This window comes from Protopterus annectens, chromosome 1.part1, assembly GCF_019279795.1.
Source record: "Protopterus annectens isolate FY-2018-M chromosome 1.part1, PAN1.0, whole genome shotgun sequence".
Taxonomy (NCBI): Eukaryota; Metazoa; Chordata; order Ceratodontiformes; family Protopteridae; genus Protopterus; species Protopterus annectens.
This window is the reverse complement of record NC_056726.1, coordinates 438,418,628-438,490,716: the sequence shown is the minus strand read 5'-3', so window position 1 is coordinate 438,490,716 and position 72,089 is coordinate 438,418,628.

Sequence of the window (72,089 nt, the reverse complement as noted above, 5' to 3'; positions counted from 1 at the left end):
GAAATATTAGAAATAACACAGATGGATAGATTCACACAGATATAGAAAAACAGTACTTAACTAATCTCACTATATTTTACTGACTGATCTAAAGAATTACTACTCCCTGGTTACTTACTAAAGCAAGGCAAGGTGAAGTGGATGAGTGGTCCTTCTTTGTCGGGTTTCAGAAATAGACTGCCCTGAGACTTCTGTCTCATCTAGTATTAAAACATCAGTTTAGTGCTGGATTACAGAATGACATCACATACATCTGGTCATCTGACTTCTGGTTCGCATACTACCCCCTTTACTAGAAAGTGAACAAGAATCTAGCACATGTGTCATATTACACACACACAAAGCTTTGGTAAGATATGTTATAACATCTGGAAGCTATAAAAACATTTCATAAACTTCAACCCTTCCAGAGTAGTAATTAGTTCACCCCTAAGGACAATATAGTAGGATTCCTAGTCCTGTTTTTTTGCAGACATTTTGTCTCTGGCTGCAATCTGAACTGCAAGATACAATATTTATGGCCTAAACCAGGTCATTTAATTTCAGACAACTTTTCAGTTAGCTGGACTGTGATTAATTTCTTCCAGTATTCTCTGTTACAATATATTCATTTCAGCAGTTACAGTACACTCTGACATACAGGTGTATTTCTTTTCTGTCCAGCAGGACCCACTGTTGGTGCATTTTTAACACAAGCAGCTTTACAAATCAATTTAATATGCAAATGACATATAATTCTTTACAAGCCTATGCTGCCATATGTTATACCTCCACTGCTGTACTTCTCCTGTCATAGCTGGAAATACCTCACATCATCACCTGTGGATATAATTGTTTTTTATTGCTTTAGATTGCAGTGGCCTTAAAATGATTAGTATGGTTGATGAAAATGTAGGTGCAACTATTTATTAACATCAGTGAGATAAATCAGCTAATTGAATTAAATGCAAATGAAGCATTAATGTTTTGCATATGGCCTAAATAAAGCAATGCTTCTGTGGGGAGGCAGTGCGGCTATATGTTATGTATTTCAGGTGTGAGTGTTAAGGGTTGTAATATAAGTCATTAAATTAAAATAACTTTCTGCAATTATTCAGCTGTTTAGAGAAGTTAGAAAATATTCCAGAAGTTATAACTAGTTAGTGGAATAAACTTAAAGTGGAGTTTAAAAATAGGGTAGAAATAAAAGAAAAAGAGATATTGTTAGGAAGTAACCTTTGGCAGACCCTCTAAACAACTGTTAAAATGTTGCAGAATAAGGGGAATCTCACAGAAGAAGAAGAGGCGGAACTGCAGAGTTCTAAAGAGGAAACTAGGGAGTACCTGGATAATATGCATGAGTTTAGAAAGACTGCTATTTAGCAACTTTTTTTGGATAACCCCAGAGCACAAAAACTCTTAGCAGAATGACTTAAGCAACAGAAAGTAGAAAAGGTTGTTGCCAAACTTAGGGAGCACATGACAAGAAAAATAACCAGAGATCCTGTCGAAGTATTGGAGATATTTTAGAAATTTTATGAAAATGTTAATAAAACAGAGAAATGGGGAAATCAAGAAAAATCACAAACAAATGGAAATATTTATGGAATACTTAAATATGGATTAGAGGTAGATGAGGCTCAACAATTAGTTGAGAGAGGAGATGCGATAAAAATGGTTATGTATAACCAATCTGCATGAAAGTCTCAAGGAATAGACGGTATTCTGGTGGAGGTTTGGAAGTTAGAAGGGAAGAAAGTAATAAAGATCTGAAAAGTTTTGTTTAACAATATTTTAAAAGGAGGGGAAGCACCAATTTCCTAACAAAAAAAAAACAAAACTGTGGTGACTCATACCTAAAGACAGATCCTGGTTCATATAGGCCCATTTCGATGTTAAACCAGGATTATAAAGTGTTTGTCTGTAATGGCTAAATGAATGGCAAAGGTGTTGACAACATTTATATGTATTATTGTGGTTTTGTGGAGGGGAGCAAACATTTAGCAACATTAATAGAACAGTGATGATCCAGAGGGAAGCAGAATACAAGAAAATACCACTTGGTGGGTCTTGATGCAGAGAGAGCATTCAACAGAGTATGCTGAGATTATACGAGTAGGGCAATGGATTCATTTGCATTCCCTGATAAAATAAGGCTAATTAAGAGGCAAAAATCAAAGTGGGAGGATTTCTTTGTTATAAACTGCCTCTGAACAGAGGAACCAGGCAGGGCTGTCATATTTCCCCTTTGTTTGCATTATCTTTAGAATCATTGGCAAAGTAAATAAGGGACCCAGAAATTCAACAATGTAATTGGTTTGGTAATCAAGAAAAGTTGGCTTTATTTACAGATTATATTGTTTTGTACCTGATAAAACCAGAAAAGGACATCTCAGTGTTGTTCTAAGTTTTTTTCCTGGATGTAAAATTATTGAAGATAAAACAAAGGCTATAACTTTGAACTATGTACTCACCTATACATTGGTTCAGCAATACCAGTATTGAAGGGGACATCATAAAATTATGTATTTATGCATATGGGTTAAAATTATTCGGTTATGGCAGCTAAGGATATGTGGGAAGAGACTAGATAAAAAAATAATACAAAAACTTTGAAACTGGAAGCTTTTGCCTATGAATATAAGTAGCAAAATACAAACAGTAAAAATGTTTTTAGCCCCCTTTAGTTTTAAACACAGATTAGGCATATTTTTGTCAACCAGATGAGAAGTTTGGGGTATTAATAAAGGGTTGAAGGGTTTTATCTAGAAGGGGAGAGTGCAAGAGTCGAGTGGATCATTCCAATAGAACAAGGAGGTTTAGAATTACTTGATTTAAGTGGATATTTTAGATCTCATGTATGTAACATGGACAGAAAGCTACAGTTTATTTCAGTTTGGTGACCGGGGTAGTTCACTGGGCCTAGCAGAGCCTGTTTTCAGTGGACGCCTGGGGAGAAAAGCTCCACAGTCATTGACAATTATACAAAACAATGAAATCATTTTTATCATACAGACAATATTAAAGTTCATAGTGGAAAGGGATGGTGATAAAATGGGGGTAATTCAAGAAATAAGGAAAGAGAGGGATTTTGGAGCAGGTCATTAAGGAGATTAGCAACATTCATGTAAAATTCTATTCATAAAGTAGAAGGTATACTAAGAACAAAAAAAAATTTACACTGAAAAAGGCATGAACCGAAACCGGTTTGTTTTCATAAGAAATCTATTCTCTCAATTTTTATGTTGGCCATTTTTTTTGCTTTTTGTATTTTTTCTGGGCCGTTGCACTTGCCCATTTGCAAAATTATTTGTTTGGTTATTGAATACTAAGAACTAGGCCAACATGGATATGGGGAAAATAGATTCTGTCAATATGGGTGACTGCAATTATGAGTAGAGAGAGAGAATAGGCAATGGGGGGGGGGGTTGAATTTATTGGAGGAAGCTGGCAAAGGAACCAAGGTATTCGGAACAAATAATCAGAGAGGGAAGGGTAATAGAATGGGGAAGAGGCCAAGAAGACATTTGGATGGCAGGCTAGAGAAAGTCTTCCCTGTCAGGGATTGATGTCAGAGTATAGGCAAAGAGAAAAGTATACGGGAATAGTAAATGAAAGAACTGCTCTGGCTGAGTTTATAGTTGAATCTATAACAGAAGCTGCTGCTAAAAAGCAGATAATTAACAGGGCATATAAAATATTACACAGATATTAGAATCAGAGGAAGTCAGAAAAGATTGGGAAGAAAGATTATATAAGCAGTTCTCAAAGAAACAATAGAAGGACAGATGTGTGGCTCCAAAATATCCAACAAAATCAAGAATATTTATGATTTTGCTAGGAAATCTTTATATAGGTACTTTTATACCCCAAGAAGACTCCAAAGAATGTTTCCACAAGTACATGGCAATTGTTAGAGATGTAATGATGAAGAAAGAGGTATCTGGGAACGTATGTTCTCAGAGTGTAATGAGTTGTAGACTTTAGAAATTCATACAGAGTACTCTGTCAGGAATTTTGGGTGAGCAAATGAGTGTAACTAAGGTAGTGATTTTTTAAGCTGAAATACAGGATCTGAATTGTCAGAATAAAGTAAGGCCTTGTTGAGTTTAATTCTGGTGGCTGCCAAAAATCTATTACTAGAAAGTGAAAATCAAAATCTAAACCAACAATACTAGAAGTATTGAATATATTAACAGAAAAAGAACTGGAAGTGGGATCTTTAGAATGGGGTAGGAGGAAAATAACATAGAAAACAATGGAAGTTGTGGGAACAATGCATGCAGAAAATGTTTTTGAGGAGGACTGACATTTAAGAGAAGCAAAAATTGAAAAATGTATGTAATGTTGGTTTGATTGTATTGTAAAGAACAATATATGTCATGATTAATGTTTGTAAATGTGAACTTAATATGGTTTTATTATTTTTATATAAAAGTAAGTTTGCCTGTGTCACAAATGATAATTCAATTAAGGTATTTAAAAATATATATATCATGGAAAACAAGATGATTGATGTCTTGGAATGCAACTGGAGCTTAGGTTTACTGATTGTACCAGATTGATGTTTTAGAAGTAGTTCTGTTTTGACTAACTTTGTGTTTTGAGGATAATGTATTCTTGCCACTGGATGCCAGACTGAGTAACCATATTCTTTTAAGATATGTTCCGAACATTTAATGGAGTAAATTGTAAAAAGCTTTGGAGTAAACTTAGTGTTGGAAATAGAATACAAGTTTATTACAGTGGCTGGTGAATGGTTGTGTGATATGAATGGACTGTTAAATTGTATGTATGGAGTCCAGTTGCACTATGTTTTAGGATTGTTTATGCAGCATTGAGTTAATAGTTCCTGTTAACCTTAACATAGGGAAATATGCAGACAGTATGAGCATGGAAACTTTTGTAACTTCTGCAGTGGGTAATAACTTACATAATGAAGTGGACACTGTCTAGTTGTAGGCAGTATAGACACTGTCTAGGAGTTGGCAGTAGAAAATGACTTGTTTTTTTAAATATCTGTAGGTCATCTCTTGTGGCCATGAAAATATTATATAACCTTCTACTCTATGATAAGCCAATAGCCAAGGTTGCCACCTGAAAAGACAAGGGAATTTATGTGACTATGAAACTGTACCTTAAACAGCATATTGAATCTGAAGAAATGTGCACAGACTGGGATAAATATACCATTGGAAAAGCAAAATCCAAATGTAAAACAAAACGACCAATGGAATAACACACTAGCTGAAGATAAAAACTTGTTTCATTACCAAACAAAATAAAATAGAGCTGATTAGGGTAGTGGGCTTAACAAGAAAGTCCCAGTCAGGTCCTCTGGGTTTGGGTAAGAAAAAGCTTTGGTTTTGATATTGTCAGGAAGCTTGGGTCTGCTGTTAACTCCAGCTCTTTATGAAATGACATTCTGTCTTTAGGGAACACTCTGGAGTGTGACAGTTTCTATGAAATGTACCCTTATCTGCATTTAGGAAAAGTTACTCTGCTTCCACACTATCCTACCCATGGAGCCTGTCTTTGTGGATGTTATCTGGCAAGTCTTGAGGTGCCCTCCCTCTGCTGCAGCACTCCTAAGGAGAGGCAATGCCTTTTATCAGCTATTATCAGATTGGAGTGATATTTTCTTGAAACACCCCAAGGCTGACTTCTTTGTGGTTTTGGTTTACCTTTTGCATTCCAAGAGACTACATCCTGTTGCTCCAGTTGGTGAACAGGATGTTCCATTAGAAGGACATGTCTAACAAGGAGGTGTATTTTTTGTCACATTGGGACTTATGACTCACAGTACTATCTCCTCTGCCCAGATTCCAGTCCCATTTGTTATAATTAGTAATGAGAATGAAAGATCCTTAATATGAATAGTAAGAAAGATTAAATTTTTGGACCAAATGTCTTGCTTCAATCTCCTTAAAAAAATCCCAGGAATCAACAAGAAGATGAGGGACTTGTCTGTAAATTGGTTTAAGCCACCTATCAATACATACTGACATTGGATAGAGTTTGGAGCCATTAGTTGCCACTATAGGCTGAAAAGAAAGTTCTCTAACATTCTTATGCATTTTAGGAATTCCAAAAAGGTAGGGACAACTGCATTTTCTACTTTCAAGGCTGAATAAATGTCCTTAGACATTGTCTGTTCTACAAGATATTCTTCTAAAAAGGAATCTATGCTTTGATAAGCTATATTAATTTCATTTTTAGAGACAGAGCAATACATGTCTATGAGTTGTAAAGTAAATTAAACATAACTCCTGAATAATCAAAGGTACTAATTAAAACCATTCCCCCTCCCTTGTCAGGTTTCATGATTTGGACAGTATTATCCTGTCTTAGCTTGTCCAATAATTCCCTCTCATTTTTGTCAAATTATGATGGTAAATTTTCCATTTATTGTTACTATGTGAATATATATCTTCTGTAACTGCTTTTGCAAAAACTTGTAAGGTAGGATTGAGTTGTGGATTAAATATACTTTTTCTCTTAAAATTGCCTTCCTTTTTGTGTTCTACCAATCCTCCCTTTTCCTTAAAACAAATAGATTAATTTAATTTCCTTAAAAACAATTTAAGTTGTGAGGGCATCTACCACATCAGATTTAACACCTTTTTGAAATAAGCTAAAATATTCCTTTGTAATTTGCTTATCTGTATAGTTGTAGATGTGATAACCTTGATATAAAATGTCTATACCATCTATGGTGACATATCTGTTATCTGGGGTAATATTGGTATGTCCCCCTCCCTATTCTTGAATACTTCCAATACCTGTTATTTTGTTTCCATGGTCTCCATCAAGAGGAAGAAAAAACTGGGAATTGCCCCTATCTCCCTCATAATAGTTTTCCCAAATATTCACCTCCATAGGTCTTCTGTCAGACTTTTAAAATTCACACCGTTTTTGATTACATACAGATCTCGTTTAGCATAGTACTCCAAATCCCTTTCCAATTTCTTTAAAACCAACATTGTTTTCTTTTCAACATTTAAAACTGACTTATTACTTTCCCACTGTTCAGAAATTAAATCATTCCTAATCTTGACATTAAGTTGTTCTACCTTTTGAAAAAGACAGTTAATAACCTCATAATCATAGTCTTAAGTTTGAACCCATGTCTATCAAACATTTTCACAAAATCATTAAAAATAGTATCATCATAATTCAAATCAAATGGGATTTTAAATACCCATAAGCCCTGTGGAACTATTTTCAGCTCTAAACATTTTTTCAAAGCATCATTATCCATTTGTAAATATTAATTTTTTAAGTTTCTTTTCCAAAATTTTTATAAATCCCTTTAAAGAACATTCTTTGGCGGCCTCTACATGCTTTTGAGTATAAAACCAGTTATTATTTGAACAGTATTAAAGTCAAAATCCCTTTTAACAAGCTGTTCAAATGGAATAAAATAAACTTTATCCAATCTATTCCTTTATTCATACCACTAGTCATACTACCGACAGCACCGGGTATATAGATGTCATGGCATACGTTTTCTTGGGTACAGTAACTTTTCTAGTTGGAAAAGATGTATCCAAAGCTGAAACATGAATGGTAAAATCCTTCAAAACTTCAGGGTGATTCTTTCTCCATACTAAAACCAGGTCCTTTCATTTTGTTGTAATTCCGCCCTTCACCCAAAACCAATTGAAAGGGGGCAGGACTTCCTCCTTCCCTTAAAGACATTTCTGTGGGTCGTCCTCCATTCAGAGCTGATGCTATGCTGTTGGATCCTCCTCCTCCACTAACAGATTGCAGAGTGGCTCGTCAGGGCTGACAAAAAATAATTATTTTGTGTATTGGTAATAGGACTAGTTTTAGATTGAGAAAGTAACTCTCTTAGTCGGGTGAGGTCCTCCTTCATAAATGCTACCTCAGAACATAAAATATTCAGTGTGATGTTGTCCTGTCTCTCCTTCATTCTTATTAGGTTAGGTTCAGATCCAATCCTTGGATCTGACTCTGCTTTATACACAAGCTCAAGGTCTTCCACTAGCTCCGTGGCTAAACCCTGTCTCATCATGTACTAGGTGAGCTCCCCTAGATCTCATTTGCCAGTAAACAAGATCAGGTGCTGCTCTTACTGGCTCTGGCTAATTATTATAGCTGAGAGAAATTGTTTTTCTTCTTGATTTTTTTTTTCTGCCTAATAACTTCTTAAGCAAATTGTTTGCATTTCTGCTATTTCTGTGGTTAAACTGCTGCTGTTTACCATCATTTTTTTCCATTAGGCCTTTTTTTCCCATATCCTGGCTTTAAATTTAAATAGCCCATTTTAGTTAGAGGGCTTTCTTTTCCTCCTTTATTGGCTTTTTCAGGTTAGTTCGTTTGAGTTAGAGAACTGCCTTAGCCCGTTTAAGATGTTCTTCGTGTTTCACTGTTGCAGTCATTACATTTGGGTAATCTGCTGGCAGGTTGCCCTCAGTTGGCCTGAATTCCAAAGTCTTGGGTCCTGCGTCGGTTGCTGTCTCCTCTTCCATGACGTCAGGGGTATAAAACATGCAGCTGACGCCATTTTCTTAAGTCTTTCTTGCCACGCGGTGCCCGAAGCAGAAGCATTTCGCAAGTGCTGGTTGACCAACTACTGAAATATTCGAGTTTGAGTTTCAGAACCGAAGTCTTCACTAAAGCTAAGTACCCCATTGGGAAAACTTTTTTCTTGCTCCATACCGATGTCAGAAAAAGTTAATTGTATTACTTGTGGGAAGCAAATACCTCATAAGGATTTACATTTGTACTGTATTCCTTGCCTAGGCCCTGATCACAGCGTGCCTGGCTGTCGGTTTTGTACTAGATTTAACTAATTAAGCGTTGGTATATATTTGCCTCAAAGTATTTTGGAAACAGATTTAACTACCCAGAAATGTCGTTGGATAGCATTCCGACTACCGGAGTACATAAAAAATGCAAGGAAGAGGACAGAGAAAGACCGTCGAAATCCAAAACCAACGACAAAGCTTCACCTAAGCCAGTCGCCGGTACTCAGTGAGGCGCTTTCGCAGCCCCTGATACCTGCTACTTTCGAGTCGCAGGCCTTTACCGACACCCATGTGGAGTCCGGCATGCCGTGAGATACTCAAGGTATTGGACCGATGGATGTATCTCCCTCGGATGGGTCCTGAGCCGCTGAGCAGGCACCGGCTTCTGAGGGTATATTCAGACCTCAACATTTGTATATCAAACCGACAGCTGCAAAACCAAAAAAAAAAGCAACTTCTAAAACTAAAAAATCTGATGCATGAGCCATGTGCACACAGGCCTCTATGCCTAAAAAACAGATCAAAATGCTGAAGACCTTATTACCTTGATCAGGGGTACCCATCCCCCTCCAGATAAGCGGCCTAGGCAAGGCACTGATTATGAATCTTCAGATAAGGTTTCTATTTCTTCTGATTCCTCTTCTGATCAGGAATTATCTATACATCCCTGTGAGGATTCAGATACTGAGGAGTCTATATCATCTGCATCACCTCCAGTGGATTATTCATTTGGAGAAACCTTGCATACTTTGAGGGAGTATTTTCACTGGAAGAGTCAAGATTTCTCAGAATCAAAAAAGAGACTCAGGGATTTCCTCCTTCTCCCTCAACACAGGCCTTTAGCCTACCCCCTATTTTAGACATTGTGGATGATGTGCTTTCGGAGTCGAGCTTGACCCCTGACTTCTTACCTCCAGCTCCCAGCAAGCCTGACAGATATTACAGGGTCCCTGACTCACATAATTTTTTATTTAGAAACCCTGCTGCTGATCCTGAAACTATTTCACAGGGTCCAAAGGGAGTTAAGGCCTCAGCAGCAAAAAACCCTACCCCCTCTGACAGAGATTCAAGAGCACTGGATAGATGGGGGAAAAAAGGTTTATACATCTGCTACCTTAAACTGTCAATTTCATATGCTCAAGTATCAACAACATGTTATGGGATTGCTAAAACAGAAAATTATGTTGATTTCTGAATGTGCAGAAAATAAAGAAATGCATGAATTATTGCATGCAGCTGAACAGGTTAGAAAGCATACTTTGCAATGTGGTTTTGATTCCTTAGAGGCCTCCTGCAGGGCCGCAGTTACTGGATCTGTGATTAGGAGGCATGCCTGGCTAAAGGAACAAAATTTGCCTGATCATGTTAAAGCTAAATTGTTAGATGCACCTTTACAGCATGATACTCTGTTTGAAATTAAGGCAGAAGAGGTTTTAAAGAAAATGGAAGACAAAGCTAAGTCTATGCAAACTGTAAAAGACTTCTTACAAGTGCAGCCACCAAGATTCAGTAGACACTGGCCTACAAAAAAATTGGTCCTTTCCTGAGTCAGACAGAGCTCCACCAGATACCAGGCACAAGATTCATACAGGTTAAAGCAATGAGGCGCTTCTACCTCCATATCTGGAGGAGATAAAGTGCAAACCTACAGAAAACAGTCCCGATAACTTCCCTCTACCTGCACCAAGCACTTATCTTTTGGCAGCACCCTTGGGGGGGGGGGGGGATTTGCACTTTTTGCTCAAAATTGGCAGTTGTTAACCCAGGACAAGTGGGTGCTAAACATAGTATCACACGGATACAGATTCCATTTCCATACCCTGCCAATGGCAAACGGTTGACCAGATCTGCCAAAAAATCAATGGGCAGAGGCACCGAAACAGGTTACGTCCCTCATGGATATGGAGGCCATTCAGCCAGTTCCAAAACAGGAAAAAGAACAAGGTTTTTGCTCTACTGTTCTTGGTACCTAGAAAGGACAAGGCCTGGCGGCCAATACTGGATTTATCAATTTTGAACACATACCTGGACATTCCAAAATTCAAAATGCTGACTTTGCAGTAGCTTCTGCCATGCTGGGCAAGAATGCTTGGTACCCTCTCAAAAGATAAAATTCCTGGGTGCAAACATGAGTACAACTACCTAGATGGCTTACCTCATGCCAGACAAGCAAAGGCAACTGACTACTTACTTCAAACTGATGGCAACAAAAACCCAGTTATCTGCAAGACAAGTTCTGCAGGCTTTGGGCTTCATGGTATCCTGCATCCTACTGATTCCATATGCACGACTGCATATGAGGAAACTGCAATGGTACCTAAAAAGTTTATGGAGTCAACATTGTCACAGTCTAGAAACAATGATTCCTCTCATTCCCTGCCTACAACAGGAGTTTCTATGGTGGGCAAAGGCATGTCACCAAAGCATGGGAATGACCTTCACTTTACCCCCTGCCAGCTCAACCTTAACAACAGATGCATCAGATTATGCCTGGGGGGCCCACATGGTGGGAAGATGCATTCAGGGCATATGGACCCCAAAACAAATGCATCTGTATATCAACCAGAAAGAGATGCTAGCTGTTCAAAATTTTCTAACAGCCTTCAAGGACTTATTTCATCCAGGACAATTACTGATAAAGACGGACAACACCACGGTCATGTGGTATATAAACAAGCAAGGGGACACACACTCATACCCCCTTTGCAGATTAGCCATGACACTGTGGGGCACAGCATTGACTTACCAAATACATCTTCAAGCTCAATTCCTGCCAGGAAAACAAAGTACTCTGGCAGACAATTTAAGCAGAAACCTTATGGATCCTTATGAGTGGAAACTAGATTCACAAGTCTTCAGCATGATAACAAAGAAATGGGGGAGCCCAGACATAGATCTATTTGCCTCTCCTCAGATTCTGCACAAGGACTTATCACAGACAAGCATGGAAGGTGGATGCCCTATCCTTCAGTTGGAAAAACCTATCAGTTTATGCCTTTCCTCCTCTGCCTCTTGTTCCCAAGGTCCTCCTAAAAGTCAGACAAGAGAAACCAAAGATGATAGTAATTGCCCTGGACTGGCCCTGCCAGTACTGGTACCCAGTCCTAAGGAACTTCTCTCAATACCCAGCTTGGACTTTATCTCAAGGACTTCAACTACTGTCCCAGCAAAACAATCAGATCCTGCACAGTCAGCTCCAGACACTGAACCTGGCAGCATGGCTGATCATGTAGTTATATAAGCAACACCTCTTAGTAAAGCTGTGATGGATGTCATTTTGGAAGCCAGAAGGCCTAGTACTAGAAAATCTTATGCTGATAAATGGAAGAGATTCTGTGCTTGGAATCAAGCACAAGGAACTGATACAGCAGAACCAAACATTCCTCAGATATTACAATATTTAACTGAGATGCTTGACAAGGGCCTATCATTTTCATCAATTAAAATTCATTCCTCTGCCATTTCAGCTCATTACAATACAGAGCCACCAATCTTTTCTCATCCTTTACTAAAGCAGTATCTTAGAGGAGCCAAAAATTTAAGGCCTCCTAGAAGATCGCCAGTACCTGCATAGGACCTCAATTATGTGTTGGAAAAGCTCACCCTGCCTCCATTTGAACCAGCTGCTATCACTGATATAAAGTTGTTCTTATGGAAAACAGCTCTGCTACTAGCAATTACTTCAGCAAGAAGAGTTTCAGAGCTACAGGCCGTCATGGCTGTAGAGACTTTTATCATATATTACCCAGACAGGGTTTCTCTGAGGACAAATCCTACATTTATGCCTAAGGTGGCTTCCAGTGTGGCTCTTAACCAGACTATTCATCTGCCAACCTTTTATCCAAATCCACAGAACAAGGGGGAAAGAATTCTGCATTCCTTGGATGCGCACAGACAGCTAAGATTCTACTTAAGCAGGACTAAAGCTCTAAGAAGAACTGAGAAATTACTAGTGGCATATGCTGCAGGATCAGAAGGAAAGGCTATTTCAAAGCAGACTATATCCAAGTGGATAAGCCACTGCATTCGTTTCTGCTACTTACACCATGGTAAACCTGTGCCCAAGGGCATTAGGTCTCATTCCACCAGAGCTGCAGCTACTTCAGCAGCCTTTCTCAGAGGAGTACCAACCAAAGACATTCTAGAGGCTGCTACTTGGAGTTCTGTTCACACCTTTACAAAGCATTATAATTTGTCTCTCTACTCTAAATCCAGGGCAGGCTTTGCCACTGCAGTTCTGCAGGGCCTTATAGCCACACCTAATGCTGTTTAGCTCCAGCCACCCAACCATAGCTTTGGGAATCTACCCAAATGTAATGACTGCAACAGTGAAACATGAACATAGTACAGCTGTGTACACTTACCATAAATGTAGATGTTTGAGTGTATTCACTGTTGCAGTTCAGGTTATCCTCCTGCCATCCCCCTTTCATTCTGGACTTTATCTTTCCTTCTCTATCTTCTACAATGTATGTGGTGTATTTGCTTGTAGATGAAGGTAAAGTTTATATTGATGCATGTATTTATATATACATAATTTTGCTACCTTTTTGGGGGCACCTGACATCTGGGGCAAGAAAAACTAAAGAAAATGACGTCAGCTGCATGTTTTATACCCCTGGCGACCTTACGTCATGGAAGAGGAGACGGCAACTGACGCAGGACCCAAGACTTTGGAATTCAGGCCGACTGAGGGCAACCTGCCAGCAGATTACCCAAATGTAATGACTGCAACAGTGAATACACTCTAACATCTACATTTATGGTAAGTGTACACAACTGTATTTTTCCCCTCCCTTTTTCTCACTCCTCCGGGCATGCCCATTTAAGTTAGAGGGCTTTGCCATTCTTTCCCTTTCTATCAAAATTTTTGTAAGTTAGGAATTGTTATCATTATTATTGTTAAAAAAAATATATATATGTATCTACATAGTTCTATATATTTCTGCTTGTTAGCGGTTTCCTTTCTTGTTGTAGATTGGTGGTTACAATGTCTTCCAATGTTTCTAAACTCTCTGGGTTTAATAAATGTGGACAAAAAATGTCCCTTACTGATAGCCATACCATTTGTGTGTACTCTTTAGTAGCCATCCATCTCCAAGATTCCTGTTCTATTTGTCATTCTTTTAGTCACGGGGATCTATTGGAGAGAGAGAACAAACTTATTTTAAGAGGCCTTTTGAAAACCCCGAAGCAATACAAGAAGGTCCAAGTTCATCTAACATCCTGGCAGATAGGTTCAGTGTTCAAGGGCCCATATCTATACAGGAAAAATGCAGAGTCCCTGTAATTACATCTATGCAGGTAAAAGCTGCACTCTCTAAAACCAAAAACACAGCATCCATGGGACCGGACAACATCCCAGGCTGCGTTTTACATGAACTTCAGAATGAACTGGCTCCCCACCTAAGAAACAAGTTCAATCATAGTCTCACGTCAGACTTTGTGCTCACTGAATGGTGCACAGCAACAGTTATCCCACTCCAAAAAGGGGGAGCCACCACTGATCGTGGGAACTATCTCCCTATTCGCCTGACGAGCCTGGTCTGCAAGGCCATGGAACGTATCATCATGGAACTCCTAAACAAAGACATTGGTAACATCCAAACTCTAGACCCCACCCAGTTTGGGTTTGTGAAAGGCAGATCATGTCTTCTGAACCAGATCAACTTCTTTGAGGCAGTCACCAAAGCCGTAGATGAGGGTAAGATGGTTCACACAGCCTATCTTGACCTTGCCAAGGATTTCAACACCATCCCCCATTGTGGAATTATAGCTAAACTCACTAAACTAGGTATAAATCCCTACATCACAAGATAGGTTGCCAACTGGCTCACTGACAGAATCCACACTGTAAAAGTTGCAGTCTCCAAGTCTGACTTCAAACCAGTGACAAGTGGAGTACCACAGGGTTCAGTCCTTGGACCTCTCCTGTTTGGTATCTACTTCTCTGAAGTACAGGCTAACACAGAAGGCCTCTGGCTAATGAAGTTCACAGATGACTGGAAACTAGGAGCCATAGTAGAGTCCCCAAATGATGTGGACATCCTACAGAAGGGCCTCGCTGAGACACATGCCTGGTGTCAGAGGCATGGCCTCAAGCTCGATGCCAAAAAGTGCATTGTCATCCCCTGTGGTAAAAACTCTGTACCCATGAACTACCACATAAACAGCAGTCTACTTAACGCCGAATGTGTGATGAGAGCTTGGGACCCAGGTTGACAGTAGTCTCTCCTTTGATAATCACTGTGACGACCGTGCTGTGGCCCAGCAATCAAGCATCCTCAATCCTCACCACTAACACCATTGAGGTAGTCTCCTAGAAGAGGAAATGATACTTAATGCACATAGTAAAGTGCAATTTCACTTAAGTGCATAGAGAGATCAGTCAGTCTGGGGCTGATTGCTCCTTTGCTCACCAGGTCCCCAGTAAGACTCCCCACTGGCACAGCTATAGGGTCCAGGTCTCAGCCTAACTGGGCAAACTAAAACCTCCAGTACCCTCTCTGTCCAACCAGTGCTTCGTGTCCCTGCCAAGTAACTGACACAACACACACACACTTTGAGATAAGTATTTATACAACTTCACAGACACCCCTGGGAAAGGCTGACACAGATTCTCCAACTGTGCCCCTTTACCCAGACTATACAGTAGTAATTATTGCCATCACCCAGTTAATATCAGCTACTAAAAGGCCCTTAAAAGGGTGTCCAATTATTACTGTGCAATATTATTATACAATGGTAGTATGACTAACAGTCAAGGCTTACTTTAGAGTGGCCTATTACAATAACCTCTATAAATATGTAATGCACTCTTGAGCTTATCTCTACACAAAGCAGCCACAGGTAGAAGGTTTTTAAAATATTTAATAATAATAAATTAAAACACAAGACAAAACTACTACACCACAGAGATATCTAAGAGTTCAGAGATCACACAGAAACTTAAAATAATACAGTAGGACAGGTCTGATTTCAAAGAAAAATACCTAATTAATCTTTACTAGCTTTAACTATTCCTACAAGAAATCACAGTGCTAAAATTTACATGTGAGCACAAAGCAGAGTGCTGATAAGTTGGATACCAAGATCAAAATGTTTCTAGTCTCTTCTGAGAAATAGTATTTAAATATTACTAACAAACATGTTTGCTGGATCCCTCCCCAAATTACATAATTTGTGACACTTAGGTTTTCCCAGTATTCATATTGCATCATCTTAACACCTGGTCTGAGTTCTCAGGCCACAAACTGCATTATTTAGCAATCTAACACCTCCTCAAAAACTTACAATACAAGACATTTCACATGTATATGCTAGCAGAAACCACAGCAATAAGGCACCTTCCATATCTAAATTCTAGTCATAAACTTTAGCCTTAAAACAATGGGCATGAAATCTTCATCCAGCCACCCTGGAGCTGAATTCTATCATGAAAGAGTACAACATGCTTCACTGGGCCAGTAGAGTGCAATGTTGTCACATATTTTGCAGTTGCACATTTCACAGTATTCTTTACATTCAAGAAAACATGCCTGTATTTTACATTTATTTACAAATGCCAGAATTATGTATCAAATTCTGTTTGACTAGGCTGGCAGCCTTCACCCATCTTCTCCCCAATCGTACAATCACATCACCACAGTAGTCAGGAAATCCTTTTATATGGCACACCTCATCACAAAAGGGTTCTCATCCAGGCAAAATAGGTCATTGTTCCCCTCTATTCTGTACTCATTAGACCCATTATAGGGTACAATGCCCCTTTTGGGATGTACCTCACAAGCTACCTGCAGCAGCTGGAAAGGCCACAGAAGTACCTCACAAAGAGGATTAATGGCCTCAAACCGATGCCCTACACTGACCATCTCAAAAAACTCCAGCTTTACTCTGTAGCATATCTCCTACTCCAAGGAGAGCTCTGCCTAACATATAAAGTTATGTTAAACCCAAAGCTGTTGGACATGCTATGCCTAAGGAAATCCCAATCCCTCTGAGCTACACGCTCTAGGGACCTAAAGTTTGTCACCACAATAAACAGGACATGCTTGAAGGATATATTCCTGTCCCAGAGACTTCCTATACCCTAGAGCAAGCTACCCATCTATGTCAAGCAAAGTTCCTCATTAGCACTCTTCAAGAAAAATCTTGAGTGGATGGGAAATAGGAAGTACACCCCGGGGATCACTTCTGTGTGTCTGCTTGACAGGGTTACAAGAAATTAACTTTCTTGGGAGGCATAAGCCAGGGAACCTTGTTGGCTAGGCTTACTTAGGCCCTTGGGCTGATAGCCTAGTACCTACCTATGAACCTAACTCTGGCCATTCTCCTTCTCCTAAGTCAGATAAGTTGGGAAAGAGGTCTTCATCTTCCACTGCTCTGTCTGAGCCATCTAAAAAGGTGCCCAGAGTTTCCTCTCCAGATCCTAAGGCTGTTTGATCCCAGAGTCCTACTACTACGGCTCCATAATTTTCGGTGATGGTAAAGTTTAAGTTGTGGAGCCAGCCCCCTGAATTGGAACTGGTATTCCCCACTCTCGAGTAACCATTGCTCCAGCCCTGCAAATCTCCTGCCCACTCGACTCTATCTTCCAGGAAGCATTTTCTACGATGACGTGGATTGTGTGGTGCAGAGGCTGTTAAGGACACCGGAGCTTGCCAAGCTTGCGCATCCGACCGCATCCTCCTGCTTCGAATCCTCCTCTGATCCAACCTCTGAGCCGGAGTGTTCGGAGCTGATCTTGTTGGAACCATCTGAGCTGAGACCTATCACAGGATCCTCTGATCTGAACATTGCTCTGATGTCCTTTGTTCCATCCAAACTCTGAGTCTAGGAGCCAGCGCTCCCCTATCGGTTCCGGGCAGGGAAGTCAGATTGGACAGTTGTCAGATCTGAACTTGCCTCTCAGGGCATCGGCTCGGGTGAGCTCAGCTCCTACCTCAGCCTCGGAGCCATTGCCCTTGGTTCTGGGAATTCCATCTGGATATTTGGAGCTGGGAGTTTCCATGGATAAGGGGTGGGGGGCTTTTGAGGTGATGAGAGTACTGTCTCCACAGGCAGCTCCACTCTTATCTCTGGACATTCTTCCCCCAAAGGCACCTGTGTCTACCTCTATACCCTTGCATCCACATGGACATGGAGATCCTAAACCTCAGGATGCCCCACTGGGTGCCCCCCACTCTTCTGAAACTTCTCCCGAGTACCCCTTTGAAGAAGTCCCTTGGAAGAGGTTATGCATGAGGAAACATTTAGACTCCCCAGAGGAGTCTGTCACTTTGGACATGGACCTTGATGAAGTTGAAGGGTCCCCATGGTCACCTCCTGATGATGTCTCATTTGGAGACTTCTTGGAAATACTTAAACAGAGAGGTGGCTGGAAGTCCACCAACCCCTCAGAGGAGGAGTTTGTATACCTGAAGGCTTTTGATCTCACCCTTTCTCCGCTTGGGTGTCTCCGCCTTTCGAACTTATGGATTTAATTTCTCAAAAGGCACAGGAGTCTCTAGATTCTGTGGAAACCTGTTCCTTACTGGCCAAATAAATTCATTACTCTCCTTCGGACAAAAATTTTTAACTAAGGGAGTCCCAGTAGATGCTATGGTGGTGGCGGCGGCATCCACTATGAAGGAACTCTGAGACGTCATCTTCTGTCCGTCCACTGAACAAGAAGTCTGGCACGATGGACAGATTTGGAAAGCACATATTTTCTTCAGTGACATTTGCTCTTATTGCTGAATTACCTGACTCATTTTATCAGATTACAGAGAGATCTCCTGAAAGACCTAGGAGATACCCTCCAAGGTTCATTACCTGAAGGGGTGTCGGAGAAAGTTTCCTCTCAGCTCTCTACCTTAAATTCAGTGGTCAACTCCTCCATGAGACTGATTTCTTATGCAGTGGATGGAGTGAGCAGAGCATCGGGTTTAGGCATTTCCCTAAGGAGACATTCCTGGATGCACTTGTGTGACTTTGCAGAGCCCTTTAAATGTTCCTTTGTGAATGCCCCATTTGATGGCTCGTTCCTGTTTGGGCCTAAAGTCAAGGACACACTAACCAGGTGTAAACAAGAAGGAAAGACTCTCTCTTCTGTAGGAGTCAGTTTTTCCCTACCTACCTACCAGACCTTACCCTAAAGGTCAGAAGGGTAGTGGAAAAATGTGGTTTCAAAAATCCCAGAGGGCTTTCCAGGATGCATGTGGTGATTCTTCCCCCAGGGGCAGAGGGGAAATGGTAAAGGAAGAAGCCAACCACGAGGCAGAAAGGGTCCGCAGAATCAGGCCAATGGGGAATCCTTTTTTGATAAGCCCTCTCAGTGCTCCCAAAGGGAGGCCCACCTGTCCATCTCTGGAGACAGTCGGGGGCCCCTTATCTTTGTACCCAGCAGCCTGGCTGACAGTAACAAAAGACAAGTGGGTATAAAGCGTCATATCCAGAGGTTATTCCATACCCCTTTCCTTTCCCCTCCAAGCATAAAAAATATCCCGGACATTCCACCCAGTCAAAGGTAACAAGCAACTCTCAAAATTCAAAAGTTGCCAGGCAAAAGAGTCATCATTCCTCAGACCAAATTGGATTTGGAACTTACTCAAAGTTCTTTTTAGTTCCAAAGAAAACAGGGGACTGGAGACCAGTTCTGGATCTCAACAACCTAAACAAATCTGCAAGTAAATCAAAGTTCCAGATGGTGACACTGCAGTCAATACTCCCGTTTCTGCAACAAGACAATTGGATGTGCTCGATAGACCTCCAGCCTGTGTACTGCCAAATAAAAATGGACAGGCAATCCAGGAGTTTGCAGGAGGCACCTGCACTTTCTGCTGGGAGCCGGCCACTACCAGTCTTAGGCGCTACCTTTTGGCCTCACTACAGTCCCCAGTGTGTTCAAATGTATGGCAGTATTCAAGGCTCACTTGAGATGCCTAGTATTAGTGTTTCCATACCTAGATGACTGGCTCCTAACTGCCACCACCGAGCATCTACTAACAAAAGTGAGTGATACTGCCTTGCAACTCTGCTCTCACCTAGAGATCACAATAAGCTATGAAAAGTATGCCTTGCTGCCATCTCAGTGCATCATTTTTATAGGAGAACTAGATACAACATAAATGATGGCCAGACTTCCTCCAGAAAGGGTACGAGTTCTTCAACGTCAGGTCTTGAATCTCCTTCCCAAGAAAAAAGTACAAGCAAAGACAGTTGTAAGAGTCTTAGGGTCCATGGCAGCAGCAATAATCTTGATCCCGTTAGCACATCTCCACATGAGAATTCTCCAGTGGATACTTTCCACTCAGTCGTTGATGCAAGAACTGCCCATGTCCCCAAGATATTGCCAATGGAATCTTGCAAAAAAGATCTTTGTTGGTGGCTATACTCCACTCATGTGACATTAGGTAGACTCTTTGTACTCCCCCAACCATTAGCCACAGTGACCATAGACACTTCCCAGATATGGTGGGGGGCCATTATCTGAGAAAGACAGTCCAAGGCACTTGGCAGGATCATGAGGCCCATTTGCACATCAGTGTCCTAGAGATGAGAGCAGTGCTTTTAGCATTGCAAGCATTCCAGGACTCTCTTCCGCTGGGGACTATTGCGATACATGCAGACAACATGTCAGTTGTATGGTACATAAAAAAACAAGGAGGAACCAGATCTTACCCCCTTTGTTGAGAGGCCCTGAGATTATGGCACTGGGAAATCTCCTCCCAATGCTTTCTGATAGCAGCACACATCCCGGGGAAATCCTTCCTTGGGATGCATGGCTAGGCTTAAAAAGGCCCTTGTGGTCATTAGCCTAGTAAACGCCTATGAACCCATGAATGTACGATTGCAGACAGGCACAGCAGAGAAAGTCTGATTGCCTCAGAGTGGTCCCTAAAACAGGAAGTGGTGGAAAAGATTTTCTGCAAATGGAGCCAGCCTTGCTGTGACCTTTTTGTCACATCCATGAGCACCAAATGCAGCAGCTACTTTGCCCTGATCCCCTTCCAGGGGAGTCACCAAGAGATGCACTTGTCCATGATTGGTCCTCGGGTCTCCTCTATGCTTTTTCTCACTTTCTGTTGATAACCAAAGGTCTTCAGAAAGCCAATTACTTGGGAAGGAACTTGATACTCATCGCCCCATACTGGCCTCAGCAAATCTGGTTCCACTTCATGCGGCCTCATCTCCAGGAGGAGCCTTGGATTCTGGACCCAGTTCTGGGCCTCCTGACTCATGCATCAAGGATGCCTCATCCCTCCCTTCAAACCCTCAAGTTGACAGCTTGGCTACTCTGATTCCAACTATAGCCAGGCTCCCTAACCTTTCTCCTTCAGTAAAACATATCCTGATTTCGACTCATAAAGCTTCAACAAGAAAGATGTGTAGAAGCAAATGGAAATGATTTTCTTTATGGGCTTCAAATACTCACGTTGATCTCTTTTTTGCCCCAGTAGCTTCCATTCTAGAATTCTTAGCAAAACTATTAAATGAAGGTGCAGCCGCAGCTACTATTTGAGTTCAGTTAGCAGCGATATCTAATTTCCATTAAGGTGAATCAGGCCTCTATGTGATGTCCCACAGACTATGCAAAGCCTTTCTTAAAGTTAATTTTTTATTAAGACCACCTATTAAAGACCCTCCAGCACCATGGGACTTGAATTTTGTCTTATCCCATTTGATTTTTCCCCCATTTGAGCCAGCATCATCCTGCAATCTGAAATATTTGATTTGGAAAAATTCTTTTGATAGCTATTACTTCTGCTTAGAAGGGTGTCAGAGCTGCAAGCATTGTCAATAAAGCCCCCTACATACTTTTCCACAGAGACAAAGTATCCTTATGAACAAACTCTTGCTTTTTACCCAAAGTATGTTCAGAATCTAATTTGAACCAATCCATAGAACTACCAGTTTTTTCCTTATGAGAATAAGGCAGAAGTAACTTTTTTGGGTGGTGTAAGCCAGGGAACCTTGTTGGCTAGGCTTACATAGGCCCTTGGGCTGATAGCCTAGTACCTACCTATGAACCTATATATTTTGCACCAACTGGATGTACATAGATAGTTATGCTTCTACTTACATAGGGCAAAGGACTTCAGAAAAGTTGACCAACTATTTGTATCCTTTTCAGATTCAAAGAAAGGTGCGCCAGGTTCTAAAGTGACACTTTCAAAATGGCTCTCAGATTGTATAACCTTCATGTACAAATCTCAAAACAAAGATTTTTCCCATAAAGTAAAAGGTCATTCTGCAAGAGCCATAGCAACCTCTTCCGCCTTTTGGGCTAGACTGCCTACTGATACCATCTGTGCTGCAGCAACATGGGCAAGGCCACATACATTTATTTTATTTATTGACATTTGTTAACCGGGTTAGTCCAACTGGGAGAAAGTCCCATTTTCAGTGGAGAAAAGCTCCAGAAGGTACAAAATTTAATTACAGTAAGCAAACAAGAACTACAAACAATAATAGCAAACAATAGAAAGGAATAAACAACTACATGTGAAGATTATAACTGAAAGAAAAAATAAATTGAAATATATATATATATATATATATATATATATATATTTTTTTTTTTTCAGGACAAATTCTTAGTTACTGTACAAGTGAGGGGGGAGAGTCAAGAGTTGTGAGTAGGATCAACTGAGAGTGATGTGAGTGTGGGTGGAGGGGAGAGCTATGTAGGGTCATAGCAGGGACAGGTTCTGGAGTTGAGTAAATGTGCCTTAAGTTCTTTTAAATAGTGGAGTGTGAGAGATGGAGCGTATTTCTAGGGGAAGTTTATTCAAAGCTTGGGCCACAGAGTGTTTATAGAGTTGCTTTCCTACTGACTTACTAAGGTGGTAGATATCGAGCAATTGCTGATTGGAGTTGCGGACAGGTCGAGAAGGGGTATAGATAGAGACTAGGAGAGAGAAAGATGGACAGTAGGAAGGTTTAAAGAGCATAGAGTGCAGCATGTGAAATTGGTAGAGATGTAGTAGATGTTCGTGTTTCACTGTTGCAGTCATTACTCTTGGGTTATCCTACTGGCAGGCTACCCGCAGTCGGCCAGAATTCCAAAGTCGAGGTCTGGCGTCGGTTGCTGTCGCCTCTTCCCTGACGTCAGTGTGCCAGGGGTATAAAAGATGCAGCCGACGCCATTTTCTTCAGTCTTTCTTGCCGCGCGGTGCCCGAAGCAAAAGCAGTTCGCAAGTGCCGGTCGGCCGACTCCTGAGATTTTCAAATCTGAATTTCAGAACCGAAGTCTTCATTAAAGCTAAGTACCCCATTGGGGAAACTTTTTTCTTGCTCCAGAAAGATGTCAGAAAAAGTTAACAATTGTATTTCTTGTGGGAAGCAAATAGCTCATAAGGATTTTCACTCTTACTGTATTCCTTGCCTAGGCCCTGATCACAATGTTACTAGCTGTCAGTTTTGTCCTAGATTCAACCAACGAACTATCAAGCGTCGGTTCAATTTTGCATTTCATTACTTTGGCCGAAGATTTAATGATATAATGCCGGCGGAACACCCGACAACTGGAGTTTACAAAAAACGCAAGGACAAGGATAGGCATCCGAGGTCCAAAACCGACGAAGCCTCTTCTAGGCCAGTCGCCAGTTCTCAGTGAGGTGCTTTTGCAGCCCCTGGCGCCCGCTACCTCAGAGCCACAGGCCGCTACAGACTCCCACGTGGAGCCGACTGGGCCTCTGGAAACTCATGGTATTGGACACACTGAAATCATTCCCTCAGATGGGTCCGGAGCCGCTGAGCAGGCATCGGCTTCTGAGGGTGTCTTTAGACCTACACAACTATATGTTAAGCCATCTTCAGCTTCAAAGACTAAAGCTGCTCTAAAGACAAAGAAACAAGTACAGCATTTTCCTATTCAGACTTCCATGCCTAAAAAACAGATGCTCAAAATGACCGAAAACCTAATTACTTTGCTCAGGGGCTCCCATCCCCCTACTGATAAGAGGCCTAGGCAAGAGACAGAGTATGATTCTTCTGATCAGGTATCTATTTCCTCCGATTCCTCTTCTGAACAGGATTACTCCATGCTTCCCTATGAGGATTCTGATGCTGAAGAGTCCATTCCTTCAGCCTCTCCTCCTGAGGACTATTCTTTTGGGGAAACACTGCATACTATGAGGGAGCATTTACACTGGGAGAGCCAAGATTATTCTGAGTCTAAGAAAAGGCTCAGAGACTTCCTGCTTCTTCCTCAGCACAGACCCCTTGCTATCCCACCTGTCCTAGACATTGTAGATGTATTTTCAGAGTCCAGACTGTCCCCCGACTCTTTAACTCCTGCACCTGCTAAGCCAGACAGATACTACACGGTCCCGGATTCTCATAAATTCCTATATAAAAACCTCACTGCTGACCCAGAAACTATTTCTCAGGTTCCCAAGGGGGTTAAAGCTTCCACTGTAAAAAAAAAAAAAAAAAAAAAAAAACTGTCCCCTCTGATAGCGATTCTAGGGCTCTAGACAGATGGGGGAAAAAAGTTTACACTTCTGCCGCCCTGGCTGTAAGGGCTTTAAATTGTCAATTTCATATGCTTAAATATCAGCAATATTTAATGTCACTACTTAAACAGAAATGTTGACAAATAGTTCAGAGAACAAGGAATTGCAGGATTTATTGCATGCAACTGAACAAGTGGGAAAGCATACTTTGCAATGTGGTTATGATTCACTGGAGGCCTCTTGCAGGGCCGCTGTTACAGGTTCTATTATTAGAAGGCATGCTTGGTTAAAGGAACAAAATCTGCCTGATCATGTTAAAGCAAAATTATTAGATGCACCATTACAGCATGATACTTTGTTTGGTACTAAAGCAGAAGAGGTGTTGAAAAAATGGAGGATAAAGCAAAATCTATGCAGAGAGTCAAGGATTTCTTACAGGTACAGCCACCCAGGTTTAGCAGGAACTAGCCTTCTAAAAATTGGTCCTTTCCAGTCTCAGACAAACCACAAAGAGGCAGATACAGGCGTCCCAGAGGGAGATCTCAGCCCCAAGGCTCATACAGGCGTAAACAATGGGGTGCTCCTACCTCCAAAAGCAGAGAAGACAAATCACAGCCTTACAGGAAACAGTCCCAGTAACTTTCCTTTACCAGTTCCAAGCAGTTTTCTTTTGACAGCCCACTTAGGGGGGAAAACTAGCACTTTTTTTTCTTCAAATTGGCAAATGGTTACCCAAGACAAATGGGTTCTGAACAGTGTACCAAGGTTACAGGTTCCACTTTCACACCCTGCCAAGGTCAAAGGGCATGCCAGACCTGCCACACAATCCATGGGCAGAGGCACAAAAACAAATTACAGCCCTCATGGACATGAGGGCCATTCAGCAAATACCACAACAAGAGCAGGTGCAAGGATTTTACTCCAGACTTTTTCTAGTACCCAGGAAGGAGAAAACCTGGAGACCAATTCTGGACCTGTCTATGCTAAATATGTTTCTGGAAGTTCCAAAATTCAAAATGTTGACTCTTCAGCAGCTACTGCCCATGCTGTGCAAGAGGGCTTGGCTCGTAACTTTGGACCTAAAGGAGGCATACCTGCATGTCCCAATCAGACAATCTTACAGAAGATGCATCAGATTCATAGCTGGCTCAATGCATTACCAATTCTCTGCACTGCCCTTTGGCTTATCTACTGCGCCCAGGGTCTTTACAAAATGCCTGGCACCAGTAATTGCATTTTGCAGACAAAAAGGAATTCAAATATATCCCTACTTGGAAGACTGCCTAATTCAAGCAGAGAACAAAGACACTCTTCTAAAGCATCTGGCATTTGTAAAAAGATTACTAATCGGCCTAGGGTACACAGTAAACGAAAAGAAATTAAAACTAGTGCCCTCTTAAGAGATAATATTCCTGGGTGCAAGCTTAAATACAACTGCCCAGATGGCTTATCTCATGCCAGACAAGCAAAAATAACTGACTACTTATTTCAAGAAATTGGCAACAAAACCCCACTTATCTGCAAGGAAAATCCTGCAGGCCTTGGGTTTCATGGCATCCTGCATTCTACTAATTCCATATGCCAGACTGCATATGAGAAAACTACAATGGTATCTGAAAAGTGTTTGGACTCCGCATTGCCACAACCTGGAGACAGTAATTGCACTCATTCCCTGCCTACAACAGGAGTTTCGATGGTGGGCAGAAGCCTGTCACCACAACAAGGGTCTGCCATTCAATTTACCCACAGCCAGACAGACACTGATAATGGATGCATCAGATTATGCCTGGGGGGGGGGGCATATGGCAGGAAAATGTATTCAGGGCACATGGCCTGCAAACCAGATGCATCTTCACATCAATCAAAAAGAGATGCTAGCTGTTCAAAATGCCCTGACAGCTTTCAAGGACCTGCTTCATCCAGGACAATTACTGATAAAGACGGACAACACTACGGTTATGTGGTACATAAACAAGCAGGGAGGTACTCATTCTTAACCCCTCTGCAGACAAGCAATGACCTTATAGGACACAGCATTGGCTTTTCAAGTTCACCTGTAAGCACAATTCCTGCCAGGAAAAACAAACACTCTGGCAGATGAACTAAGCAGAAACCTCATGGATCCCCACGAATGGAAACTGGATCCACAAGTCAGGATGATAATAAGGAAACGGGGATGCCCAGAGATAGATCTATTTGCCTCCCCTCACAACTGTCAATTGCAGAGATTTTGCACAAGGATTTACCACAAGCAAGCATGGAAAGTGGATGCCCTATCATTCAGCTGGAAAAATCTAACAGTATATGCTTTTCCCCACTGCCTCTCCTTCCCAGAGTACTCCTAAAGGTCAGACAAGAGAAGCCAAAAATGATTCTGATTGCACCAGACTGGCCACGCCAGCACTGGTACCCAATCCTAAAGGGCTTGTCTCAAGGTGCAGCATAGATATTGCCTCAAACTTCTCAATTGCTGACCCAACAAAACAATCAGATCCTGCACGGCCAACTCAGGACTTTAAATCTGGCAGCATGGCGGATAATGTAGCCATTCAGAAAACTCCTCTTTCAAAAGCTGTTATGTATGTTATCTTGGAGGCCAGGAGGCCCAGTACCAGAAAATCTTATGCAGAAAAATTGAAGAGATTCTGTGCTTGGATCCAGGAACAAGGCATTGACATGTCGGTACCAAATATTCCTCAGATTTTACAATGCCTAACTGAGATGCTGAACAAAGGTCTTCCTTTCTCATCAATTAAGATTCATGCCTCTGCCATTTCTGCACATTACAATACGGAACTACCTATCTTTTCTCATCCTTTAATAAGGCAGTACCTCAGAGGGGCCAAAAACATTAGGCCTCCAAGGAGAGCACCAATTCCGGTCTGGGACCTCAGCTATGATGTCCTTCAAGGATGCATCTGCAGTCCTAACATATGGGTTGTCCTGCCTCAGGCAGCCCTTCGGTCGGCCGGATTCCAAAGTCTGGGTCTGGCCTCGGCTGATGTCGCACTTCACTCAATGTCATAGCTGCTTGGGTATAAAGGCATCAGCCGACGCCATTTTCCTCAGTCTTTCTTGCCGCGCGGTGCCCGAAGCAGAAGCTGTTCACAAGTGCCGGTCGGTCAGATCCAGAGATTTCTACTACCGAAGACTTCTAAAAAAGCTAAGTACCCCGTTGGGGACTCTTTCTTGCCTCAGCCGATGTCAGACAAAGTAAATAATTGTTTAACTTGTGGGAAACAAATACCTCATAAGGATTTCCACTCTTACTGCCTTCCTTGCTTAGGCCCAGACCACAACGTATCAGCTTGTCTAGCCTGTGCTTCCTTCAACTGATGGACGCTTAGACGTCGGTCGGAGTTTGCCGAAGAGTTTTTTGGTCCCGCTTTTGCATATAAAATGCCATCGGAGACTCCGACTACACAATTAGCTAAAAAACGCAAGGAAAAGGACCGACACTTGCGGCCCGTGGTTTCGGCTGAAACCACGGTTAGGCCAACCGTGAGTGTCTCTGTTTCGGCTGAAACTGAGTCCTCTGTTCTCCCTTCAGCCGAAAGCATGCCACCGATAACCGAGGCCACACAGGCCATGGCTGAATCGGCTACAGAAATTACTGCTGCAGAAGCAGGCTCCCATGATTTGTCAGATACTATTCCTTTAGGCATCTCGACTCCTGCAAGTGGGGCTGCTAGACCCCCTGCTTCTATGTCTATCAAGGCCTTTTCCAGGGCTAAAGCAGCCAAAATTTCTAAGACTTTGCCTTCAAAAACTCCCTCTCACAGGCCTACCTCTAGTTCCCAGATACTCAGCCTGGCTGAGGATCTTATTTCTTTGATCAGGGGATCCCAACCTCACCCAGACAGGGCCTCTCAACCTCCTCCAGATAAGAGGCCTAGGACTGAACCCCCTGAACCTCTCTCTACAGACTACTCCTCGGATGGCTCAGATATTTCTGACCATCAGGAAGGCCCATATTCTCCTTATGAGGATTCTGATGCAGAAGACTCCATTCCTTCTGCTTCCCCTCCTGAAGAATTTTCTTTTGGGGAAACCCTACACTCTATGAGGGAACACTTCCAATGGCAGGGCCAGGATTTTTCAGATTCAAGGAAAAGGCTAAGGACTTTTTTACATTTACCACAGCATAGGCCTTTAGCCATACCTCCTGTACTATCAGTTGTTGATGATGCATATAATGATGCCAGTACTGCCCCTGATTCTCTCCCTCCGGCCCCTGCCAAGCCTGACAGATATTACAGGGTCCCGGACACTCACTACCAGTTGTATAAGGCTCATGTTGCAGACCCAGAAACAATTTCTCAGGGCCCTAAAGGTGTTGCAGCTGCTTCTGCCAAAAACCCTCTTCCCTCTGAAAGGGAATCTAGAGCATTAGAGAGATGGGGTAAAAAGGTTTATACATCTGCTACTCTTTCGGCCAGGGCCTTAAACTGTCAATTTCACATGATTCAGTACCAGGAATTTTTGTTAGACCAGCTAAATAAAAAACTGTCCTCTCCTGAACCTATAGACCGTAAGTCCCTTCAGGATTTGGTACATAACTCTCAGCAGGTCAGTAATCATTTTTTAAAATGTGGCTATGATGCACTGGAGGCTTCCTTTAGATCAGCTATGACTGGAGCAGTGATTCGAAGGCATGCCTGGTTAAAAGAGCAATCCTTACCAGACCATGTTAAGTCAAAACTCCTAGATGCTCCTATGGAGAAACAAAGTTTGTTTGGCTCCCCTGCACAGGAGGTTCTAAAGAAAGTGGAAGAAAAAGCAAAATCTGTCCAAACAGTCAAGGATTTTTTGCAGGTCCAACCACTGAGGTTTAGCAGAAATTGGCCTTCGAAGAATTGGTCCTTTCCAGACACTCCCAGAGCACAGAGAGGCAGAAATAGATGCCCAAGAGGCAGAAGTCAATCTAGGGGTGCCTACAGGGGTCGTCAGTGGCAACCCGCCAACCAGAGAAGTGCTGCCACAGCTACGACTACAACCACTTCCACAGGACAGACACAATGACTTGGCTCTGATTTCGCCTACCAGGGAACAACTGGAAGCACCCTTGGGCGGAAAGCTAGCCTTATTTTCAGACAACTGGCATTGCATTACAGGAGACAAATGGACTTTACAAACAATAGACAAAGGCTACAGGTTTCACTTCCATACTCTACCAAAAAAGAGAGGAATGCCAAACCTTCCACCAAGCCAAAAAACAGAGGCTCTAAAACAAATCAACAACTTACTAAGGATGAGAGCAATAGAAAAGGTACCATCTATGGAACAAGGCCAAGGATTTTACTCCAGACTATTCCTTGTACCAAGAAAAGAAAATCAATGGAGACCTATTCTCGACTTGTCCACACTGAACACATACCTCATTGTTCCAAAATTCAAAATGCTGACCATCCAGCAACTTCTTCCCATGTTGGGCAAGGAGTCTTGGCTGGTGACTCTAGATCTCAAGGAGGCATACCTGCATGTCCCTATACGACCAGATTGCAGAAGGCACCTCAGATTTCTTGCAGGATCAGAGCATTATCAATTCTCAGCATTGCCCTTTGGCTTATCTACTGCGCCCAGAGTATTCACCAAATGCCTGGCATCAGTAATTGCTCATTGCAGGCTTCAGGGAATTCAAATTTACCCGTACCTGGACGACTGCCTAATACAAGCGGACAACAAGTCAAAATTAACAAAGGATTTGGACAATGTCATTCAACTGTTACAAGCCTTGGGATACACAGTCAACATTCAAAAGTCAAGACTAGTACCATCCCAAAGGATAACATTTTGGGGTGCAGAACTGGATACAACAACCCAAATGGCTTTTCTCACAGAGGAAAAACAAAAGCAACTACCAGTCTACTTCATGGCATTAACAACACAAACTCAGCTTACTGCAAGGAAAGTCCTGCAAGCCCTGGGTTACATGGCATCCTGCATAATATTGATCCCACATGCCAGGCTGCATATGAGGAAGTTGCAATGGTACCTAAGGAATGTATGGTCTCAACACAAGCACAGTCTAGAAGCCCAGATTCCAATTATTCCATGCCTGAAAAAAGAATTCCTGTGGTGGGCTCAGGCCTGTCAGATAAACAGAGGATTGCCTTTCCACAAACCACATCCAAGCCAGACCATCACCACGGATGCCTCAGACCTAGGCTGGGGGGCGCACATGGAAGACAAGTGTATACAAGGCCTATGGTCCCAAGACCAGCTGAATCTACACACAAATCTAAAGGAGATGCTGGCAGTGAAACATGCAATCCAGGCATTCAGACCATTCATCCAACAAGGTCACCTGCTGATAAGGACGGACAATACCACAGTGATGTGGTACATCAACAAACGGGGAGGTACACACTCTTACCCTCTATGCCGGATGGCAATGGGCCTGTGGGATTTGGCTCTGAATCTCAACATTCAACTACAGGCCAGATTTGTACCAGGAAAAGAAAATATACTAGCAGACACCTTAAGCAGAACTACCACAGATGCTCACGAATGGATGCTGCATCCAGATATCTTCAAAACCATAACAAAGAAATGGGGAATGCCAGAGATAGACCTGTTCGCCTCCCCACACAACCACCAATTGAAGAAATTCTGCTCAAGAGTATACCACCCACTTGCCTGGAGGGTGGACTCCCTTTCATTCAGCTGGAAAAACCTGACAGCATATGCATTTCCACCTCTTCCTTTGATGAACAAAGTTCTATTGAAGATCAGGGAGGAACAGCCAAAGGTAATCCTGATAGCTCCAGACTGGCCAAGACAACATTGGTACCCGCTACTGAGAAGCATGTCTCGGGCACTCTCATGGCCTCTACCTCTATGTCCATTGCTTCTATCACAGAACAACTACAAGACTCTGCATCCAAACTTGAAAACACTGCAGCTAACTGCTTGGAATATTGCATAAGACAAAATCAACCAGATTTGTCTCTGAGCATTAAGGACATTATCCTGGAGGCTCGCAGACCCTCCACAAGGAAAACATATTCAGCCAAATGGAAAAGATTCCTCATTTGGAGTACAGCAAAGGGAGAAAATGTCTCATTGGCAAACATAGCACACATCCTGGAATACTTAGCAGAACTGTTCCACAATGGCCTGTCCTACTCCTCCATTAAGATTCATGCATCAGCAATTTCAGCAGAGTACATGGATCCTCCGGTCTTCTCTCATCCTCTACTCAGGCAGTTCTTGAGAGGAATCAAAAACGTAAAGCCTCCAAGGAAACCACCTCTACCTGCATGGGATCTCAACTTTGTGCTGGAAAAATTAACACTTCTCCCTTTTGAACCAGCAGCAACAGCAGACTTACAGTACTTATCTTGGAAAACTGCATTCCTGCTAGCAATCACTTCAGCAAGAAGGGTATCTGAGTTACAGGCATTAATGGCAGTCCAGCCTTTCCTTATCTTCCATCAGGATAGAGTGTCTCTGAGAACTAATCCTACTTTTATGCCAAAGGTGGTCTCCAGAGTTTCATTGAACCAAGCTATTCATTTACCTACATTCTTCCCCAACCCACAGAACAGGGGGGAAAAGACTACTACACACCTTGGATGTACACAGACAATTACGCTACTATCTGGACAGAACTAAGGCCAGCAGAAAAACTGACCAGCTTCTGGTAGCATATGCAACAGGAGTGCAAGGAAAAGCAATTTCAAAACCGACAATATCAAAATGGATAGGAAATTGCATTCGATTCTGCTACTCTTTTCATGGAAAGACAACTCTTGAAAATATCAGGCCTCACTCCACAAGAGCTACAGCCACCACTACAGCTTTCCTACGAGGAGTGGCTACCAAAGACATTTTAGAAGCTGCTACTTGGAGCTCCGTGCATACATTTGCCAAGCATTATAATCTTCCTTTATACTCCAGATCCCGAGCAGGTTTTGCAACTGCTGTTTTGCAAGGGATTTTAACTACACCATCATTATCTTAGTGCCTTCTCCCCCAGTTTGGCTATGGTATTCTACCCATATGTTAGGACTGCAGATGCATCCTTGAAGGACATAGTACAGTTTTGTACCTACCATAAATGTAGATGTCCGATAGGTATGCATCTGCAGTCAGGATTACCCACCCTCCTTCCCCTCTGTGGTATTCCTAGGGTACTTACCCCTCTTTTAGCTAGCTGGGGGAATCTATTATGGTGTATTTGTTTGTATGTATATATATGTATATATTTTTTGCTCTCTACTGTTTGGAATTATCTGCATTTATCCAAATTTAGCCTTCTTAGAGGGCACCTGGCATTTGGGGCAAGAAACACTGAGGAAAATGGCGTCGGCTGATGCCTTTATACCCAAGCAGCTATGACGTCGGGTGAAGTGCGACATCAGCCGAGGCCAGACCCAGACTTTGGAATCCGGCCGACCGAAGGGCTGCCTGAGGCAGGACAACCCACATGTTAGGACTGCAGATGCATATCTATCGGACATCTACATTTATGGTAAGCACAAAACTGTACTTTTTGGAAAAACTCACACTGCCTCCTTTCGAGCCAGCATCAACAGCGGATATTAAATTCTTATCCTGGAAAACAGCTCTGCTCCTAGCCATAACCTCTGCAAGGCGAGTCTCGGGAGTTACAAGCACTCATGGCTGTGGAACCTTTCATCCAGACAGGGTTTCTCTGAGGACAAACCCTACATTTATGCCTAAGGTGGTGTCCAGTGTGGCCCTCAATCAAACCATTCACTTGACTACCTTTTACCCAAATCCACAGAACAAGGGTGAGAAACTTCTGCACTCTTTGGACATACACAGGCAGTTACGCTTCTACTTGGACAGAACTAAAGCTTTTAGAAAGACTGAGCAACTTTTAGTGTCATATGCTGCAGAATCACAAGGAAAAGCGGTCTCAAAACAGACTATTTGTAAATGGATAGGCCATTGCATCCGTTTCTGCTATTCTCAACATGGCAAATCAGTGCCTAAGGGCATTAGGCCTCATTCCACCAGAGCAGCAGCCACTTCAGCAGTCTTCCTCAGAGGAGTACCAACCAAAGAAATCTTAGAGGCTGCAACTTGGAGTTCAATGCACACCTTTACAAAGCACTACCACTTGCCTCTCTACTCTAAGTCCAGAGCAGGCTTCGCCACTGCAGTTCTGCAGGGCCTCATAGCCCCTCCTAATCCTATTTAGCCCAGCCACCCATCCTCAGCTTTGGGATTCTACCCAAGTGTAATGACTGCAACAGTGAAACACGATAAACATAGAACAGTTGTGTACCTACCATAAATGTAGATGTTAAGAGTGTATTCACTGTTGCAGTCCGGGTTACCCACCCACCATCCCCCTTCTCTTTGCTGGGACTAATCTGCACTTCTCTATCCTATACAACCTTTTTGGTGTATTTGCTTGTAGATGAAGGAAATGTTATTTTTGTGCATGCATTTCTTATTGGTATATTTTTCAGCCTACCTATTTGGGGCACCTGACATCTAGGGCAAGAAAAACTGAAGAAAATGGCGTCTGCTGCATCTTTTATACCCCTGGCACACTAACGTCAGGGAAGAGGTGACAGCAACTGACGCCGGACCTAGACTTTGGAATTCTGGCCAACTGCGGGTAGCCTGCCAGCAGGATAACCCAAGAGTAATGACTGCAACAGTGAATACACTCTAACATCTACATTTATGGTAGGTACACAACTGTACTTTGTGGGAGTCCCAGCCATTGTAGAGACTTTAAGGCAATACAGTGGTGTGTGTTGTTTGGGGAGTTAGTGATGAATCTGGCTATTTTGTGATAGGTTTGTTGGAGTTTGTTCAGGGTAGTTATTTGAATATTTGTGAGAATTGGGGGCAGCATAGAGGAGAGAGGGGAGGAGAAGAGCTTGTCCTAGGGTGAGTCTAGCCTCAGGAGTGAGGAATTTTTTGTTCCAGTATAAGAGACCTAGTTTCTGATGGGTTTTCTTTATGCATTGCTGTATGTGTTGATTAAATTTTAGTTCATCGTCAATGATGAGCCCTAAGAGTTTAGTCTAGGTGTCAGGTTGGATGGCTGTGTTGTTACAAGACTTAATGACAAAGGAGGATCTATAATGAGCATGAGAATGGGGCAGGAATAGTAAGAGTTTGGTTTTTTGGGATTGAGGATTAGAATGTTTTTTGAAAGCCATTGTTCGGTGGAGAGTAGAGCTTTTTGGGTTAGAGAGTGTAGGTCAGCGATGTTGTCGGCTGTAGAAATAATAGTGGAGTCATCAGCGTATTGTATGAGAGATGACTGACTGCAAGAGGTGAAGAGGTTGAATAAAAGGGGGCCTAAGATAGAACCTTGTGGAACACCAGTAGAGATAGGCAGGAAAGGAGAAGAGGAAGAGAGCCATTTGACAGATTTTTCACTTCCAGATAGATAGCTAGCAAACCAGCTGAGGGTGGAGGAGGATAGGTGAAAGTTGGCAAGTTTAGATAGAAGTAAAGGATGAGATACTGTATCAAAAGCTTTGGAGAGGTCTAGAAAGAGACAGGAGGTAAGTTTATTATTGTCCAAGGATTCTGCAATGGCGTGAGTGAAGGAGAGTAGAGCAGTAGTTGTGCTGTGATAGGGGCGAAAACCATGTTGGGTAGGGGTGAGTAGGTTTTGATTGAGTAGGTGATTGAGAAGCTGTGGATAAATTTTTCTAGTATCTTAGAGGGGATAGAATGGCAATAGGTCGATAGTTGGAAGGGTCAGTGGAGTTACCTCCTTCATGGAGAGGGGTAGTGTAGAAAGATTTCCATAGGGTAGGAACAGTAGAGTCTAGCATAGATCTATTTATTAATATAGACAATGGGTAGGCAGAGTCAGCTGCAAGTTTGAGGAAGGTAGGAGGTAATTTGTCAGTAGAGGGGAGAGCAGGGTTTGAGTTTGAGCAGTAGAGATTTGATGTAAGAAGTGAGAACTAGCTTGAAGGAAAAAGGAGTAGTACTGGGGGTGGGTGATGAGTCTGGTAAAGAGGAGGAGTTAGGTTGAGAGGGTAGGAGATTTTAGATGGAGGAAATAAAGTGGGAATTAAGGAGGGCAGCTGTTTCTTCAAGAGTTGTGTTTGAGTAAGGGGATGGGTTAGGGGGAGAGCCTAGGTAAAGGATGCTGTTAAGTGTTGACCAGAATTTCCGGGGGTTAGACCTATGTTTATGCTGGCCTGAGCTATAAAATGATTTTTTGTCTATTAGTCTGTTTTTTGGCAAGGTTATGTAATTGTATTTGAGAAGATGAGGTGTTTGCTTAGATTTGGTCCAGGCTTTCCAGACATTCTCTCTTTGTTTCATGATGGACTTTCTTTAGAAAGCCAGGGGGCATGATTAGATTTCACTCTGATCTTCCTGGAGGTAACTAGGGTGTTCAGGATATTCAGAAAAATGCTATTAAAAGTGCCAACAGCATCATTGAGAGGGAGTTGCTTAAGGATGGACTAGTCAATGTTATGTAGAATTAAGTTAAACTGAGAAGAATTAAATGTGGATAGTTTCCGCCAGTCTTTAAAAAGGTGAGGTTTAGGAGTATGTGGGTCATATCTCAGAATGGAGGTAGGGAGATGGTCACTGAGGGAGTCCAGTAGGGTTTTGGGCTGATGGTAGAGTTGAGGGGAATTGGTAAGAATCCAGTCTATTATGGAGCAGGAGGTAGAGTTTTTCTGGAAATGAGTGGGGATAGAAATGAGTTGCTGGAAACCATGAAGGTGAATACTAAGTAAGGGAGAGCCAGTAGAAAGTTTTGACCAGTTTATATTGACATCACCAAGGATGAGTGTTTCATAAGGTATGTTGAGAGGAGAACCAGGGTAATATATTTTCTAGAATGGGTACATTGTTGCCAGGAGAAAGATAAATGGAAGCAATAGCAAGTTTTTTGTGTGGATTCAGATGAAAGTTTAGAATGAGGAGTTCAGCAGGATGGAAGTTAGGAATAGGTGTGGGGTATGGAGAAAGGTTAAGGCTGTTAGAGTAGAGGATGGCTACACCACCTCCTTTCTTTGAAGTTCTATCAGAGCGGTAGATGTAGCCAGGAGGGAGTATTTCACTGTTAGAAGTATGTGGCTTGAGTCACGTTTCTGATAGGGATAGGATGTGAGGGGTGTTGTAAGCTATCCAAGAGCGCAGTTCAGTAATTTTATTTGCTAGGCTTTGAATATTTAGTGAATAAAAGGTTAGGTGTTTGCGTGGGATTAAATTGTGGGCCTGAGGTTGTATAACTGGTAGGCTGTCAGAAGAGGGTTGTAAGGAGAAGGTGATTAAGGTAGATAATGGGGGGAGGGAGAGGAGAGGTGTACAGAGGCCTGGGTTGGAGTGGATGTCCCCTGAGGAGAGTAGTTGTTTGTAGAGAAGAGCACTTGATGTGAAAAGTTGATAGTATTTGGGCAATCTAGATTTAGTCCTATTAGAAGGTTTGAGAATTTGTAATATGCGTCTTTTGTACAGAGTTGAGGTAGAAGAGTTAAACCAGTCTGGAGAGATGGTAAAAGTAGTAGTAGTAGGAAAGTTGTAGTGTGAGAGGTAGGGGAACATAGAAATGGATATGTGAGGTAGTAGTGATAAGAGGTAGCAATAGAGAGCATAGTAAGTACTGTTGCAGATATAAGTAGATGCAGCATGATGAGTAGTTTGGTTAAGGAGGGGAAGAAGGTAAGTGTAAGAAAGTATATATAATAGGAGAATATGCTAAGTGTGATTAGATGTTGGATTGTGGGAGTGGTAATAAATAGGAAGTGGAATTGTATTGGATGCCTGGGCAGGAAGGGGAGGGATGGTTAAGTATAAAGGAAATTGTACAGGGGCTGGGTGGTAATGGTGGTAGGGGAGCGGAGTGGGAAGAGCCAAGCAGATGGTAGAGCAAGCCAGCGAGGAAAAATCAATAAGATGGCTAGCAAGCACAAGGTAAGAAAGGCACAGGGGTGAGGCACTAATTTGCTAAGTGAGATGAGGAGGAAGGCAGGGCGGAAGACAGAGGTAGGGTAAGGGCAGTAGGGCTAAACTAGGACAGACAAATATTAAGTAGCTTATTAGACTAGAGTGGGAAATTCAAAAATAGGTAGATGCTGCCATCTAATGAATAGATCAGAAATTGCAGTAGAGGGGCACTAGGCCTTAGTGGGGTGGTGATTGACTAGAAAGAGCAGGTTGAGTGGGGTCTGCAGTAGGCTGTTAGCGTGCACAGGCAGGAGTACAATACAGCTATAGGGAGTGCAAACAGCTTACAAAAGGGTACATACACTTTGTTTTAGTATTTCTTATATGTTCTCAGTTTAAGCTTGGGGAACCAGTAAAGCACAGGGAGATAATTACACATTCACTTAGATAGTGTTTCCGGCAGACAGGAACCCAGGGTACATACAGCAGGGCAAACTACGAGTGGTGCCAGCAACCTACGCAGTATAGGACATGAGGGGACTGAGAGGTATTTAAAAATCACTCATTACAAAGTTGATCTGGCCTCCGGGAACAAGGCCTCCTTTGGTTCCACAATTCTGAAGAAGATTCTCCCTTGAGCCACCCAAGAAAAGATGGTGCTAGGGACGCTGTCCCAACCTAGTAAGAATGAAGGCAAGATGGGACAACACATAAAGAAGTTATGTACTCACCATAATATTTTGATGTGTGCTGTCCATCTTGTCTTCATTCTTACTCCCCACCTTCCTTCCCCCAGCCCCTTGCTCCTGGAAGACCAAGTTGATACAACTGGCTATTTCCAATCTCTGACCATCTTGATTGCTGTAAAAGGTATTAAGCGATTCTTATTTAGTATTCTATTTATATCTGCAAACAAGATCTGGGGAGCTCTCCTAGTTCATGATGGGATAAGGTTTAGCCATGAGCTAGTGGAAGACCTCGAACTTATGTAGAAGGCCGAGTCAGATCTGAACCCAACCTAGTAAGAATAAAGGTGACATAGACAACACATATGGAATGTTATAGTGAGTACATAACTTCTTTCTTCCTCCCGATGCACAGGTGAAATAAATTGAGGTAATGTCATCAAGTGAATCAATTAATGGCACCTAGTCAATATCAAACTACTAAAATTATAACAAGGAATGGTTACTAAGAAACGACCAATAAAAAAAATAGCGCAGATTCTGAGGTGTTTTTTTGTCAAAGGAAATTATTCTAGTAAATGGGTGATATATATGGCTATATGCCTACAGTGTTTATGTTTTTATATCAGTAAAATGGAAAGGGCTTTACGTAGATGCATTTATCAATACCTATATGATATTAAAAACCAAAAGGAAAGTAATGTTTTGTTTAAACACTCAGGAGTTTGTCCTGTATCTTCTAAGTATACCTTTGGCATCATTGACTTTGTTTCCTTTAACCCAAGGGGTGGGGACACCAATGTGATGCTAGAAAATCAAGAATTGAAATGGCAGTTAAAACTGCAGGCAACCTCACACCCTGGATTAAGTGAATATACTTCTATCCAGTCTATCTTATTTATGAGAGCAACAAAATTTTTAAATGTTCATTTTTGTATTGCATAGTTATTTTTATATCCATTATTTACAATTGCTGCTGATTTTTTTTTTACTATGATAATTCCTATTTATCTACCTCTGACTTAACCTGCATTATTGTCTCTGTTCTTTCAATTTGTGCTGTTTGACTTTTTACCTCAGTGCTACATCCTGTTACAACCTCTACGCTGTAATACATGTTACCATTGTTGATTTTTTTTTTTTTTTTACTTACTAGGATAATTGCTATTTTTACTAGAAAATTTGATTTTATTTTTTATTCGTTTGTACTTGTATTATTGTATTGGACCATGGCTTGGAGCTTATCTCCCCGGGCCTCTACTGAAAATGGACATTTATCCAGTTAGACTAGCCCGGTCAACAAATGTAAAATAAAATAATTTATGTGAAAGTATTCTTGATTGCATGTTGATGTGAGTTTTAAGTGTTTTGTACTTTATATCCCACTGTTCAGTGTCTAATTGGAGTAATTGAATAATTTTTTAATCAGTGCGATTTTTGTATAAAAAGGGCTTTTGGGGAGTTAGTTGTGATTCTGATGAAGTCCTGGGTGTATCAAATGAAGAAGCACTTGATCTATGTCTGATTTTCGGTAATACGTTGCTTTATTTTATATATTTTTATGCATGAATCCTTGGATATTGGCTTTTAGATTACTATTTTTTTTATTTTTATTGATCATTTCTTAGTAACCATTGTATTTTGCTATCCATATAACAGAGCTTCCAATTTCTCAGTTTTTCTGTTATCTTTTGTTTAGTCTCATCCCACCTATCATTCGCTGCCACACCAGAATACTTTTAATACTCCTTAAGTATTTCATTTTCCATGGAAGCAAGCTGATAAAACAATAAAAGACTGAACATTGGTTTCTTCAAGGCTAAACATTAATGGGTTCTGAAAGCTTGCAAGCTGTTTCCACAATGGTTGTAAATGTAATGCAAATAACAAAGGGGAAAAGAGGACACCGCTGCCTGATTCCTCTGCTCAAACAGAAATTATCAACAGAAACCCACCCACTTTAATTTTTGCCTCTGATCCCTCATATATCTTCCTAATCAACCTTATAATTTATCAGGGAGTGCAAATGCTTCCATTGTCCTGCTCATAAACTCCAAGCTTACTCTCTCAAATGTTTTCTCTGCATCAGGACCCACCAACAACAATGGTATTTTCTTTCATTCTGCTTCCCTCTGAATCATCATTGTTCTATTCATATTGTCAAATGTTTTACCTCCCCTCCAGAAAACCACACTGATCCTGATTTATCAATTCTGGCATCACCTTTGCCATTATTTTAGCCATTGTAGCCATAAACACTTCATAATCATGGTTTAGGATTGGAATGGGCCTGTATGAACCTGGATCTGATGCATCCTTACCTTCTTTATGTATTACACCCACCACCACTTTCTTCCAGGATGATAGTGCTTCTTCTCCTCTTAAGATACTGTTAAACAAAACCGTCCAGATCTTTATCAGTTTTTTCCTCCTTGCTTCCAAACTTCCACAGTAATACCATCTGTTCTTGGGGACTTTCCTGTAGTTTGGTTATACATCACAGTTTTTATCTCATCTCCTCCTATACAGTTGGTCATTGAGCTTCATCTACCTGTAACCTTTGCATATTTAATTCTTCCATAAACATTTCCACTTGTATCTTTTCTTGATTTTCATATTTCTCTGCTTTATAGAGACTCTCGTAGAATTTTATAAATAGTTCTAATACCTCTGCAGGATCTCTTGTAACCTTCTTTGTTATAAGCTCCCTAAGTTTGGTGATAGCCCTTTCTTTCTGTTGCCTGAGTCGTTGTGCTAAAAGTTTTTGTGCTCTAGAGTTATAAAAAAAATTTGCTTAACAGAAATCTTTCTAAGCTTGTGCATATTATCGAGGTAATCTGTTATTTTCCTTCCCAGAGTTCTGCAGTTGATCCTCTTGTTCTGTGAGATTCCTCCATTCTACAATATTTTCACATTTGTCAGTACCTCTAAATAATTCTTGTTACTTCTTAACCATAGCTCCCTTTATTTCCACCTTTTTTAAATTCCACCTTAATTTTATTCCACTCCCTAGCTATATTTTCAGAAGACATTTCTGTTCTCTGACAGCTCCTGAATAATCTCCACTACCCATCCCTTAAATTCCTCACTTTTGAACAGATAAGTGGGAAAGCACCAATGTCTCATTTTTATTTCATTACCCTGTGTTTTTATTTTACTTATTATTGGTGCATGATCTGAAATGTGGGTATAAAGACCTTCAGTTAAATGCATAAGAGTTATGTGGCCTGGCAGGTTAATGCAGTGGTCTGCAGGTGTGATAGTCTCGGGTTCAGTCAGGCCCCAGTGGCCTAATGGGTAAGGCATTTACCTCCTAAGCCAGGGATTGTGGGTTTGAGTGCTATCTCGGGTGATATAATCTTGATGTTCCTGTGAAATGTAAATTCTGTCTTGCCTAGACCAGTTTTTATACGTTGGGGAATAATATGCAAATTCACTCCAAACTCCTATTACTGAATTCACATATTCCATGCCAAATATTTTCATAAGTTTCTTAAAAAATGTACCCTACATTGTTATATTTTCCTTCTGGGCTCCTTAGACATGTCTTCACTGCTGCAAATCAAGTTACAGTCCCCACTTGTAATATTCCTTGCTGAAAACTGATAATTTCTCCCAGAATTTTCTTAAGCTTCATTACAGCAGTTTTAGGTGGAATGTAAATACATGTCAGTGTAATCTTTCTCCCTTCCCAGTAGCCCCTTAGTACTACAAATCTGCCATTACTATATATTTTATCTTATTCTATTAGTATTGGAGCTCCTGTTGCAATTAATATAAGCACTGCTCTTTTCCTTTGTCCTAGATATTCTGCTGAGTAACCATCCTGAAAACTTTTCTTTTTCAAATTCACATGTTCAGTTCTTTCTAAGTGTGTATCCTGTAACATAACTATTTGCACCTACATTTTTGGTATAATTCACTACTCTTTCTTTTTTGTATTTATCTGTAAGGCCAGTTACATTTAAAGACCTTAAAGAAAGCATCACTGTATTAAATGTTATTATTCCCACATTTTATGTAGAGCACCTTTTTTGTTAAATGTCTAGTTCCAACTTTGTGTTACATGCATGCACTGCTGGCAGATTGAACTTAGGCTCAAATGCATATGACAAGAAACAACTATCTCACATCTAATAAAACATTATGTTTTATAGAAAGCCCTTAAACAAAAAAAAAAAGCACACACACACCCCGATACCCCCTAAAACCTATTAACTTAATACTAAGACACAAAACTATGTACACCTTCAAATATTGAAGTTTTACTCTTCTAATAGGAGCAAAAGTCCCAAACTGACAACCATACTGACTTGAGTTAACTTAAAAGAATGGTCATGCATGCTAAGACTCACAGTGCAGCCTGTGCTTCTACTAAGTGCTGATTAATTTTGTCTTATCTTTATAGTTCTCCTGGCTAAGAAAACCCGTGAATGCTTTCAGATAACATTAACTACATTGGGAAAGCCCCTGAATGCTTTCAGACAATATTATCTGCTTTGGGAAAACCCCTGAATGCTTTCAGAGAATATTATCTCTTAGCCAATTTCTCTCTTCTTTTTCTTCCCTTCATCCAGTCACTCTCCTCCACTCTGTAGCCTGTTTCTATTTATCAGATTGTCTCCATGGAGATATTAGAACCAGGCAGCCAGTTTCTCTTTATCAGATTGTTTCCATGGAAACATGTAGACCAGCTGCAAAATAGTTACTGAGCTTACATGTATTTGCTAGAAAAAAAGCCTCATTTTTCATTTACTTGTTCTCTCTTAAAATGTAATAAATCGATCTAAGGTCTTTAATCCAGTCATTTCCCCATGCAAGAATGAGAAAAAGCACATTATTTGTTCTATCATGCTTTTTAACCAGGCTTTTTTTATACATTGCAGTGCCTACATTTCTTAAAACTGAACGGGAAGAGAGAGAGAAAGGAGAAATAAAATAATAAAAAAAACAGCAACACCTGTTTACAACCCCATTACACTTAAAAATAATGGAAAAAAACTTTACAACGTGTAAAGAAAACCACTAAATTGGTACTATTTAACAGAAAAAAAATATTTACAGTTAACTTTCCCTCCCCAAAGCACTTTTCCGAATATTAATGACATGAAGTAGGGCATATAGTTGAGTCCCCCACAAATTCTGAAAAAGTCCAATATTTCCAGATTGTCTTGTTCTGTCACATTTCAGAAATATAATTATTGCATTATAACCCCATATTAAGATACTGTTTTTATTACTGGTAGTCTCCAAAATCCTGTCTCTGCTTCATTTCCAATGTACCCTCGATTCTTCTGGTTAACTCTTGTGCTCCCTTCCTTCTCTCCAACATTTTCTGTTGAAAAATTTGAAAAGGTTTCACAGATGCAGTCCTTCGACTGGTCTTTATTACCAGAACATCAAGAAGCAGAATGTCCTTCTGTTAAACAGCTTACTGTTTGTTGGACAAACTTGTGCATTTCCTCCTTAGCATGTACTTCATCAAAAAAATATTTTGTCCCTCCAGGGAAGAATACCTTGAAGACAGCTGGGTGCAGCAGTTTGAATCTCACACCTGCATCTTGATATTCCCTGAATAGTGGAATAAATTTGCTCCCCTTCTGTCTAGTGTACAATGAGTAATTATTCTCCACAAACACTCCTCTCTCCCAGTTTTAGTACTTTGTCCGTCTGCTAAAGTTTTGTCAGAATCAATTCCTCCTGCTGATAGGATTAAATCTTTACTATTAAAAGTCTAGGTTTCTTTCTTATATCCAAGTTTGGAGCATGCATACCATATGCCCTTTCAACTAACAACCCCTGCTGTGGAATACCAGTCCACTTGATTATTTGTGCTTTCATAAAATTAATGCAGTCTGTTCCTTCCAACGTCTCTGGTATAGCTAGAAATCTCAGGTTTTCCCAACATGCTCTGTCCTCTAATTCTATTATTTTTGAAACGCCTCTTCCTGAGCAGTCTCATATTCAGCCAGCCTTTTCTTTATTTTGATGTTTGATTTTTCAGCTTTATCATCTCTTCTGAATATTTGTTTAAAGCTTCTTTCATTTTTTCCAGCCTTCTGTTGTTTGTGTTGATATACTCCATCAGTGTTTTATTTTAACCAGGTCTGTATGCAGCTGTCTTATATCATACTGTAGGTTACTGGAAGTCATATCTGAAGGTTGCTTTGCTTTTTGCTGAACAGCCGTAGAACTCTCCCCAGTCAGTGTTTCTTCCTCACTTTTTATAGCTGATTTTTTTCCAGGTCTACTGTATTTCTTTATTCCTGGCATCCAGACAGTGCACTTACTAACCAGTTACTGAAATTTACCCATACACACGTGTACTAGCCCTCTCTGCTGAGTTTCTGTTTTCACATTAGGAGAGCTAGAAATAAGTTGTTACTTAATGTGCAGCCATCTTGTAAGTCTCTTCTGCCGCAGTTTTGTCAGAATTAACTCCTTCTGTTAGTATGATTGCATCTTTACTATTAAAAATAATTAGAAATTAGAGCCAAGTGCTAGAATAATGTACTAAAGGAATAATGTACAGAAGGAAGAAACTGTTGCAAAAGAGAGTAAAATCCCATGAGTGGAGGAGCTCCCTGTTCAGCCTCAGTAAGAAGCTGAGATCCCTTATAAGATCATCCAAAGCTAGCTATGAAAACAAAATTGCCATTAATTCTAAGGACAACCACAAGGCATTCTATAGCTATGTCAAGAATCTCAATGGCAACACCCAGATCTGCTCTGAGTTGCAGCACAAATGCACAAAAATTACAGAACCAACTGATATTGCCAACATCCTGGCATATAGGTTCAGTGCTAACTTTACCCCACCCCCTAAAGGGCCCATATCTATACAGGAAGAATGCAGAGTCTCTGTAATCACAACTACGCAGGTAAATGCTGCACTCTGTAAAGCCAAAAACAAAGCATCCATGGGACTGGACAACATCCCATGCTTAGTTTTACATGAACTTCAGAACAAACTGGCTCCCCACTTAAGCACCATGTTCAATAATAGCCTTGCATCAGGCTTTGTGCCCACTGAATGGCGCACAGCAACAGTTATCCCACTCCCAAAAAGGGGGAGCCACCACTGATCCCGGGAACTATTGTCCTGTTAGCCTGACGAGTCTGGTCTGCAAGGCCATGGAACCTATCATCATGGAACTCATAAACAAAGACATTGGTAATGTCCAAACTCTGGATCCCACCCAGTTTGGGTTTTTGAAAGGCAGATCATGCCTCCTGAACCTGATAGACTTCTTTGAGACAGTCACCAAAGCCGTAGATGAGGGTAAGGTGGTTCACACAGCCTATTTTGACGTCGCAAAGGCTTTCAACACCACCCCCCATTCTGGAATTATAGCTAAACTCGCTAAACTAGGTATAAATCCCTACATCACAAGATGGGTTGCCAACTGGCTCACTGACAGAACCCACACTGTAAAAGTTGCAGACTCCAAATCTGACCTCAATGCAGTGACAAGTGGAGTACCACAGGGTTCCGTCCTGGAACCTCTCCTGTTTGGTATCTACTTCTCTGAAGTACAGGCTAACACTGAAGGCCACTGGCTAATGAAGTTCACAGATGACTGCAAACTAGAAGCTATAGTCAAGTCCCCAGATGATGTGGACATCCTACAGAAGGGCCTCGCTGAGACAGATGCCTGGTGTCAGAGCCATGGCCTCAAGCTCAATGCCAAAAAGTGCAGTGTCATCCCCTTTGGTAAAAACTCTGTACCCATGAACTACCACATAGGCAGCAATCTACTTAACACTGAATGTGTGATGAGACCTTGGGACCCAGGTGGACAGTAGTCTCTCCTTTGATAGTCACATTGCCACAGCAGTCAGCGTGTCCTTCTACGTGGCACACCTCATCACAAAAAGTTCTCATCCAGGAAAAAAGAGGTCATTGTTCCCCTCTACTCGACACTCATTAGACCCATTATAGAATACAACGCCCCTTTTGGAATGTACCTCACAAGATATTTACAGCAGCTGGAAAGGCCACAGAAGTACCTCACAAAGAGGATTACTGGCCTCAAACAAATGCCCTACACTGACCGCCTCAAAAAACTCCAGCATTACTCCATAGCATATTGCCTTCTCCGAGGTGATCTCTGCCTAACATATAAAGCTATGTCAAACCCAGAGCTGTTGGACATGCTACACCTAAAGAAATCCCAATCCCTCCAAGCTACACACTGTAGGGACCTAAACCTTGTCACCACAATAAACAGGACATGCTGGAGGTATAGATTCCTGTCCCAGAGACTTCCCATACTCTGGAACAGGCTACCCATCTATGTCAAGCAAAGTTCTTCATTAGCACTCTTCAAGAAAAATCTTGATGAGTGGATGGGAAATAGGAAATATACCCCTGGGATCACTTCTGTGTCTCTGCTCGACAGTGGCACAGGAAAATAACTTTCTTGGGTGGCGTAAGCCAGGGAACCTTGTTGGTTAGGCTTACTTGGGCCCTTGGGCCAATAGCCTAATACCCACCTATGAACTAGCTCAGCACCTGTAGTTTCACAAGACACACTGGCTTTAAATTTCAAATAATTGATTGTGTGGACATTTTGAAACTAGGAGACATCACTAATCTTTTAGAAAAATGTGAAATACTGTGGCAGTTGAAATTTACTCTTTTAGAAAACCAGAGCTTAATTATTATTGCTCCATAAAAAGTATAGTAGAACTCAGAAAACTGCCCAACTGTTTAAAAGACTGTTAAAAGTCATGTGGGGCTGATTAATGCTGACATTACACACTAATTTTATACATGCTAATATTGTTATAAGCAAATATCACACTTTATAACAATTTTAAAATGAAAACAACTGACATTGGTGCTGTTTTCTGATACATTTACTAATTTAAACTAATTGTTCTTAGTTAGATGCCACACTTAAACAGATCCCCAGGGTCTTAATGCTTTATTTTTTAACATTTTTCACTGTACTTCCACCTTACTGATTATAGCTGTGGTTTTCAGCCTACTTGGGTGTACACTTTTAGATTTATGCACATGTTCATTAATACTATATGTTTTTACACACAAACCTGATGAAATATTTATTTAGTACAAAGGTGGTCTTTAAGTGTTTCAGTTTGAGTTACTAATATTTCTTTTGATAGATGTCGTGGTAGATCTTTTTGTTAGTCATTTTGTTCGTGAGTTGTTTTTTAATTAAAGTTTGGATTAGTAGGTTAGCCTTTTTATATTATATATTTTAATTTGTTTCTAGTGTGTAGTTTCGGTTCTAAGGTAGCACAGTCTCAGTTTGCACTATGGTGTTAAGGGGGAATTAGCTAAAGGAGTGAGTTTAATGCTTTTATTGCTCTTAACAGAACCACCCTCTGTAACTGCTCCCTTGCTCCAAATAACCTGATTATATATAAATAATGAATGCTTTTAATGCTTTTCATTGTACTCAACTGGGAACACTTATTTGTGTGTTTCAATAAAGGGATATTCCATTTTTAACTCCGCTGTGGGCTACCTACTATTTTATTGTTTTGTAGTATGTATTTTACAGTTCAATTTTTATTAGTGAACTAGGTGTGTAACATATTTCAAGGAGTGATCTTTACACCCTCCACACTGTGAAGTTTCTGCTTAGTTCAAATTTACTATTAAAGGTCCAGGTTCCTTTCTCATGTCCTGGGTTGGAGCATACAGATGATGTGCCCTTTCAATTAATAACTCTTGCTGTGGAATACCAGTCCAGTTGCTTATTTGTGCTTTCATAAAATTAATACAGTTTGTTCTCTTTCAGCTATTCTGGTACAGCAGAAAATATCAAGTTTTCCCTATGTGCTCTGTCTAATTGGATTATTTTTTGAAACATCTCTTCATGAACAACCTCATATTCAGCCAGCCTTTTCATCATTGTGGCCTCTGATTTTTGCAGTTTTTTTTACCTCTTCTGAATATCTATTTTAAGCTTCTTCCATTTTTCCAGATGTTTGTGATTTGAGTTGATATACTCCCATCAGTGTTTCATTTATTTAATCAGCTGAGAGTACATTTGACTTATTTTTTCCTCTAGGTTACTGGACGTCATGTATTGTACCAAAGCCGGAGTTGCACTGCTTTTTGCTGAACAGCTGCAGGATTCTTCCCACTCAGTGTTTTTCCTCACCTTTTGTGATTGATTTTCTTTCAGCTTCTCTGAATTCCTTTTTTGCTGCAAGTCCACTTACTAACCAGTTGCTGAAATTTACCTAAAAATATGAGTTTACTGGCTCTCTCTTATGAGTTTCTGTTTTCACACTGGGAGAGATGAAATTAAGCTGTTAATGTGCAGCCATCTTGGAAATCTACTCAATTCCTTTCTTGATAGAAGGCAGACACACTCCTTGTTAGGATTAATCTTTTGCCTTCTGCATTCTTGCTTTTCCAGGAGAAGGAAGATGTTCCAGATATGCCTTGCTTACATCTGTTTCTTTGCCTACTGGGTCGGGGAGTGGATATTCTGGTGAACCATCTAATTGGGTTATATTGGGGGATGCTTTAATTTGGTCACTCCCCTCTTCTTCTGTTTCCCTTTTTCCTCTCTTCCACACATGTATGACAGTGTCTGAGCTGTGAAGAAATCCAGACTTGATTGCCTGCTAGGTGATGGAGGCTGCTCCATTCCTCCGAGGAAAACTCCCTCCAGTTAAACTGAGACAGCCTTTTAGTCTGATAATTTTGGTATATTCTTGACTCCTCTATAGAGTCTTGGGTCCACTTCTCCCTCTTCATGGGGGTATTGAGATGTTTAGGATTTGTTAGGATGACTGCCTTCACTTTAGAATTTTTTTATTGAAGTGGTCATTGGTAAGTGTGGTCTTTTGAAATTCCTTGCACTCCACAGCCTCTTTACTTATTGGTCTTTGGGGAGGAATTCTGAATGGATATCTGCTCTGTGTCCTCATAGAGTGTCTGTAGCAGTGGATTGCAATTCAAGGACTCATGGGGAGTTTTCCCATATGATTTTTCTGTTTTTCTTTTCAGTTACAGTTTATTGGGATGAACATATCTTGTTGCAGCCCTCCTTTGTGCTCCCACTCAAGCTATGTTGTTGTAGGTAGGGGATACTTGCTCCCTATGATATTTATTCCTTCACCTGTGAACAGCTAGAGTCAGCTATGTTTGCCTGAGCTTGATAACTTTTGTGTGGTAAAAAAAATTGTGGGATGTCTGGGCTGCCGTTGCTGATGGGAGGCTACACTTAGAATATTATAACAAGCCAGCATTGCAATTTGGTTTCAGTCCATATGAGCCCTTCTGTCATGTAGACCCCTTTATTCTGGGTAAAGGCATAGTTTTCCTGGGCCCAAAGTCCACACTTCAGTAATTCTCCTTTCCCCTTTCATGGTTAGTGATTTATATCACAGGGTTTTCTTAGACTCCCCATGGTGTCTTCCCCCCAGTCCTGGCATTTATGTTAATGAGGTCTTCCGTGCCCCAACTCAATGGATGATCTCTTAACTGACTTCCTTTTAGGGCAAGTGGTATTTGCTCCCTGGTGAAGTTACCTCAGAAATCTGTGTTTCTGAGCTTGACTTCCATAGTAATTCCCATGCCATTGAATCAGTGTGCATGGCCAGCCAGTCAGGTTTGTGCCTCCAGTAAGTTGCCTTGGCAAGATGGTGGAGCACTCTGGATATAATTTTTCCCCCTTATTGGATCATGGCCCTTTCCTTCTCTTAATGAGTGTAGTAAAACTAAAGATGAGGATTTGTATTGTGCTCATTCTGTGGTATTAGAGGTTCATTTTCTTTGATTCCACATCTTACTGCAGAGTACAGTGATGTAGTTGATTTTGACATTAATTTATGGTAGCCTTTGATGACCTTGGAAATTCTCCCTGTGACTAGTCAGGGAGCTCCTCCTATGGGGTGACTTCCATCCCTCTTTGGGTGGTTGGCTTGAGACCCTTATCTCCTGAATCCCAGTGATTTTCAATTGGGTCTTAGTAAAGGGCCTAGGATTTGTTAGGAAGATTTCTACTTGGATTTAACCTTGTGGATGGAGCAGTAACCTATGACACAGTGATGTACTTGATAAGGGTGGCCTGGCTGCTGCATGCTGGGTCTCTATTTTCTTACAGCAGATGAAGCCTTTCCTACCCTTGGCTTCTGATGAAGAGACAGATTTGCTGCAAGTTGTGGAGATTTTCCCTTTCAACAGACCTGAACTGCTTTCTCAGCAGCCTTTTGTGTCTGCTGCTTAGCCTTTTTCTCTGGTAGTACTGGAGTTCATCATTGAGTTATCTCCATTCCCTGTATGGATTGTCTCCTCTAGCCAGGCATGCAGAGTTTTGCATTTCTGTTGTGAAGTGATCTTCATCCCTTGATGAGATAAAGAGAACTGGGATAAATGGAGTGGCACTTGTTCTTCCTCCGGTAATAGTGTAGTTAACAACGCAGAAAAAATAGAGAGTGAACTGACCTTGACTGAATAGTGTAGAAAAGAACTTTTATTGCATAAAAGTAAGCACTTTCACGATCCCAACAACTGATCACTTCCTTAGACTAATTTACAACAAGCAGCATCATCAAATTTAAACACTAAAACAACCAATGGCTTTAAAACATTTCATTAAACTCTAATTGAAAGCACCACCTCCAATTAAAAATGTAAATTATGCATTATTGCAGCTTACATCCTTAACAATCCTTTCTGTTCTATTTTAAAATAAATTTAAACAGTTAATGTTTGAGGGGTCTAGCTCTAAGAAAAGGTTTTAGTGACAATGCACTGTTTATACCTGGTGTTTTCTCTGCCTGCAGTTGCAGAATCCTTCTCTGCTCTGCTGTCTCAGTCCTATTCTTTAGGTCACCATCTCTAATGTTCTGTTTCATAATCTCAAGTACTAAAAAGTTAAAAACATGTTTAGAACCCTGATCTTTGACGTGCTTAGCTAATGCACTGGTTTCTTTTTCATTAGCTATATCTCGAATATGCTCCAGGATGCGTTCTTTCAGACCTCTGTTAGTTTTTCCTACATAAAAAACATAAACTTTACAAAAACTGATGCACACTATATGATGAGTCCTACAATCAGCATAAAAATCTAAGTTTATAGCAAAAGTTTGACTAGGATGTGTAAATGCTATACTGGTGTAGATAAACTTGCAAGCCATACAGTGCCTGCATGGAAATGTTCCTATTCTTTGTGACATTCTATCACTATTTTTATTCACTGGTGGTTTATAACATAATTGTCTTTTCAAGGAATGGTTATTCTTATAACAAAACTGTGGCCTTATATCTATGGCCTCATCTAATTCTTCTATAGAATTCAATATGTTCCAGTTCTTTTCAAAAATCCGACAAAATGTCTTGGTGTCACTTGTATATGTAATAGGAAACCTCACTTTTTTTCTGTCATTAGTATGCATGGTATGTCTCTCGTCTATTTTATCTTAAAAATACGGTTTACCCTTATTGCGTGCTTCATACATCCTCCTAATACTAACGTCTATGTCTGCTGCATTATAGCCTCTATCTAAAAATTCACCCTTCAACCTGTCCACTGCCTGATGTAATTTATCATCTGTATTGTGTAGTCTACTGATCCTCATGAACTGTCCATTGACTACATTCTTATTCAAATGTTTGGGGTGCATACTCGTTTTGTGTAAAATACTGTTCTGTCTGGTAGGTTTCAAGATGGGAAGGTACAACATACCAGGATAACAACTCTGAACAATAACAACAAAAACAAGAACTGGTAATTAATCATTCTCAATTTAAACTAACTGAACTGCAAACCTCTTTGCTAAATAAAGGTTTATTGTTTATTCCAGCCCAGAGAACTAACATGACAGATGTTTGGGCGTACGTTAACACTCAGAACTCTTTTTAAAGATACCAATGGTGTGTCAGCTATGCAATTTAAGAAACCTAGTGTTTCTGTCCCAAAAATACACCCAGCTGTTGAAACTTTTATAACAGTGTGTAAGAAAGAGATTAGGGAAGTATTTAATAATAAAAGAACAGCAAATTTGTATAACTTAAATCCGAAAATGAAGCCTTAGTACAACTGAAGGATATGTCTAGTATAGAAATTAGGCCTGCAGACAAGTGTGGGAGTGTCGTAGTAATGGAAAAAACTTTATATATACAGCAAGTGATGCTATTGCTTGGTGACACAAATGCATATTTGCAGGTTTCTAGTCTACAGGTGAAAGGTATCATAGACAGAGTGTCTGTTTATGTATTTGATTTATTTGTATCGCAACAGATCACGGAAGATGTATTTCATTATTTTCAGGTAGAACATCCCATCATACCTAGGATATATGGGCTACCTAAGATGCATAAGAGCATGACTGAACCTCCCATGAGGCCCATTGTTTCTAGTAGAGGATGGTGCACAAAAGCGCTATCCATATATGTAGAAAAGCAGCTGCATCCTGTGTTAGATGCATGTAACACTGTTATTAGAGACAAAAATGTTTTTAAAATCTTTATATGAAAAAATGTCAATGATTGATAGTGAGTTTGTTTGTTACCATGGACATCGTCATTATTTACGGTAATACCGAATTCTTGGGGTATTGAGAGGGTGCTTGATTTATTGAACACCAAGAGAATATTGAGTCATTCTAAAGTGAATCTTGTATGCAATTTATTAGAGAGTATTCTTGAAAACAATGTCTTTTTATTCAATGATAAATTCTATCTACAAAAGGTTGGCGTAGTGATGGGCAAGGCATGTGCCAATAGCTATGCCAATCTAGTATTGGTATCATGGGAAATGAATTGTTACAAAACAATGATTTTGGTGACAGTATTATTTGGTATGCACGATTTGTGGACGATATTTTTCTTCTGTGGGGAGACACGGGCAGTAAGCTAGGACTGTTTATTGATTATCTACATAGTACCACAGATTTCCTTAGGTTTACTTATGATTGTTCATCTGAAACTATTAATTTTTTGGTTATAACTACTGATAGAATTGGATTACTGAATTAATTACAAAATTGTATAGGAAAACTACCAGAAGAAAAAGCATTTTACACAAAATGAATATGCACCCCAAACATGTTAATAAGAATGTAGCCAATGGACAGTTCATGAGGATCAGTAGACTACACAATACAGATGATAAATTACATCAGGCAGTAGACATGTTGAAGGGTGAATTTTTAGATAGAGGCTATAATGCAGCAGACATGGACGTTAGTATTAGGAGGCTGTATGAAGCACGCAATAAGGGTAAACTTTTTTTCAGATAAAATAGATGAGAGACATACCATGCATACTAATGACAGACAAAAAGTGAGGTTTCCTATTACATATACAAGTGACATTAAGACATTTTGTCGGATTTTTGAAAAGAACTGCAACATATTGAATTCTATAAAAGAATTAGATGAGGCCATAGATATATAAGGCCACAGTTTTGTTATAAGAATAACCGTTCCTTGAAAAGACAATTATGTTATAAACCACCAGTGAATAAAAATAGTGATAGAATGTCACAAAGAATAGAAACATTTCCATGCAGGCACTGTATGGCTTGCAAGTTTATCTACACCAGTATAGCGTTTACACATCCTAGTCAAAATTTTGTTATAAACTTAGATTTTTATGCTGATTGCAGGGCGCAGCGTATAGTGTATCTCAGTTTTTTTTAAAGTTTGTTTTTTTATGTAGGAAAAACTAACGGGAGTCTGAAAGAACGCATCCTGGAGCATATTAGAGATATAGCTAATGAAAAGGAAACCAGTGCATTAGTTAAGCACGTCAAAGATCAGGCTTCTAAACATTTTTTTTTACTTTTTATTACTTGAGATTATGAAACAGGACATTAGAGATGGTGACCTAAAGAATAGGACTGTGACAGCAGAGCAGAGAAAACACCAGGTATAAACAGTACATTGTCACTAAAACCTTTTCTTAGAGCTAGACCCCTCAAACATTAACTGTTTAAATTTATTTTAAAATAGAACAGAAAGCATTGTTAAGGATGTAAGCTACAATATGCATAATTTACATTTTTAATTGGAGGTGGTGCTTTCAATTAGAGTTTAATGAAATGTTTTAAAGCCATTGGTTGTTTTAGTGTTTAAATTTGATGATGCTGCTTGCTGTAAATTAGTCTAAAGAAGCGATCAGTTATTGGGATCGTGAAAGCACTTACTTTTATGCAATAAAAGTTCTTTTCTACACTATATTCAGTCATGGTCATTTCGTTCTCTATTTTTTTCTGTGTTGTTGAAGCTTTGAGGTGAAGACTGAGCTTTTACCCAGATACTTGAATATTCTTCTGCTTACAAGATCGTAGTTAAGTTTGGACAAATTGCTACTTCATTTTCTGGTTGCCTGTTGGTGGATTTCACTTTTACCTCCACTCTTGACAGGGTTGGTTCTTGGCATCATCTGAGCTTCTACTATTTGGCCCTAGCTGTGGTCTGTGTTTTTCTATCTTTGGAAGTACCTGTCCAAATTCTTCCTTGGAGTGTCTCTGTAGGCTTTGGTTATTACTACCCTTTGTGTCCATGACATTCACTTTTCAAGTGATTTTAGCCTGACCTTGGCCAAGGATTTTAGGCCTTACTGGCCAGGCATTTCCAACTACTGAGCTTTCATGTTGCTCCTGGTGTAGTAGTCAGCCTGCCAGGTGGTTTTACTACTTCAACTTCAGAGAAAATGTTGAACCCATAAAGGGGTTATCATTGGTATTAAATACAACAGAAGATTTTGTACTTTGGTCCTATAATTAGCCTTAGCTGTTTGATTGTCTTGGAAGTCAGACAATTGTATCGTCATACAGCAACCTGTATGCAGTGTGTGAACAAGATCTTGATTGCTTTTGTCGAATTTCAGGATACTTGTCAGTGGCAGAGAGACAAACTGTTGACAGCAGGGACCAAGCGCACTTATGTAGTTGGGGGTGACATCATTGCCTCTATCATTATGAATAGAAAGCCCAATGTGTGGAACTGCAAAAAAATGATGGCAGTTGCAGTGTGGTATAGAAGGTAATCCAATGTCGTCTTCTTGCATCAGATGATACATTAATAATTTATCTGTTATTTATCTTTAGTTATCATGCAGCTGTGCTATAAATGTAAGGATCATTTTTGCAAGAGTCAGCTAATTTACTGGAGATTACAAAACATTACAATTTATAAGCTTCATAAGGAAGAGTGGTGTGTAACATTCCCCAAAATAATGTTATAGTAAATCCCTTTCTAGTTCTGGATTAGACTATTAGTTTGTAATATTTTGAGATCATATGTGTGGATGATCACATGGCAGTCTCACAGATATATACCATATATTTTCCTGAAGCAAGTTGCAGTAGTAGGTTCTAATCTGATAAACCAAGTTCTAGACATTTTACAGTACTTATTACAGAAAACATAATTATCTAACCATTTAGAAATGGTCTGTTTCATTCCTGGATGACCATGTTCTCCCTTCTTGAAACAAGCAAATGAACAGTCGAATATGTTTTGTCCCTTGTGCATAATATGTTAAGGCCCTATGAACAAGTGCACAAGTCTTTTCCTTTTTGTTTAGATGAAAAAAAAATGGAAGCTGGATAGATTGATCCAGAGTGAATTCAGGGATCACCTAAGACATAAAGGATTGATTTGTTCTTTAAATACACCCTTTTTTGTGAATGCTGTAGAAGACTTCTTACACATTAATATTGCAATTCAAAAATTCTTTTTGTGGGAGCAATAGTCTCTGGAACAAGTAGAAACAGTCTTCCAAGACAGAAGGACCAGGAGGATAGATGGGATAGGAAAGCTGAACTGAAACAAAACTTAGATCCCAGACTGGAGCTGATGGATGTCTGGATGGTTGAAGATGTGAAGAAAATGTGAATTGTTCAACAACCATCAGTTAGAAATGTTTGAAAGCTGTACAGTCTCAGATGCTTATGATGTCTACATTTGTACACAGATATTTTGGCTAATGTAACAGACTGCCACTGTATGTATATGTCAGAATTCCATTAAATAAGATAGCTTGTTTTATGATTCCAATACATAGCAGTACACTTGAACTAGTTGCCGAACAAGAAATGGTGAGGGGGGAGTGGAGAGATCTGTAAACCATGTTCCTAGCTGCTGGCCTTCAGTAATATGATTTTCAATTCAGAAGAATAATTAATTGATGTCCCTCCATATCACTGTTGCAGTATTATTCACAGAAGGGATTTCCTGCTAATTATAGCTCAATGCCCAGCAGTATATCAAAGCCATTAGATCTTATAGGCACTGTATGTCACATGTATGTTCCTCGCATAGGACTAAGGGCATAAAGGTGACATACAGATGCAAATTCTCAGAACTTCTTTGCCGTCAGTCTGAATGCTTTTCTGCTGTGCTGATTACCAAGCTGCCTTCAGATTAGTGCCTTGTTGGGATTTCTTCTTTTTTTTTCCATTTTGTTGTTACTTGTGTTCATGTCATCCAAGAAGGGAAGATGTCAGTGTTTGAGGCAGATTCCCCATAAAGACCATCCTGTCCAGTGTCTTTTTTGAGTAGGTGCTTCCCACAACCACACTCAGTGCTTTATCTGTCAAGTGTTTGTCACTAAGACTGTACATAGTCACTTGTTTCCCCTTTCCATATACCTTAAGAGCCAAAGTCTTAAATTGTTGGCTGAGGGTACTATGTCAGAATCCTCCAATCCTGAGGGACAGCCATCTTCTAAGAAGAAGGTCAAAAAGTATAGGCCTGATCCTGTTGCTCTCCAGCCTCCACTGGACATCTCACTAGAAGCTAGTGACAGCCCTGAAGACCATCCGGTGCTATTATCGTATTCTTCTGTTGCGACCCTGGAGTACGGCATGGATTTGAGGTCTCGCAAATCCTTGACATTTTTCAAACATCGGCTCTTGGACATTGAGGGGGATTCCTCAAATCTTAATCCAGGAAGGGATTCCTACCAGGAGACCGAACCACTGAGGTTCATTAGGGCGGACATCCCTCTTAAGAAAAAACAAAAAACAAAGCCTATTACTCCTATTGCTAAAGATCCCCAGTGTGAATGGCAGGATTTTACCCAAGGCTCATTCACTGCCTTAATGGCCTTGAAGCCTCTTCAAGGGGTTTCAGTCCCTGCTCCTCCCTGGTCTTCCACTGCTGTTAAGAGGACAAGGCAACCAGATTCCTCAGATGAAGGCTTAGATTCTGGGGAGGAATCCCTAGCTTAGTCCTCTCAATTTCTTGTCTTCTAGACTGTGGGTTGGAGGAAGAAGATTCTTCAAGTTCAGATTAACCCCTGGAAGAATTATCCTGTAGGGGTACTATTGCTTGAAGGATGGACTACGTGAAGTGGGTTTGCTCCCAGCTGTCTGACATCCAAAAGAGGTACTATGATTTTTTTTCAAATAGTCACCCAAGTCATCTGCATTTTCTCCTGTTCGGCATCTCTTTTAGACACCACTTCTGCTTCCTGTGTAGCTCCTGATTCTCAGCACCCCTGACCCTTAAGAAGCCTGATATGTTGTACAATGTGCCTGAGGACTGCAAGTTTTTTGTTTAAATCCCCTTCTGCTGATCCTTCTGTGGTTTTAGTCTTGACTGATAAGTTTTCTAAACTTTTGCCCTCCTCTAAGCTCCTTCCTTCAGATAAGGATAGTAGAGCTATGGAAAGGTTGGTTTAAAAAAGTGTATAATGCTGCCACCTGGTCTTTTCAAGCTATTAATTATCAAACTCACATCACCAGGTATGTCTTAGTTCTCCTTCCTTAGTTAACTAAGGTTGTGTTTAATCTTCCTGACTCTGAAGGGAAAGCTTCAGCTCTTTCCCTGCTTTGGTCCACTTCTCAGGTTGCTTGTCACTCCATAAAATGCAGTTATGATGCAGCTGATGCCTCTTCTAGGGCTGCTGCCTTTGGTTCTGCGATGAGGCATTATTCTTGGCTTTGTATTAAGGCTTTGCCTAATGATGTTAAAGCCAAACGTTTGGATTCTCTTCTGGAAAATAAAAATCTGTTTGGGACATGTGCAGCTGACTTCAAGTCCTTCCAGGATCAGGTTAAAGTCATGTTAGGAGTTCAAGCATATTTTTGTCTCCCCTTACCCAAATTTCAGAGGAATTACCCTTCTCAATCTGCCTTTGTTCATAGGCAGATTCATCAGTCTCCCAAAGTTAGGAAGAGATCTAGGTGTATTCCTCCTGCTAAAATCCACTCAAGACTTCTACATCTTAGAAGCCTTCATTTCAGGACAAGCATGTCTGTATTTGGCATTTTGCCTTCTCTTCCCCTTGGCTTGGATTCAAACACCTGTGAAAAGGTGACTAGAGTTAATGTTGATAGACTGGTGAGAAGGGTGCATAACACTTTAATGAACTGTTATGCCATCATATTATCTTGGAACTATATAGCTATCTTGTTATAAGTGACCCTTTGGTACCTATGATACAGGGTCTTCCGCAAATCCATAAAGACCCTTTGCTTCCACCTTTTAGGCCAATTGTGGCAGAAAGAAGCTGGTGTACAGAATCTGTATTGATATTTATTGAAAAACATCTTAGACCAGTTTTAGATATGAATGAATTTGTTCTCAAAGACACCAAGCAGTTCTTAAATGATTTATATAAGTTCGTGAGAAAGAGCAGTGATATTACTAACTGCATTTTGGTTACTTTTGATGTTCAATCATTATTCACTGTAATACCAAATGCTATAGGTATTCACATGTTGAAAGATTACTTGATCAAACACAGTGGTTATGATCTGAGGTTTATAGATTTGTTGTGCCTTTTCATGGAAATGGTGCTTGAGAATAATATTTTTATGTTTGACCACATACTGTCTTTACAGAAAAATGGTATAGCTATGGGCACTTCCAGTGCCAAAAGCTATGCCAATATTTTTATGGCCCATTGGGAGGAAGAACATATTCTGAACACCCCTTTTTGAATGATGCATTGGGTTTTTATCAATGATTTGTTTATGATGTGGGAAGGGAGTCATGATGAATTAACCTCCTTTTATGAACACCTGAATGCAACAACTCGTTCAAAGTTCAGTATGAATAGATCTTTGTTACAAATAGATTTTCTTGATGTGAGCAGTTTGAAAGAATCAGATGGCACATTAAATACTAAGATATTCAGGAAAACTTTCTATAGGAATTCCTTTTTGCATCGACAAAGTATGTACCCTCCACATAGATTCAAGAATATTATTAAAAGTCAAGGGTTAAGGGCATCCAGATTAAATGCCAGTGATGAGGAATTTATACAGGAATTGAATCTACTAAAGGATAGCTTTAGTGAAAGAGGATAGAATCATAAGGAAATTGATGGCATCTTAGATACAGTACCAGGGTTAAAAACAGCCCAAGGGAAACTGTATTTCTCTGAGGGCTCGTGGGATAGATCTGCTACACATACTAGCATTTCCTCTGTGAGAATGCCACTGGTCTATTCTAACAGTGCCAGGCAGATAAAGGAAATTGAGTAAGCACTGGTAAGTTTTGTTAACTGACCCAGCGATCAGGTCAATATTCAATGATAAACCTAACTTTCTTTTCAGAAATAAAAGTTTCTTGGAAAGAATGTCATGTTATCCAAAAATGGCTGATACACATATGGACACACAACAGTTATATGGTACTTTTCCATGTTCCAGATGTAACTATTGTAGATATATAGATTCCTCAAACACATTTAAACACCCTGATACAAGGAAACAATTTGAGCTCAAGGTGAATGCCAATTGCAATACATGTCACACAGTGTATTTAGCCTATTGTCAAGTGTGTTCATCCTTTAATATAGGTAAAACTGACAGACGACTATGTGATTGGATCACGGAACATATTTATAATGTAAACAGTGAGATAAATACAAATGCACTGGCTAAACACATTGGACAGTATGGCCCTTCCCGCATTTTTAAATTACTTGTAATGGAAGTAATAAAGCCTAATGAACGTGGAGGTGATATTAGGAACATGCCATAAACTTCTGAAATGAATTGGATTATTAGAATGAGAGCCAATAGAGGCAGCAGAATTAATTATAGTCTACATAAAACCCATTCTTAAATCTAAACATAATTATAGATAGTGCTTTTATAAGAAATTTAATATGATGTTTTTATATGTAAATTTGATTTTTATTTTTCATTTTAGTTTTATGTTGCCTGCCTCTACTTTGGTTTGGTTCACTTTATTTTTTGTGTTTGTATTTTACATTGTTTTACTACTAAGTGAATCATTTATCTTGTCTGCTGCCTATAGTTGTTGGTGTTGTTAAAAGTTTTCCTCCCGTCCACAAAACCACATTGGTCTATATCTATCAACTTTGGTTGAAATGGGGCTATATTAAGCTTTGCCAGATGAATCTTTACCATCTTTAGGTGTTATAGCCATCGCAGCTTTTTTTCCATTTGTTGGTGATTCCCTACCAGAATGCCATGTATTCCTGAAGATTGGTTATATATCACAATTTTTATCTCATCCCTCCTAACTTCACTGTTAGTTGTTGAGCCCCATCTACCTCTAACCTTGGCATATTTAAGTCTTCCATCAATATTTCTATTTGTACTTTTTCTTGATTTCCCCACTTTTTTGATTTATACAAATTTTCATAAAGTTTCAGAAACATCTGTAATACCTGCGACAATGTGAGGTATTGCTAGCTATATTAGGAGAGGTAGGGCAGTGGATGTGTAACATATGCCAGCATAGCTAGCTGGAGTTTTACTTTCTTTTGCCTAAGTCATTGTGCCAGAAGTTTTTGTGGTCTGGAGTTTTCAAAAATAGTTGCTTAACAACATCTTTTTACACTTATGCATATTATCCAGGTATTCCCTTATTTTCTCTTTAGTACTTTGCAATTGCACCTCTTCTTCTGTGCAATTGCCCTTTTTCCTTTGTCAGCCACTCCAAATAATAATTACTTCTTCTTAACCAGATCTCTCTTTGCATTTCTACTCTCTCTTTAAACTCCACTTTTCTTTTATCCCACTCACTAGCTATAACTTCTAGAGAATTTTCTATCGTCCCTAATAACTCCTGGATAATTTCCACTTCCCTTTCCTTAAATTTCTCTCTTTGTAACAAGTACGAGGAGGAGCTCCAGTGTCTCATCTTTTCTTCATTACCCTAGATTTTTATTTTAGTACTAATTGGCACGTAATCTGAAATAGTTATTGGATGCGTATCAAAGTTCTTAAATGCACATGTTCCTGAAAATATAATTTGTCAAATCTAACCCAAGTCTACCTTGGGAATTATATGCAAATTCTGTCCAAGTTCCTACTACTGAAGATCTTTCATACCAAATATTTTCATAAGTCTGTTCAGAAATCTTCCCTTTTTTCTTATATTTCTCTTCTAGGCCCCCACATACACCCTCACTGTTCCAAATCAAATTCCAGTCCCATTCTTTAAGTAATATTCTGTGCTGAACTCCAAAATTGCAGTTTTAGGTAGCATATAAATAGATGCCAGCATAATCCTCATCCCTTGCCAGTAGCCCCTTACTACCACAAATCTGCCAATATTATCTTTCTTCCCGCTTCTATTACTACTGGAGCTCCTCCAACAGTTAATATAAGTACTTCTCTTTTCCTTTGCCCCTGATATTCTGCAGAATATCAAACCTGAAATCCTTTCCTTATCAAATTCACATGCTCATTTCTTTCCAAATGTGTCTTCTGTAACATAGGAAATGCAGAATGCAAATACCAAATATAATTATTCTTTCCTTTTTGTCTATACCTTTGAAGCCACATTCTAAGATAAGTTGTAAAGTGTCACCATTATGGTAAGAAGTCATTATTCCCACCTATTATGCATGGCAGCTTTTTTGAATGTTTATTTCCAGCTTTTGTGATGGATGTATCCATTAATGTTTGTCAGTTAATCCTTTATACAAAATTTTCTTATCGTCAGCATTGGAACCTGTGTTACATTTTGCAAAACTTTTTGTTTTAATACCCTCAAAAACTCAGACCCCCATAACCTGTTAACTTAATGCAAATACACATAACTATGTACATCTTCAAATAATAAAGTTTAACCTTCCTAATAGGAAATTTGTGCCAAATAGACAGCTGCTAACACAGGCCCTAATTAACCTGAAATTGAGGATGTTCTTCGTGTTTCACTGTTGCAGTCATCACATTTGGGTTATCCCTGCCAGGGTAGCCCTCGTCCGGCCCGGATGCCAGAGACTTAGTATTTCTGTCAGTTGCTGTCGCTTGAGGACTGACACCAGGTCATCAGTAGTATAAAGTAAGGCAGCCGACTCCATTACATCAGTCTCTCTTGCTGTGGAGCCCAAAGCAGAAGCAGTCTGCATGAGTGCTGGTTGGCTGCTACCTGAGTTTTTGAGACCAAATTGAAGCTGAAGTCTTCTAAAGCTAAGTACCCCATTGGGGATCCTTTTTTCTTGCACTAACCAATGTCAGAAAAAGTTAATTGTCTCGCTTGTGGAAAATAAATACCACACCAAGACTTCCACTCTTACTGCGTCACTTGTTTAGGCCCAGACCACGATGTCCCTCATTGTCACTTCTCTGCTTTGTTCAATGCCAGAACTATCCATAGTCAGGCCCTTATTGTAGCCAGATATTTTCACTTACAGTCCTCAAATTCCGAAATGGCTTCAGTAAGCAGTCCAACAGCAGATCTTCAAAAAAAAGTAAAGATAAATACAGAGACAGAGACCGCACAGGTCCAAACCTACCAACGATGCTTCTGTTAAGCTAGTCATCAGTTCTCTGGTCCTTAGTGAGGCACTTTCGCAGCCCCTGATGCCCGCTTCTGTTGATTCACAAGCCGCTACCGAGACCCTTTCAGAGTATGGTGCAAAACGCTTTTTCGAAAAAGGATCCTGCGGTTGTCTCAACCTTGGATGGGTCTGGAGCTGCTGAGCAGGCACTGGCTTCTGAGGAAGGCCTTCACACTACCAAATCTCGACACAAACTGATGTCTTCTTTTGCAACTACCGTTCTTTCTAAAACTACCGAGTTTGTTAGGCCTCGGGTAGGAACCACACCCAAGAAACCAGTGACCCACTTTCAGGTGACTGCTACCCCGGCTCAGTCTCAAATGCTTAAAATGACAGAAAATCTTATCATGCTGATCAGGGGAAGTCAAGCTACCCCCTCCAAAAGAAAAAGAGATCTGTCCCCTGTAGTTTTGTCTGAACAAGTCAGATGAATCTGATGCATCTGAATACACAAACTGATGTCTTCTTTTGCGACTACCGTTCTTTCTAAAACTACAGAGTTTGTCAGGCCTCGGGTAGGAACTACACCCAAGAAACCGAATACCCACTTTCAGGTGCCTGCTACCCTGGCTCAGTCTCAAATGCTTAAAATGGCAGAAGACCTTATCATGCTGATCAGGGGAAGTCAAGCTACTCCCTCCAAAAGGAAAAGAGATCTGTACCCTGTAGTTTTGTCTGAACAAGAGTCAGATGAATCTGATGCATCTGAATATGAAGACATGCAACCCCTCTCCACTTATGAGGATTCCGATGCAGAGGATTTTTCCTTTGGGGAAACCCTGCATACCTTAAGGGAGCATTTCCAATGGGAGAGTCAGGACCACCCTCAGTCCAAAGAGAGACTCAGAGAATTCCTAGATCTTCCACAACACAGAACTTTGGCCATCCCCCCAGTCCTGGATGTTGTGGAGGATGCTTTCCTCAAATCCAGCTCTATTCATGACACCCTTCCTCCTGCTCCCAGAAAACCAGACAGGTACTATAGAGTCCCTGACTCACACAAATATCTTTTTAAAAATCCTACAGCTGACCCTGAGGTCATTTCTCAAGGGCCAAAAGGAATTAAAGCAACCTCTTCTCAGAATCCCACCCCCTCAGACGAGAATTCCCGAGCACTGGGCATATGGGGTAAGAAAGTATACACCTCAGCTACTCTTGTTATCAGGGAACTAAATTGTCAGTTCCATATGCTGACATTTCAGCAACATACCTTGTAACTCCTTAAACAAAAAATGTCTTCCTTTCCTGCTTGGGAATCTAAAGATTTACAAGAGTTGATGCATTCTGCAAGTCAAGTAACTAAACACACCTTGCACTGTGGTTTTGACACCCTAAAAGCTTCTTGCAGGGCAGCAGTCACAGGATCTGTCATTAGAAGGCATGCATGGCTTAAGGAACAGCCCCTGGCAGATCATGTCAAATCTAAATTGTTGGATGCCTCCTTGCACAAAGATAACTTATTTGGCACTAAGGCAGAAGAGGTCTTAAAAAAGATGGAAGAAAAAGCAAAATCTATGCAAACAGTTAAGGATTTCTTGCAGGTCCAGCCCCCTAGATTCAGCAGGCATTGTCCCTCCAAACACTGGTCCTTTCCTGCTCCCAGTAAACCGGCCCAGCCGAGGCCCCATGGAAGCAGACCCCCCCCCCCCTGACAGCAGCCCCATGGAATGCAGAGATCTAAGCAGAGAACTACCTCTACTTCAAAACCAGGGAGTTCTAAGCCACCCCCTTATGGTAAAAACTCACAATGACTCTTCTCCTCCACCCCCTCCCTCTGCCCATCTTCACCTACCCCTAGGAGGAAAACTCTCCTTTCACTCAAGCACCTGGGCCACCATTACTAAGGACCACTGGTTTCTGAACACTGTCTCGGGGATACAAATTTTCTTCCATACTTAGATAACTGCCTTATTCAGGCAGCCAGCCAGGAGAAGCTGCTCAAGCACCTGGCCTTTATAAAGAACCTACTAACTTACATAGGGAACACAATCAATGAAAAAAATCCAAACAGGTGCCCACCCAAAGGATAATCTTCCTGGGAGCAAATCTGGACACAGCTTCACAGATGGCATACTTTACTCCAGAGAAACAAATTTTCCTGACAGCCTACTTCTCTCAACTAGCCACCAGGCCCCAGCTAACTGCAAGGAAAATCCTGCAAGCTCTGGGGTTCATGGCATCTTGCATTCTACTTATTCCATATGCCAGACTGTATATGAGGAAGCTTCAATGGTTATCCTAAAACAAGTCCCCCTGCACGCGGGAAGTTGCACGGCAAAAAGAAGAACCAAGTACAAAAGGTAAGCCAGCAACAAGTGAGCCGTGTACCAGTAGTTTATTAAACTACTATGACCACATTAAATGCAAAACAGACGGTTTCAGCCAACAAAAATACTGGCCTTCATCAGTGTATTACAAACAGCACAACAGTGATCAAATCTTTATATAGTAGATGAAAACATGTCATTGGTTGAAAATTACATATTAATCAGTGAACTCATGAATATTTATATTTTACAATAACAACAATATAAACTTGAAAATATGTAAAGGTACAATCATAAATATTCATTTAGTCCCGGATTAAATAAAGCTCCAAGTTTAGTAATCCATTTTTTCTCCCTAGCATTTAATTTATTATGCCAACCAGATTTATAGGTACGATCACCAATGAGTTTGTCTATAATAATAAAATGGAATTGAGCAGTTGGATGTGTAAGGGTATGTTTATATAATGCATTGGTACTTCTTTGACATTTAATATCGCTAAGATGTTCAGACATACGCAATCTAAAAGGTCTTGAAGTCTGACCTATATAGAATGCATGGCAACTGCAACTAGCCATATAGATTACCCAATCAGTGTTACAGTTGGCAAAAAAGCGAATGTCAAAAACTGTACTGCTATTTCTACTTGTAAATTCCTTGGACTTTAACAGGTGTTTGCAATTGACACAATGTCCACAGGGAAAACATCCAATCAATCTATCGCCCAAAATAGTAGTTTGATACAACCCAGGTAATCTGGATTCAGAATGATGTTTATAGTGATTAAAATAACCAGCTAGATTTTTTCCTTTGCGAAAGGAAAAAGAACATGTATTGGGAATGAATGGCTGAATCTTGTTATCAGCTTTAAGTATATTCCAATTATCTTTGATGATATTCATAAATTTATTGGTATTTCTGCCAAAAGTAGTAGTAAACCTTAGTATATTAGATGATGCACATTTATTTTTATAAATCAATAAATTATCTCTGTGCAGACCCATGGCATGATTCTGTGCCATAGTGACATATCCTGAGCTATAACCTCTGTTCATAAATCTATTGTGTAGATCACGAGCATGATGTTTAAAAGTAACATCGTCTGAGCAATTCCATCTAATTCTTAAAAATTGTGATTTTGGAATGTTTTTGGCTATATGTTTTGGATGAAAGCTGGAGGCATGGAGTAGAGTGTTGTATTGTGGGAATTTACGATACACTTCAGTTTTAAGGGTATCATCCTCATTTTTAGTGACCAAAACATCAAGAAACGTAATGGATTTTTGGTCATAAGTGATAGTGAACTGAATTCCCCATTTGTTGTCATTTAGATACTCCAAAAATTCTTTGAGATATCCAATATCTGATCTCCATACCATCCAGCAGTCATCCAAATATCTCCGCCAGATGTCAATATCAGGCAGAAACAGATTATGAGTATCATCATAAATCATGATTTCCTCGATATAAGCCATAAACAGATCAGCATATATGGGGGCAAAAGAGGCCCCCATTGCTGTACCCTTGATCTGTAAATAACATTCCTGATCATAGAAGAAGACGTTTTTAGTTAATACATGCTCAGTTAGATTTATGAGAAATGTATTGAAACCAGGTGGATACAGGTTCGATTTGTAAAGCCAATACTCAATGGCATCAAGACCGGCCCAATGTGGGATGTTAGTGTATAATGAGCTAACATCCAACGTACATAGCCACCAATTCTGTTCTAATTGCATATCATTAGCTATGCTCAAAAATTGTGTCGTGTCCTGTATTCTAGATCTAACCCAAGGTAGAAGTGGTTTTAAATATTCGGTCAAAAATTCTGAGAGTGGCTCAGTAAGTGATCCTATGCCTGACACTATAGGTCTGCCTGGTGGATGTAGAGAATCTTTATGAATCTTAGGCAGAAAGTAAATAAATTGTCTGGCAGGGTCAGTGATGGTTAGGTGTTTTAGTGTTTTGTCAGTAATGATCCCATTATCAACCGCAGAATGTAAGAAATCTAGAATTTGTTGAGAAAATACTGGTGTGGGATCAAAAGGCATTTTATTATAATAACGGGCATCACCCAATTGTCGGTGCGCCTCAATGGCATAATAACTCCAATCCATAACCACCACTGCCCCACCTTTATCAGCATGAAGAATTACCAATTCCTTGTTTCTAACCAGTTCATCTAAGCTGGATATATCACTTTCAGTCATATTATTGGGCATAGGTTGTACAGAATTATGTTGAAAATGTAAATCACTGAGCACATTGCGTAGAAAAAGACCAACAGTGGGGTGCATAGGAGGTGTGAATGATGAGGCATGATATCTGAATGCCTGCGTGTATTGTTGTTCTTCTTCCCCTTTGTCCTGAAAAAACAATTTAAGGTTAATGAGTCTGCAAAAAGAAAATAAATCTTGTGCAAAATTATCTTCAGGAACAAAAAAACCGGGGATAAAAGATAATCCTTTATTTAATAATGATATTTGTTCAGGTGTTAATACAGCGTTAGAGATATTACAAACATTGTTTACTTGTTGGTTAGTACTTCCATCAAAGTCTGGAGACTTGTAACCCTTTTTATGTTTCCTGCCCCCCCTCCTCCTGCCCCCCCTGTTTGCCCTAAAGGGATAGTATGATTACTACGTTTGAGCATAGGGGACCCCATGGTGTGCTGTGTATCAGTATCAGTTCCTGATGAGGTGTCATGATCAGTCGAATCTATAGTATTACCACGTCCTTTTAGAATCGAACGTGGACGTTTCCTTTTGGAACTAGGTGTGTTAGTATTCTCTGCATTTTGAAATCTGACATGTCTAACATGTTTAAATGGTTGTCCTTTCTGATAATCAGACAAATCCCGTACAAATTTTTTAAGTTTCTTTTCTTTAAGTGTAGTATCAAAAGTCAACAAATCATTACTGAGTTTGGATAATAATGAAGGAAAAAAGCTATCCTGTTGGTATTGGTTGCAATCTTCAATAAGTTGTAATACCTTTGAGTTTTGTTTATCAATAATCCTAGTGTAATAATTAGACAATGAGTGTACAAACTTCATAGACCATTCTTGTTGAATGGATAGCCATTCAGTATTAAGAATCTCATCCGGATCCGCCACCAATGGCTGAATCTTAACCCTCAGACCTCTGGGACAAATGTCCTTAGCCAAATAGGCTTTCAGTAGTTTTAGGTGCCATACATCAGATCTCAATGATCTCATATTTTTGTTGAGATCCTCAAATGATTTTTGACATAACTGTTCTGGATTCAAGGGATTAGAAATAGCAGAGCCATCAATACCCACACCAATACCAAATGGTGCCAAATCATCCTTATCTGAAGATAGATCCAAAAATATTTTACTTAGATCCATCATAGAATATGGTCAAAAATATATTGTAATAAAACAATAAAAGGCAACCATGCCCTGTGTCAAAAAAACAAAACAATTGGTGATATTCAAACTATAATGGCTGAAATGCAGTTTATAGATGCCATTGAGTATTGGCTTTGCAAATCTAACCTGTATCCACCTGGTTTCAATACATTTCTCATAAATCTAACTGAGCATGTATTAACTAAAAACATCTTCTTCTATGATCAGGAATGTTATTTACAGATCAAGGGTACAGCAATGGGGGCCTCTTTTGCCCCCATATATGCTGATCTGTTTATGGCTTATATCGAGGAAATCATGATTTATGATGATACTCATAATCTGTTTCTGCCTGATATTGACATCTGGCGGAGATATTTGGATGACTGCTGGATGGTATGGAGATCAGATATTGGATATCTCAAAGAATTTTTGGAGTATCTAAATGACAACAAATGGGGAATTCAGTTCACTATCACTTATGACCAAAAATCCATTACGTTTCTTGATGTTTTGGTCACTAAAAATGAGGATGATACCCTTAAAACTGAAGTGTATCGTAAATTCCCACAATACAACACTCTACTCCATGCCTCCAGCTTTCATCCAAAACATATAGCCAAAAACATTCCAAAATCACAATTTTTAAGAATTAGACGGAATTGCTCAGACGATGTTACTTTTAAACATCATGCTCGTGATCTACACAATAGATTTATGAACAGAGGTTATAGCTCAGGATATGTCACTATGGCACAGAATCTTGCCATGGGTCTGCACAGAGATAATTTATTGATTTATAAAAATAAAAATAAATGTGCATCATCTAATATACTAAGGTTTACTACTACTTTTGGCAGAAAATACCAATAAATTTATGAATATCATCAAAGATAATTGGAATATACTTAAAGCTGATAACAAGATTCAGCCATTCATTCCCAATACATGTTCTTTTTCCTTTCGCAAAGGAAAAAATCTAGCTGGTTATTTTAATCACTATAAACATCATTCTGAATCCAGATTACCTGGGTTGTATCAAACTACTATTTTGGGCGATAGATTGATTGGATGTTTTCCCTGTGGACATTGTGTCAATTGCAAACACCTGTTAAAGTCCAAGGAATTTACAAGTAGAAATAGCAGTACAGTTTTTGACATTCGCTTTTTTGCCAACTGTAACACTGATTGGGTAATCTATATGGCTAGTTGCAGTTGCCATGCATTCTATATAGGTCAGACTTCAAGACCTTTTAGATTGCGTATGTCTGAACATCTTAGCGATATTAAATGTCAAAGAAGTACCAATGCATTATATAAACATACCCTTACACATCCAACTGCTCAATTCCATTTTATTATTATAGACAAACTCATTGGTGATCGTACCTATAAATCTGGTTGGCATAATAAATTAAATGCTAGGGAGAAAAAATGGATTACTAAACTTGGAGCTTTATTTAATCCGGGACTAAATGAATATTTATGATTGTACCTTTACATATTTTCAAGTTTATATTGTTGTTATTGTAAAATATAAATATTCATGAGTTCACTGATTAATATGTAATTTTCAACCAATGATATGCTTTCATCTACTATATAAAGATTTGATCACTGTTGTGCTGTTTGTAATACACTGATGAAGGCCAGTATTTTTGTTGGCCGAAACCGGTCTGTTTTGCATTTAATGTGGTCATAGTAGTTTAATAAACTACTGGTACACGGCTCACTTGTTGCTGGCTTACCTTTTGTACTTGAAGCTTCAATGGTACCTAAATAGGCTTTGGTGCCAACACACGCAAGACCTGGAAACTCTTCTACCTATAATTTCTTGCCTCAGAAAAGATTTTCTTTGGTGGGCAGCAGCATGCTCCCACAACAAGAGAATGCCTTTCTCCCCACCCCATGCCACCCAGACCCTCACCACAGATGCATCAGACTGTGCTTGGGGTGCACACCTGGATGGCAGGTGCATTCAGGGCCAATGGAGCCCACAGCAAATCACTCTGCACATCAGTCAAAAAGAGATGATGGCTGTGCAGCAAGCCTTGATAGCTGTCAAGCCTCTTCTCTCTCTGCGGGCTCTCCTTATCAAAATAGGCAACACCACTGTGATGTGGTACATCAACAAGCAGGGAGGCACTCACTCCTACCCTTTATGCAGGCTGGCCATGACCCTTTTGCACACAGCATCTGCCATGCAACTACACCTGTTAGCACAATTTCTACCAGGCTCTCTCAACTCTCTGGCAGACCATTTAAGCAGAAATCTTCTGGACCCACATGAGCGGCAACTCAAAAGATGTACGTTCACCCTAGTAACTCAGAAATGGGGAACCCCGAAGGTCAGCCTCTTTGCCTCCCACACCAACCATCAGCTCAGCAAATTCTGCACCAGGGATCATCACTGAATGGCTTGGAAAGTGGATCCCTTGCCCTTCCCCTGGGTCAAGTCTATCGGTTTATGCCTTTCCTCCCCTACCTCTCATCCCCAGGGCACTGCTGAAAATAAGGGAGGAAAAACCAAAGACCATTCTCAGCTCCAGACTGGCCATGGCAGCACCGGTTACCCCTTGCTGTGCAGCCTGGCCTCACTACCTCCATGGCATTTTCCTCAGATTCCAAACCTCCTGACCCAGAGGGAAGGGCAGTTCTTGCATCCCTAATTACAGACACTCAGTTTGGCAGCTTGGCTTATTCCCTAACACCCAACCAATCTGCCAACCTCAGTAAACAGGTTCTGGATGTTATACGTGAGGCCAGATATCCTAGCACCAGAAAGTTTTATGCTGATAAGTGGAAAAGGTTCTGCACCTGGATCCAGGCTAAGGGAGCCAATACGGCACAGCCCTCCTCCTCTCTCATCCTGGATTACTTAGCTGACCTACTAGACAGTGGCCTCTCTTTCTCTGTAAAAATTCATGCCTCTGCTATTTCTGCTCATTTTCCCACTGAGCAGCCCATTTTCTCACACCCTTTGATCAAACAGGTTCCTAAGAGGGGCCAGAAGGGCAGCAACACCAGCTTGGGACCTTAGCTTTGTATTGGAAAAGCTCACCCTGCCCCCTTTTGAAACAGCTTTTTCTGCAGAGGTAAAATTTCTCTCTTGGAAGACAGCATTCCTTCTTGCCATCAGTTCAGCCAGAAGAGTCTCTGAGCTGCAAACACTCATGGCTGTGGAACCCTTCATCTTTCATGCAGACAGGGTATCCCTCAGAATTAATCCATCCTTCATGGCCAAGGTGGTGTTCAGTGTGGCTCTCAACCAATTCATTCGTTTGCCCACCTTTTTTTCCTAACCCCGAGAACAAGGGGGAAAGGATTCTTCACTCTCCAGATGCACACAGGCAGCTCAGATTCTATCTAGACAGGACTAAATCCTTCAGAAAGTCTGATCAATTGCTGGATAGCTTTGCTACAGGGGCAGAAGGCAAAGCCATCTTCAAGCAAACCATTTCCAAATGGATAGAACACTGCATCCACTTTTGCTACAAACAGCATGAAAAGCCTCCCCCCAAGGGGGTCAGGACACACTCCACCAGAGCAGCTTCCTTCTCTGTGACTTTCCTCAGAGGAGTCCCCACCAGGGACATCCTGGAGGCTGCAACAAGGACATCTGTTCACACTTTCACCAAGCATTACCACCTGCCTTTCTCTTCCAAATCCAGGGCAGGATTTGCCTCTGCAGTCTTGCAGGGCATCCTAGCCAGCCCCTAGTTTCCTTGACTGCCTCCACCCTTTTCCTCAGCTTTGGGAATCAACCCAAATGTGATGACTGCAACAGTGAAACACTAAGAACATAGTACAGATGTTCATCGTGCATAAAGCTGCAGTAATCACAGATGGGTTCTCTGCCGTCAGGCGGGTCCTCGGTCGGCCGAATTCCAAAGTCTAGGTCCGGCGTCAGTTGCTGTCGCTTTCTTTCCTGACGTCAGTGAGGCAGGGGTATATAAGACACAGCCAACGCCATTTTCTTCAGTCTTTTTTGCC